At 33.0% G+C, this 72,089-nt stretch overlaps 3 protein-coding genes across 5 annotated transcripts; 2 read left to right on the forward strand and 1 right to left on the reverse strand.

Annotated features, from left to right (window-relative positions):
• The first annotated feature begins 5,952 nt into the window (after positions 1 to 5,952).
• Positions 5,953 to 7,538, forward strand: LOC107840986 (ethylene-responsive transcription factor ERF034). Its single transcript, XM_016684964.2, has one exon. It carries the CDS (start codon positions 6,258 to 6,260, stop codon positions 7,506 to 7,508), a length of 1,251 nt encoding a protein of 416 aa, XP_016540450.2. The 5' UTR covers positions 5,953 to 6,257; the 3' UTR covers positions 7,509 to 7,538.
• A 36,383-nt stretch (positions 7,539 to 43,921) lies between these two features.
• Positions 43,922 to 57,445, reverse strand: LOC107840984 (dolichyl-diphosphooligosaccharide--protein glycosyltransferase subunit STT3A). Of its 2 annotated transcripts, none has more exons than XM_016684963.2 (23): positions 57,222 to 57,445; positions 56,863 to 56,925; positions 54,582 to 54,637; positions 54,406 to 54,477; positions 54,151 to 54,256; positions 53,937 to 53,987; positions 53,524 to 53,619; positions 53,333 to 53,392; positions 53,117 to 53,230; positions 52,456 to 52,542; positions 51,129 to 51,232; positions 50,873 to 50,968; positions 48,818 to 48,938; positions 48,640 to 48,720; positions 48,433 to 48,552; positions 48,115 to 48,339; positions 47,425 to 47,568; positions 46,371 to 46,557; positions 46,189 to 46,286; positions 45,584 to 45,663; positions 45,403 to 45,490; positions 44,415 to 44,504; positions 43,922 to 44,332 (listed from the first exon to the last, which is right to left on the reverse strand). In XM_016684963.2, exons 1-23 carry the CDS (start codon positions 57,339 to 57,341, stop codon positions 44,273 to 44,275), a joined length of 2,319 nt encoding a protein of 772 aa, XP_016540449.1. In that variant the 5' UTR covers positions 57,342 to 57,445; the 3' UTR covers positions 43,922 to 44,272. The 2 variants fall into 2 exon arrangements, with proteins under 2 accessions (XP_016540449.1, XP_016540448.1); XM_016684962.2 differs by having other exon boundaries at positions 43,922 to 44,335; positions 57,222 to 57,434.
• A 6,011-nt stretch (positions 57,446 to 63,456) lies between these two features.
• LOC107840983 (SNW/SKI-interacting protein A) lies at positions 63,457 to 69,985 on the forward strand. Of its 2 annotated transcripts, none has more exons than XM_016684960.2 (2): positions 63,457 to 63,640; positions 67,873 to 69,985. In XM_016684960.2, exon 2 carries the CDS (start codon positions 67,907 to 67,909, stop codon positions 69,707 to 69,709), a length of 1,803 nt encoding a protein of 600 aa, XP_016540446.1. In that variant the 5' UTR covers positions 63,457 to 63,640; positions 67,873 to 67,906; the 3' UTR covers positions 69,710 to 69,985. The 2 variants fall into 2 exon arrangements, with proteins under 2 accessions (XP_016540446.1, XP_016540447.1); XM_016684961.2 differs by having other exon boundaries at positions 63,486 to 63,640; positions 67,876 to 69,985.
• Positions 69,986 to 72,089: the final 2,104 nt, after the last annotated feature.

Here is a 72,089-nt window from a genome sequence, read left to right on the forward strand (position 1 = left end):
ACACTATCACTATAAAAATATTACGCTATTAGATCTCCTAAAAGATATCCACAGGCAAAAGTGAAGCAATAATTTTGAATTTATTAGTTCTGAATTTTAGAAAAGATAATTTATTGGAATTAAGATGTTGAATGTTAAATTTATAATTTAGAAATTAAGATATGTTATTTATTACAATAGATTAAAATGACTTGACCAACATGGGTTGTGGTGCAGTGGATGGGGCTGCTCCACCCTTAATCAGAGGTCAAGGGTTCGATCCTGGGTATGGAAAAAACTCTGTTGGGAGCGCTGCTACCTTAATGTGCCCTGCAACGCTCGATCCGGATTAATCGGGGCTCCAATGCGGGCACCGAACACCGGATGGGAAACCAAAAAAAAAAAAATGACTTGTTGATGTAAATTTTAGTTATATACTTAACAATGTATATTAAACTTTTTTTAACCCTTCCTTAGGAGTTCACATTCCTTTTGCTTCCCTGGTGACTTGAACTCGCAACATTAAGATTGGAAGTAATGAGTGTTTATCATTCAAGCAACTCACTCTTCTCGATTAAACTTTTTAATGTAATAAAACTTAATTCATGAGAAAATAAATTTTCAAATATTATAATAGACTGAAATTCATGATAGTAAAAATGTCTATTTGTGGATATTAGAGCACATAGAAGAGGTTAGTTTATTTTGGAGTAGGGAGCTAAAGAAAGACAGTCCAATGTATTCAAGTTTCTATTATGTGTGATGTTTAGAGAAGAGTCAAATCAGAAAGATCTATTGTACGCAGTCTTACCTTGTATTTCTATCAGAAGCTATTCCACAACTTGAACCCGTGACCTGCTGATCACGCGACTTAAAATTCACGACAGTAAAATTGCCTATTTGTGTGGATATTAGAGCATATAGAATAGGTTATTTTATTTTGGAGTTTAGAGCTCAAAAAAGACAGCCCGGTGTATTAAAACTTCTATTCTGAGCGAGGTTCAGGGAAGAGCCAGATCACAAAGATCGATCTATTGTACGCAGTCTTACCTCATATTTCTGTTAGAAGCTATCTCGACAACTTAAATCTGTGATCTCCTGCTTACACGACTTGAAATTCATGATAGTAAAAATGTATATTTGTGGATATTAGAGCACAATGAAGAGTTATTTTATTTTGGAGCGGTGAGCTAAAGCAAAAATACCACAGTCCGATGTATTAAAGCTTCTATTATGTGTGGGGTTCAGAAAGGAATCAGACCACAAGAATTTATTGTAGACAGTCTTACCTCGCATTTCTGTCCGAAGCTATCTCCACAACTTAAACCGGTGTCCTTCTGATCACACGACTTGAAATCCATGACGGTAAAAATGTGTATTTGTAGAAATTAGAGCACAAAGAAGAGTTATTTTATTTTGGAGTGGAGAGCTAAAAAATAAAAGGGTGGGCTGATGTATTAAAGCTTCTATTATGTGCGGGGTTCAGAAAAGAATCGGACCAAAAGAATTTATTGTAGACAGTTTTACCTTGCATTTCTATCAGAAGCTATCGCCACAATTTAAACCCATGACCTCCTGATCACTCGACTTGAATTCATGATAGTAAAGATGTGTATTTGTGGATATTAGAGCACATAGAAGAGGTTTTTTTTATTTTGGAATGGAGAGCTAAAAAAAAGGCAGTTTGATGTTCTAAATCTTCTGCTATCCGCGGGATTTGGAGAAAGGTTGAACCACAAAAATCTATTGTACACAGTTTTACCTCACATTTCTATCAGAAGCTATCACTACAACTTAAATCTGTGACCTCTGATCACACGACTTTGAAATTCATGATAGTAAAAATGTATATTTGTGGATATTAGAGTACATAGAAGTGGTTATTTTATTTTGGATTGGAGAGCAAAAAAAAAAGTGCAGTCCGATGTATTAAAGCTTTTATTATCAGCGGGGTTCACAAAAGAATCAGACTACAAGAATTTATTGTAGACAGTCTTACCTCGTATTTCTGTCAGAAGCTACCGCCACAGCTTAAACCCGTGACCTTTTGATCACACGACTTGAAATACATGATAGTAAAAATGTGTATTTGTGGATATTAGAGCATATAGAAGAGGATATTTTATTTTGGAATGGAGAGCTAAAAAATGGCATTTCGATGTACTAAATCACCTGCTATCCGGGGAACTTAGAGAAAGGTTGAACCATAAAAATTTATCGTATATAATTTTACCTCGCATTTCTATCAGAAGCTATCACTACAACTTAAATTTGTGACCTCCGATCACACGACTTTGAAATTCATGATAGTAAAAATGTATATTAGAGCATATAGAAGAGGATATTTTATTTTGGAATGGAGAGCCAAAAAAAAAAAAAGCGCAGTCCGATGTATTAAAGCTTTTATTATGTTCGGGGTTCAGAAAAGAATCAGACCGCACGAATTTATTTTAGACAGTCTTACCTCGCATTTCTGTCAGAAACTACTGCCACAACTTAAACCCGCGATCTTTTGATCACACGACTTGAAATACATGACAGTAAAAATGTGTATTTGTGGATTTTAGAGCACATAGAAGAGGTTATTTTATTTTGGAATGGAGAGCTAAAAAAAGGCAATTCGATATACTAAATCTTCTGCTATTCGCGGGGTTTGGAGAAAGGTTGAACCACAAAAATCTATCGTATACAGTTTTACCTCTCATTTCCATCAGAAACTATCACTACAACTTAAACTCGTGACCTCGTGATCACACTACGTTCAATCCATGAAAGTGAAAATATATATTTGTGGGATATTAGAGTAAATAGAAGATGTTATTTTTATTTTGGAGTGGAGAGCTAAAAATAGTATCTCATTCTTTCACATGCCATAGCTACTAAAAAGGCTGACAAATAGATCTAAAGAACAACCTTTGACTTCTCCAACTATTTTATTTTACCAAAGTAAGGTGAATATTTTATGTTCTTTCTCCACTTTCCAAGTAACTCAAACATAGTAAGAAAATCTTTTGGTGAAAAGGAAAACTATTTAATTATTCCAATCCAAAGTCAAAATCATTCTTATTTGATGTTTTTATTTTTATTGAAAGTTGATTAAATTTAAATTTTTATATTATTTTCTTCGTTTAGTTTTATTTGTTACTGTTTTGCTTCTCGATGTTAATTTGTCTAAACGTTGACTGACATTTTAAGCTGTATAATTTAATATTTTAAATTTTAAAATTTAGATGATCGAAAATTATACAAAAAATGTTATAAGATGCAATCCATTTCATATTAATATGATGAAAAAATATATCTTAAAATACTAATCATAGTTCGAGTAGGTTGATTTTTTTTTTTTTTTTTTCATTTCAAAAGTTCTTAATTTCTGTGATTAAAGATGGAAGAATCTCGAATCATTGCATCACAATTCATTTTAGGAAAACCAAAACCTTCCTATTTACCTTAATGTTTTTTCCCTAAAATAAAAATGCAATGAAACATTAGAAAGATACACTTTTTTATTTAAAAACAAAAATACTCTTTTATCTTTCAAATTAAAAGATAACTTGGCTTAAACTTTTCCGTTGTATCGTTAATAACAAACTTCTATTAAAACATTAATATTATGGCATGTTTAAGCAAGGACAAAAATAGAGTTGGGCTATAAATTCAATCGAGCTCAATAACTTTGATCTAAATTTTATATTTATCTTAAAAATCAAAAAATAATTACATATATAATTAATTTCAGAACACAATAATTCAGAAATACTAAAATTCTAAAACCACAACTTCAGTTATGAACCATAGCTTTGTATTTCATGGAGTTTATTTAATTTAGTTCCCCACTTTATGTTTGATATTCATAGTGAAGTTTGAATAAATTTAATTTCTCACATTATACGATCAAAGGTGGAGTCAGGATTTCAACTCAGTGAGTTTAATATTGAAGAAAATCTAACCGGAGGAGGTTCAACACCTACTATTGATACATACAAAAAATAATTTTAATCATATATAAATGATATATTTTTTCGTCGGAGGGGATTTGAATGAACCCCTTGCCGAAGGGCTGGCTCCGCCCCAGTATACTATTCATTTCTAAGAATAGCTCTTTCAATAAGAAAAAATTCATTCTATGAGACTCGATTATAAGATCTCTTAAGAAACTCTAACGTGAGATTTGAAATTCGAATACGAGACCTCTGATTAATTAACTAGTAGAAAAAAGGAACCAATCATATTCCTATTTCCTATTTTCTATGATTAGTGGAGAAATAAGTGTCAATTAAGAAAACGGCTTTGACCTTTATTAGATGGTTAAATCAAGGCTTAATCTTCTCCTATACTTCTAAGTACACCTTTGGGTTTCTAAATTATTATTTTAATATAATTAATAATTAATTCTTTGCTCCCACTTTAATGTTAACAATAAATAATAAAACAATCTTCACCCCCACCCCCCACACCTCCATTTTAGTTCATGCTTCTCATTCAAGTCTCCTTCCCTTTTTTCAAGTGTTCCTCAATTTGAATATTAAAAAAGTAGTTTAGTATACTAAAGTTTTCACCATGTACAATTTATAAAAGTTTATTATACGTAATTTTACTTTATATTTTTTTCATTCGTTTTACTTGTCACAAATTTTCTAATTAAATTTCTATTTTTACTTGTCATTTTTTATATATCAAAAATTCTTTTTTACTATTTTACCTATAACACTAATTATTTTTTCTTTAAATTAATTTTTAAATATAATGTAAACGTTATTTAATATGGATAATATGGTAAATTAGTCATGTTATTAATTATTTTTCTTAATAGGTGTACCATCTCAATTTATGACGAGTAAAACTGAACGAAGGAAGTATTTTTGTTGGTAACTATTTTTATTGCTCGAATCCGTGATTTTCTCATCACAACTCACATATCAGCAACTGTATCGGTTATTCTGGACTATCTTCAATTTGAGTATATTACTGATAATAGAATATTAATTAATATTTTTATATTTAATTGATAATTACTAGATTCTATGTATTAGTTTTCAATAATATTTCTCTGGTTGTGTGCATAATTAAGAATTTTGATGGGTAAAGGCTTCGGGTCGGTTGTAAAGGCCTTTCTTTGTCTCCCCTCTCCTCCCTCTCTCTTTCCATTTACACCTACAATTTCTTTGTTTGACCACCTAATTTTCAAAAATTATTAATTTAAATTAATTTATATTTTTATATGAATTTATATGAGATATAAATAGTTTCAGCAGAGGAAGAGGTAGAAATAGGTTGAAAAAGTATTGAGCAGAAGTGATTAAATAGAATATGATACTTCCTCCGTTTCGGAATAAGTAAATTATTCGGGTATTTATTGGTATTTTAAAATAAGTGAATCATTGAATTTTTTCCAAATTTACTCTTATGATTTGACAATCAATTAACTTTTGAAAAGATATTATAAGGTCAGTTTTTTCTTTTTTTGAGGTAAAAAGAAAAGTTATGTTAAATTTATGTCTTTAATATTTTTTTCTTAGTCTGTATTCCAAAATCCAACAATTCATTTATTATGAAATGGAGAAAGTATAATTTTAGGTTATTGTGGACATGACCTTAAATATGAAGTCATGGAGGACGAAAAATAAGATAATAGTAGGTAGATGATCAGGGGCGGAGCCATCTTTGGACAAGTGATTATATATATTATTTATGCATGGTTAAAATTATTTTGTATCTATTTACAGTAGATATTGAACTTCCTTTAATTAGTTCGTATGTTCACTTTTGAATCTCCTCAAAGATCGTGACTCCACCACTATAGATGAGCATCGTCTCATTTATTATTCCCTAAAAAATGTTGTTAGTTTTGTTTTCACAGTGACTCGAAATTATACAATCTTAAAACTTATAATAAAGAGTGCTTTATCATTAGAGCAACTCGATATTTTTAAGAGGTGATTATATCTCAAATTTCTGAAATGAAATGAGTGAGTACATTCACACTTGTTTTACAAACATTAAATAAAAATCTTTTCAAGAAAGGAAAAATAAAAATACTCACCTTTCTCACTATCTCTGTCTCCCAATTCTTAGTATATATAAACTAGACTAGCTATCACTTAACCAAAAAAACTCAATTGTATTCTCTCTCTCTCATCATCCTTCCTTCTCCTCTCTCTCTCTCTATTCATCTCCACTATAAACGCCAAATTTTTCACATCTAGATACAGTACAATACAATAAAAAACAGCTCATTGGAGTTTTATTGACAGTTACAAAGTAAAAACATTTTCATAATGTTTGTAGATCAACCAAATTGCTCAGATAGTGCTACTGAATCCAGCTGTAACTCTTCTTCTTCCTCGCCTTCGCCAGTTCTTCTTCATAAACTCCCACAAATCAACTCGAAGAATCGACTCAAGAGATGCAGAGAGGAACAAGAAGGAACAGATGAGATAGAAGAAGTAGTGCATGATGTAAGAACAAGTAAGAAGAATTGTGGTAATGTTGTTAAGAGTAACAGCAACAATAATCCAACATCATCGTCATCGTACGTTGGTGTACGAATGAGGGCGTGGGGTAAATGGGTGTCTGAAATCAGGGAACCTAAGAAGAAATCTCGTATATGGTTGGGTACTTTCGCTACCCCGGAAATGGCGGCCCGTGCACACGACGTCGCCGCCATGTCCATTAAAGGAAATTCAGCGAACCTGAATTTCCCTCAGTTTGCTGATTTATTGCCCCGCCCCGCCACATGCTGTCCGCGTGACATCCAGGCCGCGGCAGTAAAAGCAGCTCACATGGACCACCTTAACCCCACAACAACAACATCATCGGCGCCAGCTTCGATGATGATGATGACGTCATCCTCCTCATCCTCGGGCGTTACCTCCTCGTCCTCTTGCAAAGACGACGAGGAATCATCAGCTAAAGGTCAGGGTAATCAGAGTCTATCAACCACTCAGAAGATAGTGGTGGGGTCCTCGATGACATCATCATACTCTGAGCTGTCATTGATTTCAGGCATTACCTCCTCGTTCTCCTTACAGGAGGACGAGGAATCGTCAGCTAAAGATCAAAGTAATCAGAGTCTATCAATCACTCAACAGACCACAGAGATCTTCGACTTAGCTCCTCCCAAACTAGTAGGGGAGATAGTGGAGGCGTCCTTGATGAGATCATCATACTCAGAGCTCTCATTGGTTTCAAACATTACCTCCTCGTCATCCTCACAGAATGACGATAAAGAGAACATCGATGACAGTTTAACAATGACTCACAAGACCACAGAGATCTTCGACTTAGCTCCCAAACTAGGGGAGATAGTGGAATTGCCAAGGCTAGGAATGAGTTATCAATTGGGTGAGTCAACACAAGAAGAAGTGCTAAGTTTATTGGAATCAGATGAATGGTGGGATAATAATTATAATTATGGAAATTGTGAATATTTTTTTGGTGAAGAAAATTATATTAGTAGTAATATGGATTTTACATGTTTAGAAAATGTTGTCTCAAGCAGTTTTGAGAGTTTTTTATGGCAACATTAAAATAAAAAAAAAAGTTTTGTTTGTTTTTTGTTATCTTTTTTTTTTTTTTTAGTTAATTTATACTTTAGCTTTGATTAATTTAGATGAAATTATTGATGAAATGGATGAACTTTATACGTTTCTTGCATCTCAAGTACTTTTTTTTGGCCAATTTGTTATGGTATTTTTACAGCCATAGATCTTCTTTTTATTTTCTAATAATTTGATATTCGAAGCAAGGATAGCTCGGTACATGAAATATTCTATGTTTACATAGAATTAAGAAAAAATTGCGTTCCAACGAATGTAACGTAGATCGTAACATAGATTGAATCCATGACCTATAGGTCAAAAAAACACCGTCTTTTTTTATTTTTTTCTATTTTTTTTATTTCTACTTCTTTCTTTATAATGTGGAGAGATTAAATGTTAATTTTTTTCATAAGTGATATGATTATATGAATATATATTTTTTCAAAATTAATGATAGGTGAACGCTTGCTAAAAAGTTGACATATATATGACTATATGGTAATAATTATGAAAATCATAACTTTAACCTTTTTGTTTGGTTGACTGAAATTTAAGTTTGTGTTAATTTTTAATGCTTCGGATTGTGGTGAGATGGTTGATATTGTTTAATCAAAAGTTTTGTATTCGAACTTTTATTAATGAAAAAATTAGATATCGACGTATGAATTCGAATTAATTGAACTTCAACATGAATATTGAACATCGGACGAAAAAAATATATTAACTTTTAAATGTTAACTTTATGCCTAAATAATCATTTCTTCAAGAGATATGGAGAACACTTGTTGTTTTAATTGTTTTTAATTTGTGATTATTTTCATAAAGTAAACTCTAAGTCAATCATAATTTTTGTTTTTATGCTATAGTATACTCGGAATTAATGACACAATTTAATTAATTATTGGTATGAAGAACTGATTAATACTTATAATATTAATTAATTATAGTTGACGCGTGTTGTAATTAATACACTACTGATTAATCACTACATTTAATGTAGTAAGTGGTACCACCCCAAAATTATATTACAAGTGATCACGTGGTAATTAATTAATAATTGTAAAAATAGATGCGTCAACTAATTAACTCCATGCAATTGTATTTTACTTATTCGGGTTCGCATCAGAATGTCTCACTTTTAAAATAAATTAGTTTTTAAAAATAATTTCTGTTTTGAGATTGAGTCCGAGACTTCGAATTAGTCGGGTTCCAATGCAGGCACCGAACACCAAATGAAAAACAAAAAAAAGAGTATTTCTCATAACTTTTAACGATAAAAATGAATATTGTGTTCTTAAATTGATCTTCTATCGGGCAATTGGACGTCATCCTCTTTGATGTCGAACACTGGATAGAAAACTAAAAACTAAAATTCTCGAATCACTCATCCTTATGAGCCGAGGGTTTATTGTAAACAACAGTCTTCTAATACCTTTCAAAGTAAGAAAAGATTTGTACATATGGTATTTTCTCCCAATTTCACTTATGGGACGTACTACACTGGTTATATTAATGTAATCATACACCCTTTGTTTGATCTATTTAAGGTCTCGAATTTAAATCTTGAAAATAAAAAAAGAAAAGTTATTAAAGATGGAAAACGCGACATATGATGCAAACGTAATCTGTTGAAAACGTTACCCTACAAGCCAAAATTTGATAAATTTTCAATCAGACGCTACATCGAAAAATTATTTTATTCTATAGTGAATTTTAATAGAAAACATTTTCTCTATAATGAGCTTTATGCAATACAAATGTGAGTTAGCATGTAAGGTTAACCTCAAAGCGGACACCGAATACAGGTCAAAAAGCTTTTTGAATCCTATATACACGTTGGATATCACTTTTTCTGTCTCAATTTATATGAGTTGCTTTTTTTTTTTAATCAGTTCCAAAAAAAATTACGTATTTCTATATTTATTAACAATTTAACTGTAAAACGCCTACTTACCCTTAATGAAATAATTTATAGTCACACAAACATTTATGACTTACTCCTCCATCCATCTTTACCCGTTCACTTTTCTATTTAGAAATGTCCAATAATACATGCCCGTTTATAAAGTCAATGAAAAATTTACCTATTTCTATCCGTTTTACGCTTAACGTTAAATACGATTCATTATGCATTTTTCAAAGCATTAAATTTATTATTAAAGGATAACATGGTAAAATTACTCTTATCATTTACTGCTTCTTAAAAACTGTGGCAATATAAATAGAAAAATGAATAAATAAAGATGAACGGAGAAAGCATTTTACATCACAAATTTCAATAGTTTTTCTTTCTTTCTTGAGGGTGTTTGGGAGTACTTATAAGTTGGTCAAAACAACTTATAAGCACTTTTTTGCGTATATTGGTGTTTGACAAAATTTTAAGTTGCTTAAAATAAGTTGATTTTGACTTTTTTTAATCCAAAAGCAATAAACAGCCTAATAGGTGCTTATTTTTTCAAAATTTTAAGTTGACTAACAAAATTACCCTCCTGTCCCTTGCAATTATAAGTTATTTCAGTTTTATCCTTGTCCTAATTGTCCTTTTCTACCTTGAGCACACTTTTGTGGTATTTCCATCTTGCATTTTAATGCAAGCCTTGTCCAAGAACCTAAAAAAGAAAAAAAATAACAAAATTATCGACATAATTAGTGAAATAATTACTTAAACCACGAATTTTAATTATATACACCATTATTGTTAAATTACATTATTAAATTATCTTTTATTATATGTGTTAATAAAACACAAAATTTATATATATTCTTAATATTTAATTTCTCTCTTGATTATCTTCTTAAATTAAATTTATATATGTATATACTTGTAGGATTGAATTGGGGCACTTGATGACACATATGTTAAAGTTAGATTACCGCAAGATCAAAAAATTCCGTATATTGATCGTAAAGATTATTCGACTCAAAGTATTCTTGCCGTTGTAGATTTCAACATGGTTATCCGACTCGGAATATTCTGGCTGATTCAAAATAGACGGCGAAAATATGAGTGAGGAAAGTAATGTGCATTGGGTTTGGTTTCGTGATATGATTGCTAATGATATTTATAATGTTTAATGTTTATATTAATTGGATTTTGTATTTTCAAAGAGTTTCATTGCAATCTCTTAGGAAAAAAAAGATTAGCGCACAAATTAATAGTCATTCATGAAAGATTTTTTTAATATTTTAATGTGTGTGTATATATATATATATTAAAATATATATTAATTTTAATTTAAATTATTTTAGCAATAAAAATTAATAATAATCAACTCTATATATTATTAACAGCTATGAGGGTATTTCAGTCATATTTTTTAAAAAAGTGCTTAAAAGCATTATTTACCAAACATATCAATAAGTTTTTTTCAGTTTCAACACTTTTATCCAAATACTTAACTGCTTATTTTTAAAATAAGTTCAGCACTTTCAAAAACACTTTTTTTCAGCTGTTTTTTTCCAGCTTATCCAAATGGGCTCTTAGTAGGCATTTGGCCATGAATTCTTTGTTCACTTTTTTTCGAAAAATTATTTCACTTTAGTAAAAAAAAAAAATAAAAAAAAAATAGTGGTATTTGACCATAAAAATAATAGTGGTATTTGACCATAAAAATTATTTCGCTTTTAGTGAAAATTAACTTTAGAAATGTGAAATAAATTTGATTTGTTTTCACTTTTCTCTCTCTTATTTCTCTCACAAAATTTCAAAAACAACTATACTCATGGTCGAACACAACACCAACTGCAACTCCAAACATATTATTTTCATGGATAAACAGGGTGAAGGGAAGTTTTGGAGTAACTAGTAAAATTGTTGTCATGTGGCCGGGAGGCCACAGGTTCAATCCTTTGAAACAACCTCAAACAGAAATGCAAGGTAAGATTACATACAATACACCCTTGTGGTGTAGTCCTTCCTCGGACAGGAGCGGCCCTACGTTATAATTTGGAGTGTTCCGACACCCACTAAACTGGACGTGAAATAGGTATAATTATATAAAAAATATACGAAAATAGGTAAGAAATATATAAAAGCACCCATGCAAATAAAAAGTTGGTTGGGTGCACTGTCAGTTAGGTTGATCTTAAGGTGTTTCAGTGGAAGTGGTGACTCGTGTTCGAATCTTATTGAGGTAATTTTTTTTTTTTTTCAGTTTTTAAATTTTTTAAGCACCCATTATCTTTAAATTCTAAGTTCGCCATTGTCCCAGCAGACACCGAATAGAGTGATACTTTTAGTGCACTAAATTGCTTTTTTTTTTTTTTTTATGGATAAACAAGACCTTAATCTTTGGATTAAGTCAGAATAACTCATATAAATCGAGACGGACTTGAGTATTTTGTACTAGCATATAGAAGAAAAAAATTTATTTTGTATGATAGGAGGCCACATGTCAATCAAATAATAGGGTCTCATACAACTTGTGTTTGTTGTATAAGACTCAAAATAATTTTTTTCGCATATAGTATATGAATTGGGGTCCAAAAAAGAGAGACAAATGCTGTGCTCTAAAGTTGACAGATGCTTTAATCATATTTGTGGTTCACCTTAAAACGCGTTGTTTTGCTCCCTTCCCCCTTTGTTATTATATTCTCCATTTATATACTCCCTCCATCACATTTCATGTATCATCATTTAATCGGTCACAAAGTTTAAGAAATAAGAAAAGATTTGGTAAAGTTTATTAAATTATTCTTTATCAAAAAATATGTTAATATTTTTTTTTTAATTAAGTGAAATCAATAAGGATAAAAAGGTAATTATGCCTTTAAAAAGTTGCCAAATAAGAAAAGGCGATGCTTATTTTGAGACAAATTAAAAAGGAAATGACACATAATTTGAAACGGAGGAAGTATGTTCTATTAATAGGAACCTTCTCTCACTCTTTGAACAAACTTCTTACAACTCATTATTACTACTACTATTATATTTACCTTACCAAAGTAAAAAAATTAAAAAAAATAATAATAATAAAAATTACCGCATTTATAGCGGCGGAGTCAAATTTTTATTAAGAAAGTTTAGAAGTAGACGTATAAACTAATAGTATAGTTTCCCACCCGAACTCCTTGGTCTAAGGATAGTTTCGCCTCTATGCATTTAATACTCAGTATATTCTCATTAAGTGGAGTTTGGGGTGCAGAGGCAGAGCCAGCCCTTAAAAGGGGTTCTTTCGAACCCCCTTCGACGGAAAACTATACTATTTATACATGATTAAAATTATTTTTTATGTGGTTATAGTAGGTGTTGAACTCCCTTCGACTTAGTTTTCTTTAAATATTGAACCTCCTTACTTGAAATTCTGGCTCCGCCTCTATTGGGTGGATAAGTATACATAATCCATATCACTACTTCAGAGGTGAACCTGAGAGGTTGTTTCACGACAAAACAGTCTGAAAAAGAAATAGTGAAGAAACAAGAAATGATAGATGTATTTTTATCATCGTATTAATATGAGATTCTTGGTTTTTCCACTTGTGTGCCTCTTAATTAATTCCGTGAAGTTTTTGAAGCATGTGTGATTTATGCAGGATCCTTGTTAAGAAAGAAGTCGATCTTTTATTTTTATTTTTTTTAAAAAAGATTTGGATGTGAAGAGGAAGACGATTCACGTACTTCACCGATTAAGTCGTTGTATAGATTTTAGACATCTAAATTTTAATTAATTTTAATTCGAACATTAGTCAAATTAACTTTCATAAATTAAAACGCGAAAAAATAAAAATAAACAACGAAAATAAAGAACAGTTATTAGACCGATAACCATATACCAAAAATGTTTTTAAAATTCAATATATCTACAAAGACAAGTGTCGCGCTTAATTGATTCACATGAATTTGTGATCATACAAAATTTAGAACAACCATATTTATTTGTTTACTTAAAATCTTATATATTTTACGAGTCTTTTAATTCTATTCAATATTTACATGCTATTAGAAATACTATAATATTTATTACTCTATTCGTTTCAAAATACTTGTCATATTTTTCATATAAGTCTCTTAAAAAAATATTACTATCATCTACATTGTGATATATATTGAAGTGAAGTTGGACAACAAGTCAGATAGTTCACTTTTTTTTTTTGTTTTTTTTTAAACTTTTATTAGCAAAGCTAAAGTTGTTGCTTTCATTCAAAAGCAAATGAAGACTATATAATATAATAATTAATAATAAAAATTTATATGACTAGTACCTGACACTGACAACTCATAATTCATTCAATTCCTTTTGCTCATCATAATAATACTATATATTATACTTACAGCTTTGCTCCAGCTATATATATCAGATTCATTTTCTACTATTCCCTATGTCACTTGTTTTTTTCCTCCCCTCTTTCCTAATTTAGACTAGTCAAAATTTAAAAAATAAAAATAAAAATAAAAGATTTTTTCTCCAAAAAATATTTATACAATATAAAAACACTTCTATAATATATCGTATTCTCTTCGCCTCAATTAGTTTATTGTATTTTCTTGCTTCTTGAAAATTAATTTTATTTATCTTTAATTATAATTTTAAACTGCTTTAAATTATTTTTCTTGAATTGAAAGTCTATCGAAAATAATTTATTTAGTGCATAATCAATCCTCTACTTTATATTATGATTACAATGGGTATATATGATGTTGTCGTTGTTATTGTAATTTTGAATTTAAATTAAATTACTTCAACTCAATAATTTAAAATTAAATGAAACGTATTATAAGTTATAATTTTTTACAGATATATACCATTTAATACTCAAAAAATAAAATATAATATGTTAATTAATATGGGACAGAGGAAGTATCACTTCACTCGCATGGAGTTTAAGAAAAAAAGAATTTAACACATATAAGACAAAACTTATAATTAAAGAGTTTTAATTCATTGTATATATGGAGTAAATAATAAATAGCTTATTATTAAAAAAGATATTTGAAAAATCATTTCCTATTTCGGGTCTTTTTGATGTAAGGGTGTGTTTGATGACATTTCCTGATTTAGAATTAAAATATCTCAAAACAAATTGATTTATTATTATTATTATTATTATTATTTTAATTATTATTATTATTATTATTATTATTATTATTATTATTATTATTATTATTTTGTAAAAAGCAGGGAACACATGGCAATTTCTTAAGTTCTTTTGATGATTTTCAAGTCTTCTTGAAAAGAAATCCTCAAATCTTTTTTTAATTAAAATCATAGTTAATGATATATATATATATATATATATATATATATATATATATATATATATATATATTATCTTATCAAAATACTTAATTATAACATGTTAATATAGTTTGATCCAATTTAAACACTCATATAAATACATTTTTATTTATTTTCATCATTACACATAGAATCAAGAAAGAGATAAGTAACCGTGAAAATCGAACTCGCATATATAATATGTTAGTTTCTCGTTGATATCATTAGACTAAAATTAAAAAAATTAGCCATGCATGTATAAAATTTAAGAATTAACAATTTTACAATATGATAATTCTTAATTACTTATCAGGAGTTGAGCATAAATTAAACTAATGTTGATGATAAAATAATAACCATAAAGGTCTTCACTAATCTGTTTAACAGGCTTAATCCTTCAACTACTACATAACTTCTTCATCATAAAACACAATAATTCATAATTAACAACAAATCCTAACTGCCAAATCTTAATAAAATTATAAATGAAAATAATTAACAAGTACTTAACAGTTATGCATGCGGTTTAACGTCCAATTACACTTAATTATTACTTGTGGGGATGTACATTAAATAAAAATTGGGTCTCATAAGATTTTGTCACTAAAATAGTTATTATAATAAGATTCTCCAAATACAAATAAATTAAATTAAAATATATAACAATTATTAGATAAAGGATTATTGATGGTGGTTAGGATTTCAAGTCATAGTGGAGTCTTTATTAGGGCATAGAAATGAAATGAATGATAATTTAAAATTTATGAGGTTTCAAAAATCGTAAAATGATTTCAAGTTAATATATAATTATATGTGAATTGCATATAACTTATAATATAAATTTAAATAAAAATTTGGCCTAAAAAGAGGTTGAAAAAATCGAATTTGGGAGGTTGGTTTAAGACTAATTATTTTTTAAAAAAATTGTTCTTCAGAGATCCACCTTTTAGTATGAAATTGAAAAGTAATGATCAAGTTATTAAATTTACGTGAACTCATATATTACTTGGTAGATTTGTCCCTATTTAACGTACTATTAGGTAAAGTTTATAATTTTATATTTAAAGATATTTTTGGCATTTAGTTATTATTATTTAATATGTGCATGCCCATACATCAAGATCATGGTCGTTAAGGAAAATGAATCATATTTATGAATCATGCTTGGTAGTTGAAAAATACATTTAGGGACAATTAATAAATATATGATCCCCTTTGAAATAAAATATATGTAATAATAATTTTCTATATGAGCCATTTAAAGTTGAGGTATGTATTCACCTAACAGTAATAAATATTTAATATTCTAGCAGGTTCATGAATTTTATTGTCCTTTTTCTGTTTTTGGACAAAATTATTTTAATTTAGGTGGAATATTGTGTATTGTTCTTCTTCTATAATTCTTTAACCAAAATTTGAAAAATAAAAATCAGTAAAATAGTATTATCCAACAGATAGACTCTAACCATGACAAACCAATTAAATAATTTGTTAGGTTTAAGCGTATAGTATCTGAAATTTACTAGCTCGACTCATCTGAATTCTCATAAATCAATAGACTCGAATTATTATTAAATTTTAGCTTTAGTCTCTTATAATATATGACAAAGATATTTAACCTTCAATAATGAAAAATGTGTTTTTCACCCCTTATATATAAATAAAATTGTGAAATATTAATACGATTTCTAAAATTGTATTACTCTCAAATATAAAGTTGTACAATCAAACTTAACATGTAATATAGGTAATTACATCAAATAAATTTAATAATGCATTAAATTTTTGAAGATTCACAAGAGAGAAAATATTTCAAGTAATTGAAGGTTAAATATACTTATAAATACGAATTAAAATTTGTGAAAACTTAAAGAAAAAAAAACGCAATTTTCCAAATAAATATAATTTTTTATATGTTTGGAAAATGAAATTGAGAATTTTTATTTAAAGCTTTTAAAATGACATTACAAGTTTGACTAAATGGGAAAAGATGACATAAAAAATATGCCTACATGCATAAAGTTAAATTAATTTTAAAGAATAAAGAACCTTAGCCCAAATGCCAAAATATTTTATTAAATTCATATAGTTCTAAATTATCTTGCCAAATATTCTCCGAATATCTAGCCTACTAAATTTAATGGTTTTGTTCTCCTTGTTTAATTTTCACTTTATTTATTTATTGGATATAAATATAATTTCACATTAAGAAGATGTGAAAACATATTTATTTGTATTAATGTAAAGAAGTTTGATAATATTATGTCACATTTACCTATTGTAAATGTATTATCTTTTTTTTTCAAAAAAAAAAAAAATTAAAAATCTTAATTTTAATGTTTACTACTCTATTTTTGTTCTCATTCGATATTTGATATCTGTTTTAATTTAATATTTGAATTTTAATAATAACACACAAAAATGTTGAAAAATTAAAACAGTTAAAGATATACTTTATTTGATAAATATCTTTGATCTTTTTATTGAATCAAGAACACAGCTGTGAGATGAAGTCACTGAAACAAACCTTAATTAGTACTTTCATCATGTTTTTGTCTTTTTTCTAAATTTAGTTAAATTTCTATATGCATCACTAATTTAAAATATTTTAAAAATTTTGAATTTTGGTGTTGGAAAAAAGAAAATTGAGCCTAGTACATCCATAAAGGGAGGCTAATTAATAAGACAATAAACGTTAAATTATAACTGAGTGATTGTTTATCGAAATTGATACAATTCGAATACTTGCAAGGTAAGGTTGACGATTTGACGTCCACCTCTTCCCAAAGTGTATATTTGCAAGTTTCCCTGCATAAAGCTCTCCACGTCTGCTCTTAGAAAGAATACAACTTTTTTTTTTTTTTTTTTTTTTTTTTTAATTTATCAGTTTTTTTCAACCGTAAAACACTTTATGAGCAAGATTAATCGAAGGCCGGGGAAAGTCTATTAATTAAGCCAGTTCTTAATTGTAACATCGACTATATAAATACCATTATAAATGTGAAAAACGTAAACTGAAAATCGTAATAAAAACGGTGAAGGTTATGATTTATTTTTGCATCATTCGTTAGAGAGTGATTTTTAGACTGTAAATATAAGCGAATTCATCTCGAAGATCTTTTTGATGATTGATATACAACAACTATTATATTATATAAAAAATATATAATTTTAACAACTAACGTTATTTTTCGTTGAAGGGATTCGAATTACTTCTTGACATTTTTGAAAAATTAAATTATCATTTTTTTTTTTGTAAAGTAGAGATGCATCTATAAGTAAAGAGAGTTGTTTACAAAGTAAGGCGTAATCAGGCACAAAAACATAACAAATGGGGCTAGTGTTCCTATTACTTGTTACAGATCGAGAGAGTGATTTCCCGTTAAAATCTTCCCAAAAAACGACTCCTACATTGACTGGAGGTGTTGCAAAAACACAGAGTCTATAAAAAAAGTCACTCTCAGAGCCTTGCTTTGCCAGCATGTCAGCTATCCTATTCTGCTCCTTGTAAGTATGGTAGATAGGAGGATTCCCCAAGCTCCCTAGTAAGCACCTGTTTTCATTAACAACAGAATCATAGAGTAAGTTACCTTGGTGAAGCATTCTTATGATTTCCATTGAATCAATGCAAACTTCTAATGGTTTGAGATTTTGCTCTAATGCTAGCTTGAGGCCCTCTTTGAGGGCTATGAGATCCATGAGGTTATTAGTGGCATGGGTAAAGCTCTTGCTGAAACCCACAACCCAATCTCCTTTACAATTCCTGATGGCTCCCCCAATTCCCCCTTTCCCGGGGTTTCCCATGCAAGACCTGTCGTATTGAGTTTACAAGAATTAGAGGGGGGGGGGGGGGGATCCATTTAAGAGTGATGGTAGTTTTAGGAGTGGACACTGTGGTTGTTCCCAAGTAGTGGTATTCCACAACTTCAGCATGAGTTATGCTGAAACAGGCTTAGATTTAGTGTTTTGGAAGATGTTGGCATTTCTAACCTTTCAAAGGTGTCATAGGCAGTGAGGTAGAAGGGTACCCCAAAGAGAATTAATGTCAAAATTATGCTTGTGCAATCTTGCCCAAGTGGTGGACCAGTTGTTAGGTTCGAACATGGAAAGATGAAGAGGAATGCTACCTCTGTATTTATGGAGGAGTTGAAACCAGAAGGTCTTTGCTAGGCTGCATCCAAAGAAGATATGTTGTTGCTCTTCCTGGGTGTAATTGCAGTAGTGGCACTGAGTATCAACATTTATGCCTCTTTTGTGCAGCGTGGTTTTAGTGGGAAGGCTATTGTGGTGCATAAGCCACATGAAGGTCTTAATCTTATTGGGGATATTAAGCTGCCAAATCCAAGTGGAGAATCTGTGGGATCTTTGGTGTCCCCTCTTACTGGTGGTAGTGTACTGATAGACACTTTTACAGGAGAAAGTGTTATCCCCTCTAAGTCTCTAAAGAGGGGTATCTTGGCTGAGATGGGTGTTTTGCATGAAAATATTCTTCATAGTGCTGGTAATGTTGGGAGGGATATCAAAGGGAAGGGTAACGAAGTCCAATTTTCCATCCCTTTAGATATCTTTAACCATAACTTGGTTGGGGGGATTTGTGTTAGGACCCTGGATAATGGAAGAGGGGGGAGGTATCCTAGGGATCCATCTATCTTTCCAAGCATTTACTTTAATGTCATCCTTTGTGGCCCAAAACATGACATCCTTGCAGAGGTTCCAACAGTTGGTTATGTTGCACCAAGTCCTGGAACCCTTGTTGTAGCCCTTTCTACTAGTCCCATGCCTAGCAATGAGGGTGCTGGCCCATAGAGAAGTTGGGTTTGAGAACATCCTCTAACTCAAGCTGCAGAGGAGGCCTTCATTCTTGATTGCAACCCTTTACGTACCCAACCCCCTCTTCTTGGGAGGGTGATGGTGTCCCATTTAAGAAGATGTAATCCTTTTTTAATATCAGTGGTGCCCCAAATAAAGTTTCTTTGGGTTCTGTCAATCAACTTATGAATGGTGCTAGGAAGCCTGATGTATTGCATAATGTGGTTAGGAATACTGGTCAGGAAAGATTTAGCAAGAGTAACCCAACCAGTCATGTTAAGGAATTTAGTCTTTCATCCAACCAACTTACTTTTTAAGTTGTCAATGATGAAGTAGAAGTCTACCCTGACAGTTTTTTATGGAAGATGAGAAATCCCAGGTATTTACCAAAGTCATTGGAGGATTGAATGCCCAAGAGGGTAAAGAGGTTTTCCTGCTCAACTAAACCACAGTTTTTTTAGAAGATGACTTTAGATTTTGCAAAATTGATTTTTTAGCCAGAGTGAGAGTTGAAGTTAAGGAGGATTCTATTGATGGTATGGCAATTTTTTTGCATTAGCTCTAGCAAAGAGAGTAAGATCATCAGTAAAGAAGAGATGGGATATGTGGAGGCCTCTCCTAAAAATAGATATAGGTGTCCATTGGAGGGCATCAACCTCAGAGGTGATCCTCCTAGATAAGAGCTTCAGACAGAGAATGAAGAGATAGAGGGACATAGGGTCCCCTTGTCTGATGCCCCTAGTTGGGTTAAAAGGTGTGGTTTTTCCCCCATTGACCAGAATAGAAATAAAAGGGATTGAGATGCAAGATAGGATGAGTTTTATGATGTTTTAGGGGAAATTGAAGAAGGAGAGAGCCTGTCTAATAAAGGACCACTCAAGTCTGTCAAAAGCTTTTTCCAGATCAATTTTTAGGAGCATGTTGGACTTCTTTCCCTTCATTTTGGAGAAGTGACTGACATACTTCTGAACAATGATTGCATTATCAGAAGCTCTTCTCTTAGCTAGAAAACTAGCTTGAGAGGGGCCAATGATGTTAGAAAGAAAGGGCTTGATCCTAGTGGCTATGATCTTAGTGATGATTTTATTTGGTTATTGCAAAGACCAAAGGGTCTGAAGTTCTTGAGAGTTATGGCATTTATACACTTAGGGATGAGGCAGAGGTAGGTGGTATTAGCTCTGAGATTAATAGAACAAAAAGTGAAAGTATTCTGGCAAAACTTCACTATGGGAGAGCCCAAGGTGTCCCAAAATTTTTGGTACACAAAGGGATGTAAGCCATCTGGACCAGGGGCTTTATTTGGTTTGAAGGAGAATACAACTTTTTTGACCACTTCAGGAGAAGGGATGACTTGTAAGAGGTCATGGTTAGGAGAGCTAATGAATCCCAGAGTAGAGGGGTTTAGTTGGGCGTTGAGGTATCCCAAGATATGCTTAGTGGTGTAGAGTTTAGCATAGTAGTTGGAGACAATATTGGCAATGTCTTTCTGATGGTAGTACCAAGTGTCACTATTATCCATGATGGAATTGATTTTATTCTTTCTTCTCCTATTGACAGTGGAACTATGAAAGAATATTGTATTAGAGTCTCCTTTAAGCAACCAAGAGATCATGGATTTGAGCTTCCAAAATTCATTCTCTAGGTTGAGAATGTGGTTGAATTCCTTCAGCAGAGTGTGTTCAAGTCCATGGAAGAAGGGACTAGTGGGGTAGTTGGGAGACTTTTGAATGCCAACTAACCTTGCAAGCAAATGCTTCTTCTTAGCAAAAATGTTCCCAAAAATGTGTTTGTTCCAGTCTCGGTCCTTTTTCTCAAAGTCTGAGGTGGCTGCAGTAATACAGGGACAGTTAAAGAAGACTTCCTTGATCAAGTTAGGGAAGTCCTGGTGGGTAAGCCACATAGATTCCACCCTGAAGGGCTTTATCTGATTAAATATAGGGCTGTCTAAGCTGAGGGAGAGAGAAGAGTGATCAGAATGAGTCCTCGGGAGTTGGGTTATTGAGGCCTCAGGGTATATGAGGATCCACATGTCATTGGCTAGACATCTTTCAAGCCTTTCTAGAATAAGACCCTGTCTATTCCTATACCTCATGTTGGACCAAGTGTATTTGCTACCCCTAAAGCCTAAGTCAATGAGCTGACAGTGATTTAGGTAGTTCATAAACAGGTTGGTTCTATTGAAGTTTATCCTAGAGCCTCTAAATTTTTCAGAGGCTCTGAGTACCTCATTGAAATCACCTCCAACTAGCCAGCTCTTACCCTCAGGGGTAATGTAGGTATCGAAAAAGGAGGAGAGTTGGTTCCAAAGAGTAATCCTAGAGTAAAAGTCAGTTCTAGCATAGATAATGTTGTCAAACCAAGAAAAAGGAGGGGAGCTAACTTGGACTTTGTCATGAATAGACTGAGAGAAATAGAGACAGAGGTGATAGAAAAAGAGTCTTTCCTCCACATGATGACAAGGCCTCCAGAATTGCCATTGGCTTCATATTGGATGTGGTGTTGGTAGCCCAGCTCTTCACAGAGATCATGATGGTCATTCATCTTAGTTTCAAGCAAGGCAAAGATGCATGGTTGGTGAATATTGACCATGGATTTGCAATGCTTTTTAAATTCAGCATTCTTAGCCCCCAGCATTCCACACTATGCAGTTCTTCATTTTTGAATAGAGGGGGTGGGGTGGGGTGGCTCTGGTACTGTCACCTTGTTCTTCCCTTTGGGGTTGGAGGTGAGTGCTAATGAGGAGGCCTTTCTTTTTCTGCTAAATGGAGTCAGGATAACTCTGAGGGTCTCTTCTCTAATAGGGTTTGTTGTATTTATTCTTAGACCTAGATCTGCCAAACCTAGTAGAATTAGTATGATCGCTATCTCCTGAACTAGCTCCAGTGTCTAGGATCTCTGTTCTTGGGACTCTAAGTTGAGATAGAAATTCCTCCATATCCTTGTTGCTGGCTCTTAGAGCTTCCAAGGCATTCAATCTCTCCACCCTCTCCAGAGTAAGGTGAGAAGGTATTGTAGTCGAGGGAGGAGGTGGTACTGTGTTGGAGATTGCATGAGCTCCCTAGAGGGAGGTGCAAAAGATGGTCCCAGAAGCATCATTGCAGGATCTTGAAGAGGAAAGAATAGGAGGCTCAAGCTCAGGTGATTCATGATACCGGTTAAGGATTCCATGGTCAACTCCTCATGTAAGGGTGAGTTGATCACTTGGAATAGAGTGGCCATCCAGATGTTAGACCCATATGTTTGGAGACCCTGGTTTAGGCTCGCCATTGTCAGCTGTGCTAGATACTGAGAGTCCTGAATGAAGATAGTGATGTATCTCCCCTCCCATTCCAAGTGAAGGGGTACAGTTTGTTGGATAGACAAACTTCTAACCATGAAGTTGGCTGATGGTTCGAGGAAATAGAAGCTATTGTGATGGTTATTTGATTGGAGTTCAGGGTGTCCATGATTGTTTTCTTGAGTGAAGTTAGACATGCTCTCCTCATAATATATAGAGTGAAGGGAGGTGGGGGAGAGGAGCTGAGAGGTTTTTTCATGGGAAACACCACTAGCATTTAATGCACTGTCAGGTGGCTGGGAGGGGCCCTACTTTGAGAGACTTCATTCTTTTTTATTCCCATAAGAGGGGGGGGGCGAATTTAATTTAACAAAAGGGGAATTAAGAGATGGGGGGTCGGGTTTTTTAGATAGCAAGTAGGCCTTAAGATTGGGCCCATTAGTATGGTGAAGTTGGGCCTTTGGGCCATATAAGTATTTTTTGGCCCTTAACGGCGCTGGGTGGGTAGGCCTGATTCTTTTTAGGCGGCCTCTTGTCCACACTGATGGGCCTTGAGGATTCTCCTTGGGTTAGCCCAGCAATGGTAATGCCCTTTTGAGGGGGTCTAATGGACTCTCCCGACGTTTTCGATGGGTTAGGGTTTAGGAACTTGCCTGTGACCACATCGAAGGTTTTGACCTTGACGATGGGTGCTTATATCGGGTTAGGTTGATGGTTTTTTAGCCTCGATTTCTTCTTCTTGGCAAACGTCACTGTTTAATATTCCTCAATTGATAGTATGTTCGCCGACGAGAGAGAGATGGTCGTTGATGTTGTTGCTTCACTTCCGCCATTGAGTGGGTTTGACTCTAGAGAATATGAACAATTGTTTATTGTATGTCCAAGCCGGCCACAGTTCTTGCATAGGTAACTTTCTCCCTCGTATAAGAGAGGTTGATTATGATGGTTGATGGAGATTGAAGCTATTACAGGGGTATTTAGGTGGATCTGGACGTAAATTCTAGCATACCTTCCCCTTAGGTCCACTGATGTGCATGTATCTACTTTTAACAGGGTCCCAATTTTTGTGCTGATCCGATGGAGGATTGAGGCGTCATAAAGCTCTATGGGTAGGTGTGGAAGCCTTACCCAAAACCGTTGAATCCACTTTAGATTGACTAGGTACGAAGTTGGGTTCCCACATCCTTACAGAGATGAAGCTACCGGCTATGAACCACGGTCCCCCTTGAAGGATTGAGGATTGACTTTTCGGTTTCGAAAGCTTTACAGTGAAGAAACCTAGCCGCAGATCTATGAGGCACAGGGGTTCTGATAATTTCCACAGGTCGTCTAGTTTTCTCTTAAGGTATTGGTGGTTGAAATTCCCTTTAATGGGCTTGATGATGACGAAGTGGATCCAAGACGCGTATAATCTGACTTTGTCTTCCTCCGATAGTAGAATGTTTCTTTCATCGAGCTTAGGGTCCTCGTTTCTACTGGGTTTTGGAGTTCCCATAGGAGTTAATAGTAGGGGATTTTCCCAGCCACGATGTCTTTGTAAGAAAGTGAAGGTTCTGCCATGAGAACCTCTTTTGAAGAACTGATTATTGTGGGATTGGGTAAGAGGGATGGGGTTAAGGTTTCATCCATGGCGGAGTTGGTGCTGATGGTGGGAGAGAAGAGTAGAGAGAGGGAGGTCTTTCTCTCTCTAGTTAAAGGTTGTTTGATAAAATTATTCTATTACTCTGTGAACTCAAGGCACTAGCTCCTCATAGAAAGGTAAAACAACTTACTTTATTTTTTGGAAATTTGGAAACATTAAATGCATATATATATATATTACTTCTAAAGAAGGCAATTGAAATAATAAACAAATACTCATTGTTGTGACTAAACTAATATAATTAAATAAAACAATTATATATTATAGATACGTAGAACTTAAATGTTAATACGTAAATTTAAAATCTTTGATAAGAACAAATATATATAATCATTTGTTCTTATTTATGATGTGCAACAAAGTTCATAAAGATAAAATTCTCCCTATCAAAAGTTTCGATTTTGCTCGTATAGGAGAAATCTCTATCGAATTTTTTTTTTATTTCTAGGCCCGACTAATTAAGATTTCATAATACATAAATAACTCGTAAATTAAAAAAAAAAAGCTCCCCATTACGAATTTTTTATTATTTTCATAACTCAAATACGAGATTTTTAATTAGAGTTAATTAAATTAAACTACATTTTATGTTAGTCCTGCTTGTGACATCACTCACGTGACACCATGGTTTGAAGTTGACCTTTGATAATTAGAGGAATTAAATTTGGCAAATAAAATAATTAAATAAATAACAAATAATTATCAAAAGTTATTAGTCATTAGTACTTTAATATAAGACTTTATAGCTCTACTTTCTATGATTAACGTCAAATCTCTTTCTAATAATATTAAGGCTAGATATTTTTTGATAATGTTACGAAATGTAGTTATATACTACAACATATAATATAACATAATATAAATATTAATTCAGAAAAAAACTTGATCATTATAATCTTATAGTGAGATATTGTTATAAAATTCGATTTTCATTGAAAGATTTTGTATTTTATTTTGATTTCTTTACTTTTGCTATTTTCTCGAGCCGAGAATCAATTGTAAGTAACTTCTATCTCCCAAGGTAGTGATAGGGTTTGTACTCGATATCTTCATCAGAGTGAAGTTACGTTGAGTATATTCTAATCGTAGTTGACAGGTTATATTTATCATTTGCAAAACTATGTTGGATATATTATTATCGTATTTGATAGTTTATATTTATCACTTGTGAATCTACGTTGAGTATATTATTATTGTAATTGACACTTTATATCTATCACTTGTGAAACTACGTTGATTATCATAATTGACGGTTTATATTATTATCACTTGTGAAACTATGTTGAGTATATTCTAGTCGTAGTTACCAATTTATATTTATCCCTTGTAAAATTATATTGAGTATATTATTATTGTAATTGATGGTCTATATTTATCATTTGTGAAATTACATTGAGTATATTATTATCGTACGTATTTGACAGTTTATATTTATCGCTTGTGAAACTATATTGACTATTATCATATTTGATAGTTTATTTTTAATTTATCACTTGTAAAATTACGTAAAATATATTATTATCGTAATTGACAGTTTATATTTATCGTGCGGCGTACATGTTATGTATGAAATTAATTAACTAGGACGGTTTGACCTATACAATATTCACATTTTTCAAAATAATATTCTTCCATATAATTAATCGACGTACTAGGCGCTAATTACGTGATTTAAATAATATAATAATCTCTAACTTTCATGCAAAACAAATGTAACATGGTCTACTTTGAAGATATATATATATATATATATGTGGATTTTTATTTCGAGTCAAATGAATCTAACTATTTATGTTTTTCTAAGTCAAACCACTCTATAATGTTATTATTTGTTTGAATTATTTTTAATTGTTATAAAAAGATTGATTTCGTGTGGGGAAGGAAAAGGTTTTACATATTTTTTTTAATGTTTGGTGATTAGTTAACAGAAAATATTATTTCAAAAATCTTTATATATAATTTAAATAAATATTATGAAATGAGATTGGTAGTCGGTGGCGAAGGGGTATGAGGGTAAAGTGAGAAGGTTAGGGGCGGGGATTGGATCCGCGGGGAAGAGAATCAACGTTGAATCCTTTGTTTATTTTATACGATGATGTTTGATCGAACATAAAAAATTTTAAAAAATAATATTTTTAGGAACTTATGGCATTCTTTGTAAGTGTGTTATGACATTTGTATCGTTGTATGACTACAAATTATGTCATTTAGCATCAAATAAAAAAACTAAATTATTTTCAAATATAAAAATATTTAATCCTTTCTAAAACAAGCTAAGAAAGAAATGTTACATAAAATAAAAGATATTGAGTATTTGTAATATGTCGATCAACACTGAGATGGTACTTACGGGTTGGTCAGGGACATGCTTCGATTAATCTTTCAATGCCTATAAATAACATATGATTGGATACTTGAATCAAAATTTAGACACTGACAAGTAAAATAGTGCTATATAAATAAAATGATATTAAGTATTTATAATATGTCAATCAACAGTGGGATGCTACTTACGAGCTGGTCAGGGACATGTTCCGATCAATCAAATCTTTCAGCGCCTATAACTAAGTAACATAAGATTGGATACTTGGATCAAAATTTAGACATTGACATATAAAATAGTGCTATATAAAATAAAGTATATTGCGTATTTATAATATGTCGACCAGTAGGGACATGTTCCAATCAATCAATCTTTCAACGCCAATAAGTAACATAATATTGGATACTTGGATCAAAATTTAGACATTGACATGTAAAATAGTGCTACATAAAATATAGCATATTGAATATTTATAATATGTCGACTAGCAATGAAATGCCACTTACGAGCTGATCAGGGACATGTTCCGATCATTCAATCTTTCAATGCTAATAAGTAACATAAGATTGGATACTTGGATCAAAATTTAGACATTGATACGTAAAATAGTGCAACATAAAATAAAGCATATTAAGTATTTATATATAATATGTCGACTAGCAGTAGGATGCTACTTATGAGCTGATTAGAGACATGTTTCGCTCAATTTTTCAATGCCTACAAGTAAGTAACATAATATTGGATACTTGGATCAGAATTTAGACATTGACATGTAAAATAGTGCTGCATAAAATAAAGCATATTGAATATTTATAATATGTCGATCAACAATGAAATGCCATTTACGAGCTGGTCAGGGACATATTCCGATCAATCAATCTTTCAATGTCGATAAGCAAGTAACATAATATTGGATACTTGGATCAAAATTTAGATAGTGACATGTAAAATAGTGCTACATAAAATAAAGCATATTGAGTATTTATAATATATCGACCAACAATGGAATGCCACTTACGAGCTGGTCCGAAACATATTCCGATCAATCAATCTTTCAATGCTAATAAGTAAGTAACATAATATTGGATACTTGGATCAAAATTTAGATAGTGACACGTAAAATAGTGCTACATAAAATAAATCATATTGAGTATTTATAACATGTCGACCAACAGTAAGATGCCACTTACGAGCTGGTCAGGGACATATTTCGATCAATCAATCTCTCAATGCCAATAAGTAACATAAGATTGGATACTTGGATTAAAATTTAGACATTGACATATAAAACAGTGCTACATAAACTAAAACATATTGAGTATTTATAATATGTCGACCAGTAGTGGAATGCTACTTACGAGCTAGTCCAGAACATGTTCCGATCAATCAAATTTTTTAATGCCTATAAGTAAGTAACATAAGATTGAATACTTCGATCAAAATTTAGACATTGACATGTAAAAGCTACATAAAATAAAGCATATTGAATATTTATGATATGTCGACCAGCAATGAAATGCCACTTACGAGTTGGTCAGGAACAAATTTCGATCAATCAATCTTTCAATGTCAATAAGTAAGTAACATAATATTGGATACTTGGATCAAAATTTAGACATTGACATGTATATAATAGATTCAAGAAACATACATGTGGGAATGGTAGGTATATAGTGATTTCAAGATATTGACATTTTGTAGTAAAATTGCTATACTTTTCTAGGTTCATGAAGAAATTAATGCAAATTGCAGCTTTCTCAAAAGACTTCTTTAATATTTTTTTTCATAAGTAGTTGAAATGTCATCCTATCAATATCATAGGAATCCATTTAGGGGTTGAAATTAATTGTTGCCCTATGAAAAATATAGCCACCTTTCAATTATGTACCTCATTTTTCAATGGATGGTCCATAGTTTTTTGTTTCTATTAAGGGTGTGTTTGGTATATGAAGGAAAATATTTTCTTGATTTTTTTAATTTATTTTTGACATTCGATAAGTAAACAAAAAGTACTATCTCTTATATGTTTATATACAATTTAGAGCGAAGCATCTGGCACCCCTCTGAATTATGACCAAATTTGTTACGACACATTTCAATTTTATCGGAGTCCTATTATCCCCTGAACTCAATTTTAGCGTATTTTTATCACCCTTTTATGCTGGTGTGATGCTTTTTGTCAATCTTTTTAGCTGACATGACACCTTTAACGTAGATCTCATTTTATGTAATAAAGATGTTACATCAGCACAAAAAAGCGATAAAGTGTGCTAAAATTGAGTTTAGGGGGTAATAGGACCCTTGTAAAGTTGGAATATATTGTAGCAACTTTGATCATAATTCAAGGGGATATTGAAGAGGGTGAAAGTAGGGGTGATGGGATGACAGATGGAGGGTGGGGGCAGGGTCGATTCGAGGTGGGGTAAGGGGTGGGGAGTGGTTGTTAGGGTATAGCCCGCTGAGGGGATAGAGTGTTGTGAGAGGCAGACAACCAACACAGAATGCCACTCGTAAAAATTATTTTTCCTACAATCCCTATACAAGGAATGTTGCTTTCTTGATTTTTACGTTACGAACTTATTTTCTTTGAGATGATAAATTTCAAAATATTTTAACTAACCGAACACGAAAAACTTGAAAATATCTTCCTTTCCTACCAAACACATCCTAAATGGTCCATAGTTCAAACCCTACTACCCTAGCTTGTAGCCAAGGCATGAGGGCAGTCTTTCATCTTGTCTAGTTAAGATTAGCAATTTTTGTTGTCAATTTCTAAGCCTTTATTATTAAATGGTCCATGAGGAATTAATGACAATGCAACACAACTTTAAGTGCAATTTTTTTATCTAATCAAATGTCATTATCATGATTAAGACTTGTTAATTGATGTACACATGTTTTAATCATTAAATATTGAAAATTTATGATCATTTGGACCTAGGTGAATTTTTGGGTGAAATAGAGGTGTGCTTTAGATATTTTCAGCTAACCAACTAAAATTGTTAAAATCCCTTTTTTTCAATAATATTTGTTTAGTTTGAAAAATCAATCGATAATTTGTCTATTTTTGCCTATTTCATCCTTGGTATTAACTACTTTTCATAACTTGATGCATTTTTTAAAAGATTAAATTTATTATATTCAAAAGATAATATAGTGAAATTATCCTTATTATTTATTGCTTTTTAAGATGTGTGTCAAGTCAAAAATAGACAAATAAAGATGAACGAAGAGAGTATTTATTTAGTTGAATATGATGTGTGCCAAGTCAAAAATAGTAAGGACTTGTAAAGTATTGAAAAATAGTCTATCTTTGGAGTAACTGATAAAATTGTTGTCATGTGATCCGGAGGTCACGGGTTCAAGCTATAGAATCAGCCTCCGATAGAAATACAAGGTAATTAAGACTGCTTATAATAAACACTTGTGGATCAGGGGCGAAGCCACCTTTAGCTCAGGGGGTTCATCTATCCGAAATCCCTTCAACGAAAAATTATACTATTTATACATGATTAAAATTATCTTTTATGTATATATAGTTAACATTGAACCCCTTCGGCTAGTTTGTATGTTTACTTTGAACCCCTTAGTAAAAATTCTAATTCCACACTGCGAACCCTTCGTATAGTGAGAGTTTAATGCACCGTACTGCCCTTTCTTTTGAATATATGCATCTAAAAATGGCTATTAATAGGCTAAGTTAGGTTGAATTAGAGAAGTTATGCTTAATAGGCTTAAGTGTATGTTTAGAGCAATTTAATGGGCTAATTAGTGAACATAATTTCTTGATAATGGGCCATTTTGAAGTTTAGGCCACTAAGTATTCCTCAAATTGGGTTTGAGCAATCAATTTCCACTGACAATTACAAATAAATTTGAAGAAATTAATTAAGGTTGAATTACTAAAAATTTTACCCAAACTAGATATCTCAATCCACATATTTTTTTTTAAAGAAAAAATTACACAAGATAGCAAGATTATGTAATTTTTATAGCATATATACAATATATATATATATAAAGAGAGAGATGTTTTTGTGTATCTAATATATATATACATCCAACTTCTGCTTTGAAAACACTTACATACATATACAGTTGGTCACAGATACATTTACAATTAGATATTAATCAGCTCGATTTTTAATTAGGTTAAGGTAATATATGCCCAAGAATACATGTATACTAATATGTTTTAAAATCAAAATGCTGCTACACTTCGAAATATAACAAAATCTCTCTATTTTTATAAAAATGGGCGTTGATAACACTATTTACGATAGTATCTCACTAACTAAAGTAACATAAATTAACTTAACTGTATAGTAAACATTTATTCGTACTTGATATTTACATCGACAGGTTGAGTTAATGTAGTGGGTTTTAATTACTTAAATATACTATACATTTCCCAATTTAGTTTAGCAAAAACTAAAACAAATTGTTAGTACTATATTTTCTAAATTACCAACCCATATTTACTTCAACCAAGCAATTGTAATTTGTTTTTAAATGATCTAAAAATATATTAAAAAAAATGATTATATCCTCGTATATTACTAATTTGAAATGTCAAATAACTTTTTATTACTAAATATAATAACATATACAATATATAATCTCACAAAATGAAGTTTGGAAAAGATAGATGAATGCAAATTTTACCCGTACTTTGGAGGTAAGAGAGGTTGTTTCCAATATATATCCTCAACTCGATGAAAAACATATTTAAAGCAGTTCGAAAAAAGAAAATAATAGAAATGAAGAATCGATGACAAATTACTACCAAAAAGCATAACAAATCATTCTGAACAGTAACTACAACAAAACATAAAAACGATAATAGAAGTACAAGAAGTAGCAGAAAATAATAGAAATTGAGAAGACGAAATTACGTGAGGTAATAGTACGACCAGGGGCGGACCTATAGCCAAACTTTTGGTGCTCCGACATCCATTAAATTCGACGCAGATTAGGTATAATTATATAAAAATGTATAAAATCTAATATAAGATTTAGAAAAACACCCAGTAAGCCACGAAAATAGCAGGATGCTTTAGTTTTCAAGCATAATCTTTAAGCTTTGAACATCAATATATGTGTTCGAACCTTTCGTGCACCCACAATCCCTAAATCCTGAGTCCTCCACTAACTACGACTATTAATATGCAATGATAAGCAAGACCACACTCAACTAATTTTTCATATATATATATATATATATTATAAATTTAATAATTAAAAAGTGTGTGTACACATGAAGATTATATTGTCGGCATTTCCAATTTGTATTTTTTTTTTTTTTGGATATGGTGTTCTACAAGTCTTTATCAGTGGGACTTATTCTATGGTTTTTCAACATTTAGCTAAAAGTTTATACATAAAAAATTCTTACAAAAATGGGTACCTTTTTGTCTCAAATCTTGATGATATTCCAAAACTTAATTATTTCAATTATATAAATTGATAATGAAAAAAAAACTATTATAATTCTTCTCATTTTTAGTTGGTTACTACTTAGATGCTAAGTTTTTTCATGGTTATTTATTACTTTATACTAGTCTTAAAAGTGATTTTATTGTGTAAATACTATTTAAATCATAAGCATAGTATTTTAAACTACTTTTTAATTATTGTGCAAAAATTACAAGGATTGTAGTGGAGTGATAAGTATTCCCTCATTCTTAACCAGAGGTCTCGGATCGAGTCGTCATGAGTACAAAACCGCCTTTGCCAGGGATCATTTTAATCTTCAATGTGGGACTTCCTATCAAATCTGAATTAAGGAAGGGTCTAGACCGAGTTGTCATGGGTACAAAGTCGTCTTTGTCAAGAAGCATTTTAACCTCCAATGTGGGAGTTTCCATCGCGAAATCGAATTCAGTCGGGATCGAGACCGCGTCATCATGGATATGGAGCTACCTCTGTCAGGGAGTGTTTTAACCTTCAATGTGGAACTTCCCATCGAATCCGAATTCATGCAGGGTCGAGACGAGTCATCATGGGTACGGAGCTGTCTTTGTCAGGGAGCGTTTTAACCTTCAATGTGGGACTTTTCGTCGAATCTGAATTCAATTGGGGTCGAGATCGAGTCATCCTAGGTACGGAGCCGTCTTTGTCAGGAAGCATTTTAACCTCCAATAAGGGACTTCCCGTCGAATCCAAATTCAGTCGAGGTCGAGCTACCGAGTCGTCATGGATACGAAGTCGCCTTTATCAGGAGCATTTTAACCTCTAATATGAAACTTTTCGTCACGAATTTAAATTCTGTCGGACTTTAATGTAGACACAGAACATCGAGCGGAAAAAAAAAAAAAAAAAAAAAAAACTAGGCCGACACTGTTAGCCACGCTTTCAACTATTTGGACTAAAGTACAATGAAACTTTAATTACACATTTATATATCTTGTCCTTTTTTTAGCTCTAATTACATTTAATGACCAAAAAGATAAAAGACATTACATGACTCATATATATAGATCAAAGAAAATTCTTATAAGATTCTTTAATTTGGACATGCAAAAAATTGGACCATAGAAAAATTAGTTAGTACAATTATTCTAGTAACAAAAAAGTAGGCTAGTTGTTTTCTCGTTTGATGTCCGATATTCATTTAAAGATTTAATATAATCAACTTCAAGCCTTTATTATCTAAACGATTTTATTTTCAAGATTCAAATCCAATTATATTGCTATTAGTGATGGAGTATTTATTTTGTCATCACATACCACAACTTTTGATAGTAGGGTAGTTGTTCTTTTTTTTTCTTTTTACATCGGTATTAGGTATCCGTTTTGAGGTTTCGCGTTCAGAGTAAGATGTTTACTATTATTAAAGGTGGCTCCGTTCTCAAAATTTGAATCCGAAATTTCTTATTAGACTAGTGAATAATACTTTTCTCTTCAACATAACCTTTATTGATAGGCTAATTTCTTTTCCGATCTGATATTCGTGTTGAAGTTCGATTAATCGAATAGTTACCTGCTTTGAGGGTAAAATACTAGCTGACTACCAAAAGCGACTCTATTTCTATAATTAAAACTGAAATTTACGATTAAAAATAAAAAGGTATTTACCACCTTATTATGTATGGAATAACTAATTTCATCATTTTAATTCAAATTGTGGAATAAAATAATCGTGAAACTAAGTTAATATTCATAGCCAAACGCAAGTTAAAAAAATTTGATATTTTATTCCATAATTGATCTTGATCGAGGGTCTATCAAAAAACATCTTTTGTACGTTTACTGATAGGAATAAGACTGCAAGCATCACTTACCGAATTACGCTGAATATATATTTATTTAAAAATATAATAATTATAAATATTACAAAGGATTGTAATGAAGTGATAAGTATTCCTTCATTCTTAATCATAGATTTCGGGTACGGAGTCGCCTTTGTCAGGGAGCGTTTTAACCTCCAATGTGGGACTTTTCATCGCGAACCCGAGTGCAGTTGGGGTCGAGATCGAGTCGTCATGGGTACGGAGCCGCCTTTGTCAGGGAGCGTTTAAACCAATAATGTGGGATTTTTCGTCGAATCCTAATTCAGTTGGGGTCGAGATCGAGCCGTCATGGGTACAGTGCCACCTTTGTCAGGGAGTGTTTTAACCTTCAACGTGAGACTTTTCATCATAAATTCGAATTCAATCAAACTTCAATGTGAACACCGAACATCGATCGGAAAAAAAAAACCTAGGTCGACACTGTTAGCCATGCTTTCAACTATTTGGACCAAAGTACAATGAAACTTTAATTACACATTTATATATCTTGTCCTTTTTTAAGCTCTAATTACATTTAATGACTAAAAAGATAAAGACATTACATGACATATAGATTAAATTAAATTCTTATAAGATTCTTAAATTAGGACATGCAAAAGATAGACCATAGAAAAATTAGTTAGTACATTTTAGTCTACTAACAAAAAAGTAGGATAGCTATTTTTTCATTCGATTCGATGTTTGATACTCATTTAATAAGGGTTCAATATATCCAAATTCAAACTGAATAGTTTCACTTTAAAGGTGAAACGTTCACTATCTAAAACGACTTTATTTTCGAGGTTTAAATCCAATACTGCTACTAGTGATGGGGTATTTATCATCACACCACAACTTTTGATAATAAGCTAGCTAGTTGTTCTTTCTTTTCTTTGATAGTTGTTTTTTCATCGGTATCAGGTATCGGTCTTGAGTTTTTGCGTTGAGAGTAAGATGTTTACTACTATTAAAGGTGGCTCTGTTCTCAAAATTTGAATCCAAAATTTCTAATTAGACTAGTGAATAATATTATCTCTTCAACATAACCTTTATTGATAGTCTAGTTTTTTTTTTCTTATCTGGTATTCGTTTTGAGGTCCGATCAATCGAGTAGTAGTTCCAATCCTGCTTTAAGGGTAAAATACTTACTACAAAAGCGACTTCATTTCTATAATTAAAACTGAAATTATTTCCGGTTAAAAATATAAGGTATTTACCACCTTATTACAAATTGATTGATATTTATTTTATTTTTAAAGTTCGAACCTGACACATCTAATTAAGGATAAAATAATATTGTACTCTCACTACTCACCACAAACTTTATGTTTTTTTGTTTTTTTTTACTTTGTAACATCATTATTAGTTTTGTCTTTTAATTACTTCGAAAATAATTATAAAACCTGAGATAATCACTGGGGTCTACATAAGAAGAAAATAAAAAAGTACGTAGTACATTATCTTCAACGTAAAGAAAATTGTCATATAGTCTAAATGTAGGGTTACTGTCCTTTTTATTTTAACAGCTAATAAAGTTAGAGAAAATTCCAACATGCTTTATGGAAGAAATTATCCATGAAGAAAGAAGAAAAAACATTGGCATGGCAACAACAATGAGCAGCGGCGGAGTCAGAATTACTATCAAAGGGTTCAGAAGTAAATATACGAATTAATCGATGGAGGTTCAACGTCTACTATATATACATAAAAAATATTTTTATCTATGTAAAAATAGCATAATTTTTCATCAAAGAGAGTTCGGATGAACCCCTTGAATGAAAGGTGGCTCCGCCACTGATAATGACAACATATTTAATGTAATTGCACGAGTGAAATTTGAAAAGGGTGACGTGTATGCAATCTTATCTCTACTTTGAGAAGGTAGAGGATGTTTCTGATAAACCCTCCGCTAAAGTAAAACAATTGCCAAAAGCACTCAACAATTGGTCAGGGGCGGACTTATAGCCAAACTTTTGGTGCTCCGACATTCGTTAAATTCGACACAGATCGGATATAATTATATAAAAAAAATGTATAAAGCATGATATAAAATTTAGTAAAGCACCCAGTAAGCCAAGAAGATAGTTGGATGCTTTAGTTTTCAGGCGGAAACTTAAAGCTTTGGACGTCAATACGTGCGTTCGAACCTTTCGAACACTCACGACCCCTAAATTCTGAATCTGCCATTGCAATTGGTTAATATATGATCTAAGTGCGCTAATTAATTGTGATGATTAACTGTTACTCGCACTCGATATTTACACCATATGCATGTCGTCAATGATAGGGGTAAATTTAATTTAATTATCTTTAATGAGATAATTTATAGTAACAAAAACATCGTCGAAGGCTTGTTTTGCATCTGTTTCCTTCTTAAATTTCATATCAAATCAAATATTGCGTTTCAAATGATACGTATATCGTAGGTACTGAATCTCCTAGACTTTTTTTGCATACGTCTGATTTTTTTGTATTTTAAACCTCGTTAGTAAAAATTTCAACTCCACCACAATACGGTACTTTCTTCGTTATAAGTTGTACCGACAAAACTCTAAGAAGATGTAATAATAATATAGTACGGAATATATATATTAGCCACATTTGGTTTTGTCCCTCAACAATGATGTCTTTTTCTTAAAATTCAATTATTATTTGAGATGAATTTTTTTTTTTTCAAAAGTGAAAAAGCAAAAAGGGTCCACATAATTTCCATTGAGTACAAAATATATCAAAATAAGATCACTAGATTAATAGGAACAAGAACAAAACTACCAAAAATATTGACACATTTATATATCATCATCATAATAATCCATACCTACTTTCACCACTATAATAAACTTTTTGGATATGGAAAGAGGAAGGAAATTGAATTGATGAAAATAGTTGAAAAGGCACTTTTTAATAATTTCATTAAGGTAAAAGAAAAATTTTATGGAAAAATTACATAATACCATAACTTATCTTTATTAAATTACGTAAAATTTCTTCTTTTTTATTAATTACCTAAGTCCCTTTTTAAAAAAAAAAACAGTCGGATACATCCACAAATATATAAACATAATTTTAATTATGTATCTCCCTTTGATTTAGTTAATGTATTATGTATCTCGACCAAATAATTTCAGAAATTGATGTATCTTAGTAATCAAATTATGTATCTCAACTTCAAAATTATGTATCCGGATGGTAATTATGTATCCGAGCAAAAACGGAGTAATTAACTGTTACATTCTTAGGTTCAAAATTATGTATCTCAACTTCAAAATTATGTATTCGGATGCTAATTATGTATCCAAAAATTATAAAATAAGAGATTGTTCATAATTTAGCAAATAATAGGGATAGAAAGTAATTAGAGGTAAACTTGTTGAGATTTATATAAGTTTAACAATTTTTATAGTTGAATTATTTCTACTTAAAATAAGGTGACGTTCATTTTAAAATGAATTTAAAAAGGAAGTGTGCCACGTAAAATGGACAGTTCAAAACGAATAGGACAATATTGACACATTTATATAATATGATAATAATTCATACCTACATTCACCACTTAAAAACTTTTTAGATATGGAAAGAGGAAGGAAATGAGAAAAAAAAAATGATTGAAAAGGCAATTATTGACACATAATATACAGAATATATATATATATATATATATAATTCAATTTCCAACAAGGTACATGGAAGATATATTGTTGTTGAGATTGTTTCCTATAGGTGGGATGTGGGCTATTTGGTTTTCTTATATGATTTTGGACGATTTTTCATTTTGCTAGATAATTTTTTGAGATAAGCATACAGTACGTTTCTGAATTATGGCTAAAGATGTTACGACACATTTCAATTTCACGGAGGTCTTATTACCCTCCTGACTCAATTTTAGCGTATTTTTGTCATCATTCTGTGTTGATGCGGCACCTTGAGTGAAGTTAAACATTTTTGGCTCGTGAAGGATTGTCATGTGCTATGTCAGCTAAAAAGGTTGACAAAAATATGCTAAAATTTAGTTCAGGAGGTAATAGGACCCTCGCGAAGTTGAAGCGTATCGTAGCAAATTTGGTCATAGTTCAGGAGGAAGGTGGGAGTACCATTGAGTTTTTTCCACATCGATAAGGTGTAAAATATTTTATTATCTTATTTTACCTCGTGAGTCAATTTTTTTATCAGGTTGACTCTTATCGAGATCTATTTCTTAACATGATGTCAGAATGAGACTTATTCCAATTCTTGATTTATCCATCTCTATTAGACCCTCATATTATATTGTTCATACTTCATTGGTGGAATATTATTATAAACTGAAATTTCATGTTCGAGCTCTGAAACAAAAAGCATCTTAACCAAGAACGTTTTACCCTCTTAGTAAACTTCCCAACACAAACCTAAATTAGTCCAACTTAAAGCGAAAAATAACACTAGTCAAATACGATATAGCAATCCAACTTAGGTTTATATATGTCACATCATTTTCTAAATTTCTTCATTAGAATTTCTAACTCTGTCACTGTATCTGTCAGTCAGCAAATTTCAAATACCGAATACCTAAGAACTGAAAATGATATATATATATATATATATATAGTCAAATTTGTAGTACCCCTTATCATTGAAAATTTGAAAAAAAAAAATAAAGTGTATGAATGGTCCATGCAAAAGTTGCATGATGAGTTGACTATTGAATTGGCATATATTTGCCGACGAAAAAAGAAAATATATATAAAGGTTTGGAATGTTTGTATCTGAAAAAAAAAAAAGAATTACATTTCCTCCGTTTATTTTTACTCGTCATATTCAAACTTGATACATCAATTAAGAAAATAATACTAATTAACATGATTATTTTATCAACTGGCCCTATTAATTAAATCTTTTTATATATCTATATTAAATATGTTAAATAAAAGTGAAAATTTATTTTTAAAATAATGAACGCGTAAAAATGAACGGAGAAAATATTATAAAGTAGGGTAATGGGCGGTAGAATTTGCCAAAGATTTGTAGTTTTGTTGAGGAACATAGGGAGGACCCTTATAAGATTTTGCAGACAAATTTTACATTTTTCTTATGACTAAAATTATTGATCTTTTAGCCTATCATCACTGACTAAAATTGTCTACTTACATTTTCCTTGAAGTGTGAATCATTATCTAGTTTTGTGTGTTGGAGGGTTTATCAGAAATAATTTTTTTATTTTATAAAATAAATAACATAAATTTCGATAGTTTAGAGTTTCATTACAGAAAATTATGATATTTTGTATAGTTACTGAAAATTTTGATTTTTGGTCTGTCGAGATTTGTAATTTGCTTTGATACATTCAATGAAGATATATTTTTTCCTTTGTAAGGATATAATCATGGTCAAACGAGCGAAAAGGTGCGAATAGACCGTTATCAGGTCAATTGGTGTGGTATAGACCACGGTTTTGGGGATGGGCCCAGGCCCGGACGTGCTTTGGGCTGAAAATCGACCTGGGGCTCCCACGCAGGCTAAGAAGTGTGGCCTGTAGGGTGGGTGGCTCCTGATATATTTTTAACGATTTTTGGTCTGCTGAGATTCATAATTAGCTCTGATGCATTCAATAAAGACACAGTTTTTCCTTTGTAAAGATACATAATTGATTTTCGATATATTTTTTATGATTTTGGCTCTGTCGATATACATAATTAGCTCCTGATATATTCAGTGAAGATACATGATTAATTAAAATTTTATAGTTGCGAAGATTTGTGTAAATATAATAATTTAAGGTGTGTGTTTATATTACCTTTTAGGTAAATTCTTCATACATCATGTCTGATTTAAATTACTTTACTTATGGAATTATATCGGGTATATTACTATTGTTGGTGGTGTTGAATTATTATATATACTTTATTTGTCCTTGTTTACATGGTATATTATTATCGTTCAAATTTATGACACATATTATTCATTTTGATTCAATAGGTTAGGTTAATTTCATCAAGGATTGTTCCTCGAGTTCGAAAGCATGTGTATTACCATGTGAATTTGTGTTATGTTTTATGAAATTTTTCACTTTTAGAAGACTTATTTTAGACCTAAAAATATTTTATTTTTAAAATGTTATATCCAATCAAATAATATTACATAAATGGAATGAAAAGTAATATGTCTTGATAGTCAATTCAGCTTGGCCACCTAATATTATTTTTCATTTTGAAATGATTTTCTTTTTCGCTTTAAATTAAGGTCTCATTATATATGATGGGTTATTTAGGATTAAAAAAAAATAAAGAAAAGGATTTGATTATAATACATTCTTTACACGATAAATTCACTTTGAAGTTGACAACTTAAGAGAATGAATTAAAGGCGAATTCAAGATTTGATTTTAATGTATACTTCTCGCAATAAATTCACTTTAAAATTGACAATTTATTTGATGGAACAGAAATAAACATCATAAATAAAGGTGACAAAATAGTACGTTGATAGAACAAAATGAGCTGGAAATGCAAGGAGAATCATATATAGACACAGAATAATACATAGTAAAAGTATCCAAAGAAAATGGATAAATGTCAAATTCCGTTAAATTTAAATTCTGAATCTGTCACTATTCGAACAAATGAATTTGTATCTTTAGTTTGCTTACTAAATACATATATTAAATATAATCTCATAATGACAAATATTTCAATTGAATTGAGATGTTTAACAAGTGATCATTTCGTCTCAAATTATTTGTCGTCTTTCATTTTTCGAGATTCAAACTATATTAACTTTGGATAATATTTTGATATGAAAGGATTTGCAACTTATAATTTTTATTTTTTTTTACTTTTTGAATGTTCTAAAATATTTAACATTAAACAAATTGACTCTCGAAAAGGAGAAAAGCGACGCTTATTTTTAAAACGATCAAATGAATTATAGTGAGATGATTGAGATTCTTCTAACCTTAACCATAGGCCTCAAATTCTGATAACGAAAAAAACCATAGACCTCAAGTTAAAAAGCCTCCGATGATGAAAAAAGTCATGCATATAGAACGCACGACCCATATAAATGAATCTTATAATATGTAAATTCAAATTTAATCAAATTAAATTTTAAGCAAAAAAATTCAACAAAGTAGAAGGATATAAAAGGTATAATATTGGTGCACTCTAGCTTTCACATTAATTTTGAGGGTTACCTCATTGAATACTATATGATGTTAGACCAAAATGTCAGGCGCCACACGAACTAATTGGTGGTCGACAAAAAGGAGAAAAACTTTATTATAATAACTTTATTGGTGATTATGATATTGAAATAATTCCTACCATTCCAAACATGTTAAAATTATGCATTTCATTTTTATATATATATAAAAAAAAAAAAATACTGCCATTATTTCTCTTTCTAATTTGTTTTGATAATGTCTAGTTACAGTGGTGGAATCAGAATTTTTATTGAAGGAGTTTAGAAGTAAATATATGAACTAGTTGAAGAGAGTTCAATATTTACTATATATACATAAAGAACATTTTTAATAATGTAAGAATTTTATAATTCTTCGTCGAAGTCGAATTACCTAGATGAAAGATAGTTTCGCCCCTGTTATCGAAAGTCTATCGGAAATGACCTCTTTATCTCACAAAGATATGAATAGTATTTACGTTGCATTCGATCTTTTTCAGTTCTGGATTGTTTGAACTATTTTTTCTTGAGTCGAGAGTCTACAGGATACAACCCCTTTATCATTCTCTGATTCTCTGTATCTCTGAGGTAGATGTAAAGTGTACATGCGCTCTATCTCTTTTAAATCTCCTTTACGAGATTATACTAGATATGTATGTTATTGTTGTATTTTCACAAAAAAACAAAACACTTATTGGCCAATTGATGGATGCATGAGTGGACTTATAGCTTTCTATCTTTTTACATTTGAAAAAAAAGAATTGATTCATTGGAAAAGTTTTCTTTCTTTTCATAATTATCATTCAATAAGATGAGAAAAAGTTAGATAGTGCTTTATTTTTCTAGACATCCCAAATTCTTCCCATGAGGTTACGGGATATATTATTGTCATTGTTGCTCTATTATTTGAGAGATTAAAATACTTGAGACAAAGATTGACTAAGAAATTAAGAGATGGTTCAACTTAGTTTTTCACCTTTTCCATTTGAAGAATTGATACATTAAAAAAGTAAGTTTTTTTCTCTTTACAAGGATTAATTCTCTCTTACTTTCAAATATTCAAATTATTAAGACAAAGACGACAATAAAAATATATTCAATGTAATACCACAAGTAGAATATGAGAAAAGTACGCAAATCTTATCCCTAGTCTCCTACCTCGTGACGATAGACTCGAGAGACTCTCAGCTCAAGTTCAGCAAATCAAAATAGTCGTAATAAGGAAAAACAATAGTGACGAAAACAAAGTTCTTTCGACTCATGATTTTTATCTTTTTACATTTGAAAAAGAATTAGTATATTTGGAAAAGTTTTCTCCTTTCTCTTTACAATTATTATTTGATAGCAAAATAGAACGTATATGTAGTGCTCTATTATTGGAGACACCAAAGTTTTTAAGAGAAAGACTACCTAAGAAACTAGGATGAGTTGGATTCCTCATTTTCACTTGAAAAAGAAATGATATATTGAAAAACTTTATCCATAAAATTGCACTCTCCGTTTCAAATAGATTGATCTTTAATTTTTTGCCTTTTTATAATCGAACTTGTGTTATGGCTAGTGACTAATGAGACACAAATTCTTAAGAAACTGAAGTCATGCCATGAATAACCGTTGGAATATTATGATACGAAAATATTATGCGAAGACACAATTTTTAATTTTTTTTTGATAACCATGGCGTTTAGTTACGCACGCCTCAACTAAATTCACGAGATACATGTCACCACTCACCAACAACAATTATCAAAGAACTCTATCCACCAAAACAAAAAGATATGAGAAGCAACCACATAGTATTTTGTCTCCGCTGAAATTTGAACCTCACGAAAAAGTTATATAGTGGTCTATTATTTGTGACATCAAAATTTTTAAAGACAAAGGCTGTCTAAGAAAATTAAGAGATGAATTGATTTAATTATAGTTTTTTTTTTAATCTTTTTCCATTTGAAAAAAGAATTAATACATTATTGGAAAAGCTAACCATCTTTCTCTTTACAAGTATATCATCCAATAGCAAGAGACAAGCTACTAAGAAATTTAGTAATGTGGAAAAAAATTGATACATTAGAGAAGTAAGATTCTTTCATTGTAAAAGTATCATATGAAAAGCACAAATACATTGGATAAGCAAGATTCTTTCATTGTAAAAGTATCATATGAAAGCACAAACAAAGCCGCGGGGTCGTTTGGTTGGGAAAGAGTAATCCCGGGATAATTAATCTCGAAATTAGCTATCTTGAGATTTGTTATCCCACCATGTATATGGGATAACTTATCCCATCACTATGGTGTAAATGGTGGGATAAATAATCCCGAGACTAACTAATACCTCATACCAAACATGGCATAAAACAGTCCTTCATTTTATCCCGGGATTATTTATCCTTATACCTCACACCAAACGACTACTAAAGAGAGACTAGATAGAACTAGTAATTTTTATAGAATCAAATCCGAAAACAATTAAAACCCTATAGAAACAATGAATGCATGCCTAGATCATCTGTAAATGGACAGACCGATGATCCAACTACATAACTCAACGGATTGTGAAATGAAATGTAGGATTGAGAAACTGAGACATACCCAGCGTACTCTCACATGTGTGGTGTAGGGAGGGTAAGATGTCCGTAGTCTACTTTGCGAAAGTAGACTCTGTTCATCTTACCTAGTGAAAGTAGAGAGGATTTTCAGAGAGAGAAAAAATGTATAACACTAATATCAGCCGATAGTTTTAACACTTCAAAAGTCTCAATTACAACTACAGGTGTTTTTGGACTCAAATGAGCATTTTTCAAGAGTAAACTAATTGATATGCGCCTAACGATCAATAGATACATGTGATTCCTGGCTGTCTATATCAAAAAAGGAGCTCCGGGACAATCGTTTTGTTCTGTATAATATCAAGGCAATCCAAAACTAGAAAAAAAAAGCTAAAACTGCAGAATTTGGGATAATTTCACGTACATGTTTGCAGTGTGATCCTTTCAATATAGCTCATCGTATGAAGTATTCATATCATGAAGCTGATAATTAGAAGTTACTCGTTATGAGTAGCCCTTTATTGCCAGGGATTCTTCTTTTGAGTTGCACTTCTTTTTGAGATAGTAGAAGTAGGTTTCTGCTAATTTCCACAAAGAAAAAATCGGGCATTAAGATTTCTAAAGTTGCATGTATTTGGAAATAGAGGAGTCCATACATACCGATTTAGACTTCTTCGTCTTTCCACGTAGTCTGTTCTTAGGAGGTTTTAATTTGTATATCCGAACCATCCAGTGGTGAGTAGTAAATACCTGCAGAAGATACATATACCAGAAGGTGATTAATTTGTGGTTCACTAGGTTGCGTGAATGCATGTCCACGCACAAAATAGCAGGTGAATGACAAGTACTTCAAACAAGATGCACGAATGCAAGTCCACCGACAAACCTCTTTTTCGACACAAACCATCTTTTAGAAATTCAACAGGTAGTATTTAGATGTTGCGCCCTCCAATGATATCTAATAATATTTAGAATCTACATCGCACTAAATGTTACTCCCTCCGTTTCGGAATAAGTGAATTGTTGCGGTATTTATTGGTGTTTCAAAATAAGTGAATCATTGAATTTTTTTTCCAAATTTACCCTTATGATTTGACAACTAATTAACTTTTGAAAAGGTATTACAAGGTCTCTTTTTCTTTTTTTGGGGGGTAAAAATGAAAAGTTGTGTTAAATCTATGTCTTTAATGCTTTTTCCTTAATATGTGTGCCAAAATTCAACAATTCATTTATTATGAAACGGAGGGAGTATCAGAAACTGCTGATTCTTGAAATATTATCTAAACTTCTTATTATTCAGTAACAGAAACATTGAAATCCATCTAATACTAATAAAAATATCCTATTCACATCAATGTTTCATAGATTAAAACCAAAAAAAGAAATGTTCCTGTGTGTGTTTCTCTGTGTTTTCAACTGCATCTTGATCTAACATAAACACTAGTGATATAGGAAAATCAAGAATCTATGGACAATTGTCGGTGTTCTAATTTAAGCACTTGACTTTACTGAATTAATTTCATGATAAAATTTCCCATCATCCCCCCACCTGCAGTATCTTTGCTTCTTTGGTGTTATGTGTATCCTTTCTTCCTACCGACCACCCAGAAGAAACATAATAAGGAGAACTAACAAATGTCATGCTTACCTCCTCAAAGTGTGTGAGCTTAAAATGTTTCTTTCCAATTTCAGTCCGCCTTACTCTATCGAAACCCTTGCCGTCTGTCTCTACAAACCTACAGCACAAGATAGAGATGATGTGAATAATTTGAAGTTAATGCCTAAAGGCCACCAAAAAGTAAACTGGCATGTTCTCAATAATTTAGCACCTGTAATAAGATAGTTTGTACATGAGGCAGTTCAGCATGGTTGGAGTAGCCATATTGTCAATCCGGTACTGGCCATCTCTCTTTCAAAAGAAAAGGAAATGATTAGTGGAATTGAAACTATGATCCTAAGATAACTCAAACATCAAGTATGTAACTTTAGCCTCTTTGTGCCTAAGAGAATGAATGAAAATAAACAGATATTGGACATCCATTAACACGATAAGAAACAATTGTTCTCGCTCTTAATGCCTAAGAGAATGAACTTGATAAACAGTTTAATAAATGGTTTGAATACTGGTGAACTCTTAAAGTAAGGCAAATGCATACTATGACAACCATATCAGAGTTATCTACTCGTACTCAGCATAATCTGCAAATTGCAAATGTATGCAATTATATAACGGCAACTCCAATAAGAGCCTGCAAATGTTATCCTTAATCATCCTAGGACTTGCCTCATAAAATATATTATCAAAGAAGCAACGAATATGCTCAATGTTTTCTCATCAAAGTAAAATATCAATGGCAACTACATCAAGTTCAAAAACAAAGAACAGTTATTATTGGACCACAAAAAATAAGGTAGCAAAAGGACAGTTACACACCAGATAATCAGGTTCCTTGATATGAGGGAAGACGCCCCCACCTATTCTGACCATCCAGAGGAACTTGTTGATATCATCACTGGGGTACCCAACAAGACCTGAAATTGATGGTAAGCATTAGATTTAATGCTAATGCTAAACAATAAGTCTTCATTGAGCTTGAGCAACACCAAATTACCAACCTCCAAAGACAACAAGAACATATTTTACATCCAAAGAGTTGAAGATTTCCCATGCTGCTTTTTCTGGAGAGGACATGGCTGTACCAACTGTTGCAATGTGTGTATTGTTCCAGGTGTTATTATCAACAATAACAGTACGATTGGCCATGGCAGTTGTCTGGTAGCCATAGTCCCACCATGATGCCACCTGAAAAAGTTGGCAGAACAATAAAGGAAAAAACAAAGTAAAAAACCATTTCAATCACATCTAAAACTATATTTAATTTTGATTCAAATGCATAAATATAAGTCTAAAGTTTGGATCTGGCGACTAACTTAATCACACTATATTTCTAATTCACATCCCTAATCACTAACATGTTAATCTATAGCATTTTCTAAAATATATTGTTTTCACTTATTGTAGTGCGCCTTCTTTTCAAGAAGGAACCTTTTCTTAACAAGGATTTCAACAAGGAACCTATGAACCTTATAAGTTAATCTAATATAAGATAATATTAAATAAAATAAGCAGGGCGTTTGCTAACTGCAATCAGCGCCTTCACTGAAGCACCACATAAAAATAAGCTGTATTTGCTAACTGCATGCCTCAGCGCCTTCACTGAAGCACCACATAAAAATAAGCTGTATTTGCTAACTGCATGCCTCAGCGCCTTCACTGAAGCACCACATAAGTCAGTGAAGCCCCAGTTTCCTATCCTTATGGCCTAAGCAAGTTTCATGTACACTTTTGAAAGCAATGGTTTACATAGCTAAGTATGAAGCCAACTACAAAAAAATTGTTTCAACATCAGCTGTGAAGGTCTATTTACTCACTGAATGTTAATTGGTTAGATCATGATCATGCATTTTCTAGTATTCCACCTATTTTGAAAACAAAACACCAAGAGAATCTTGGCTGGTATTCCGGTGAATCTGAAAATATACATTAAACAAATTAAAAACCAAATTCTTGGTCACCATTACCATATCCTATTGCACCACCATGCAGCATCACCACATCAAATCAGAGGGAAAACATAAAATTAAGAGAAAGAAGAGGATTAGAACTTACTTTATCATCTACATCAGTATTGTGGCTCAACCATGCATAAGCCTCTCTGAAGTCATCAAAAACATGAAGTCCGTCATGCGACTGTGATGTTAGTACAATAGAAGGAGCTGAGTAAGCTTCCGCAGCTGCCCAGACACAGTGGACCTACGAGGAAATTTCTTCACCGATTAAGTCAACAAAGAAATAAAATTACAATACAATTACCTTTTCTCTCAAAAGGTCCAGAAATAAAAGGAAAAAAAGATTTCAAAAAGGTTGCAAGGAAATATGAGTACTTCAAGAAATGCAAATGTCATGAAGTACTTCATTGGCTCGTATGGAATTTAGGTGACACTTTTCCGTTTGCTATGGCACAAGATAGTTGTGTACAATTGGATTTGATGCGTGGGCAGTCATAAGAGAGATTTTTCTCCAACTAACTTAGTTAAGGAATCAAAAGAAAAAAGTAGCAATAAGAGTTGCAGCAATGAAAAAATTAACATGGCATTTATTTAACAATTAATCCACTGGAAAAACCACCACCTCAACCAAACCAAATTATTAGGACAAGTTTCCTCTTAAAATGTATCATTATCAGATAAAGAAAAGAAAAAAGCTTAATTCCTTGTATCTGAAAACGTAATAAAGGAATTACTAAATGGGACTGATATAGCTGCAAATGAACAGTCAGGACAGAGCAAAGGTACATACCACATAAAAGGCCCCCAGCAACACAAGTAATAGAATAGCAACAACAGAAGCCTCCATGGGTAACATCAAAAGCCGCCTCTCACTTTTTTTAGCAGCAGTAGGAGCTTTTTCAACATTTTCCTTTTCTTTCTTCTTTTTTCTCGAAGCTTTTTCCTTTGGTGGCTCTTCATTTCTATCAGGCTTCACCACATGATTCTGCGTAACACCATTACCAATATCCCCTGCCTTGACGGTGAATAAAATGACAAAAACTAGTTCAGAATTATCAAAACAGCTAATGATTGGCATAAACTTCGGAAGAACAACAAAGACACTTACATCATCCTGTTTTCCAATTGATGCAAATTTGATTGATCGAGTAAAAACACCAAAAGCTGAGGATAGAGCAATCCCAGACATTATGCATGCCGCTGGGGCCAGTACAAGCATTAGACGGACCTGTGTTTCGGCAAATGGAATGATGTTCAGAAATAGGGGAGCTTAAAGAAAACAGAACAAAAAGACAGAAAATCTTGAAATCCTTACCATAACACCAGAAAAGTACACTGAAGTCACTAAATAAAGAATCACAAAGGAGCTAGCATCAGTCAGTGGCAAAAAGCATGCCTACATATGGCAAAAGTAGATATTGATTCGAAGCCCGGATAAAGATCAAATTAACGCAAGGAAGTCAAGATAAATGGATCTGAAAATTGACGCTTACAATAATGCCTGCAGGGACCAAAAATGCTAATACATTAATATCCATAAAGTAAGAAGGCCAAGTAGGTGGTTGATGTTCGCTAACACTGGCAATAATTGGTATATACTTGCTCGCATAAGTTCTGTCTCAATTCAAAGAAAAGTACAAACAGAAAGTTGCTTCAGTATGCTGCATGGGTGAATATAAGTAGTAAAAAAAGAGCATTGGCAACAGAATCATCACAAACTAATAATTAATGAAATAAGAATTGTGGAATCCTAAAATCTCCTAGAAGTAACTCCCCCAGAATTTAACAAGGGACAAAACACAAAAAAGCACAAAGTAGAAATGCCGAGAATTTTTAAGAGTGAATCGCAGCAGGGGTATTAGTTACACACAAGAAGGTAAGCTAACAATTAAGAGAATCAAAAAAATACAAAGCATTTATGAATGCAGTACTTACTTCTACATCCAATGATCCAAAAAATACATCATTAGAATGCAATTTCAACAATCCAATAGAAATATTAGTTCAATTTTAAACCTGATTTTCCTTTTGATACTTCAGCTATCAAAAAGAAGAAACGGGCATATTCAATTTAAAAAGAATTAGCATGCATAATTTGCTTTTTCTTGCAGTTATTTCACAGCACTTTCTTGCTGCTGATATCAATATTATACCTTTTAACTACCAAAAAAAGAAGTAACATGCACAAATCAATTTTTAAAAAACTGCTTAATTAACCAAAATAGTAACAAGAATCACTACTTTTATTTCACAGCTCCTTCTTGCTGCTCATATCATTATTATACCTTTTAACTATCAAAAAAGAAGTAACATCCATAAATTGATTTCAACAAATTGCTTTTAAGTAACTAAAATAATATAACAAAATCACTACTTCTATTTTCAAAACAATCAAAATAAGAACGGAAGAACAGAAAATGAATCAGAGGTTTAGAAGATAAGAAGCCCAAAAAGGGTAGCAAAAGAGGATCATATACAATCAAAGGAAGAAAGAATCATCATAGAGAAGAAAAAGGTAAATCAATAAAGATTGAGACACAGCTGTAGACGAAGAGTAGCTGCATCATACCAATGTAGACAGAAGCTGATGATAACAAAGACAACAGGGATAAAAGCAACGGGTGTTTGGAGAGGAGTCCTACCAAGATGGCAAAAGCTATTTCTCCCATTTTCACTTTTTCCACCTATTAAAGTCAAATGAAAAAATTAGATTGGTTTGCGCATGTGTCCCGCTATCTCAAGCGTGCCCTTCTTGAAATCACATTGCTTCACGAATGAGAAGTGATAAACCTCTCACTTGATGTATAAAGCTCGAGAGCGATCGCTCTTAACAACGCTGGCCCTTAATGGGGTTGCATGAAAATCAATCAAATCTCTGGAAATCCAAGATTCAACTTCTTTATAGTCATGGCAAAATCATCATAACACACAAACACACATAGATTCTACTCTTTTAACTAGTAAGAGGCATCTGCAAATGCAGGAGAAGCATGGATATTTTTATAAAGATCGCAATTTGTTTCTTAAAGGTTCATGCAAATCTCATAATCAGGTTATACTAGTTCCTTAGGAGCTTAGTACACTGCAGTTTAAGCAACAATCACAGCAAGCAGCAGACACTCGAATGGAATAATTCATATTTGGTCATTTGCTTAGAGATACTGGATTCTGTGCACAATGTGCATCGGGGATCGTAAGTCACGACCAGTGTTTTGGACGGCGTAAGGCGACAAGGGTGATTTTTTAAGAAAAATAAAAACTGAGTAGCCTCTCACCATTTCTCGCCTTCGCGAGATTGCATTGCCTCGCCAGTAATAGGTGACAAGGCCTCGCTTCGCCCCTCGTCAAAGGCACTACCTCGGCAAAGGCACTAAGGCGAGCGCCTTTCACAACACCGGTCACAACTTTATCTTGAAAGTGTCGCTAGATTTTCTTTAGGGAAAATCAAATAAAGATATCACTGTGTCCTCTTTTTATGGTAGAAAACTAAAGAAAATGTAAAGTAATCATAGAAGATGACAAGAAAAATCATAATGCAAAGAGCATACGGATCAAGCAGGCTGAGACTTCGTCCACTCCATCCCTTTGTTGGGCTAGAAGCAACAAGTGCAACTAGCACAGCTACCACAGCGCAGCAAACAATCCTGAATAACGATAGAAGAAGCAATCATCACTGGAAAAAATAACAGAATTCAAAACAGAAATTAATTAATGAATAGGAGTTGATCCAACTCTACTAGGCAATTCTTAATTAATTCTAGGCATTAGTATAACAAGCTATTCATATCAATTAGAGGAGCTTACAAGCCTGCAGATACAACAAGAGTCACAGCTACTTTGAACATTTTTGGTGTGAGCATCCCTTTGATGTAATAGACAAGCCCCACAACATTAAGAATTAGGAACACCTGTACTAAGCCATCAGAAATTTCAGCGCAGATAGAAAACATGACATGCCCATTTTGAATTGCCCAATTCAGCCCATCTGAAAGTAGGACTGGTATGGGCTAAATCTGTAATTTAAATTGATCCATTAAAAACTTTAAAAAATGAATTTGATATATTATACAAATTCATGATTAAAAAAATAAGGTTCAACTAGTTTTGAAAATAAAAATGGTTCAATCAGTTTTGTTTAGTAATTAAACGAATTATAAGAAAACAAATAGAGAAATTAGAACTTGACATGAGTTGAGTGGCTGGGTTATGGCCCATTGTTTAGACCTTCTCAACCAAAATAACCTTTGGGCAGGTTAATGACCCACCCATTAAGTCATGTCATTTTAGCCCACCCAAATTCAGCCCAACCAGCCATCTGACACCCCCCACCCCCACCCCTAAGTGCACATGTCAATTTAATTAGGACCCATATGTCCATAATATTTCTAGAACACAGAGCACACTGTATTCTAGATATCATCACAAATATAATCTTTTCATTTTCATTTACAATTACTTTCTGTCATCCAATTAACTGTCCCACCCAATAAAAGCCACTACGCTACTTTTCCAGTACTCAAGCAACTTCCTTCATAATGATAATGAACTTCCTAATTGCTTTATAGAAGCCGATAATCGCAAAGCATAGTAGAATAAAATGTAGACTGGTATAGTGTGTAATACTCTGTTTTACTAATGCTCTTGCAACACATTAAGAGGGCCTTAGTTTGACTTGGGGAGAAATTGAAGTTCATGCATATATTGTCAACTGTGACTGAGAGAAAAAGTAGAAATAGTGTATTCTTTTCAATGAATCTAAACTTTAATCTCATCAAGTGATACCGCACACATGAAGCGAACATACTGTATTGGCTATTTGTATAAAAAAGCTTTACGTTAAGTAGATAGAATGTTCACATGAACTAAGAAAGGAAATGTGGACTAGATGGAGACGAAGGGAGTGGTAATGAAATAGTAGCACATCTAATCATTATATGCAGCCCAACCATGTCATCTCAATACAACAAGCTGTTTTCAGGTTGAGGATAATATCCTTGCACTTTAACCATGCAATAAGGACAGCCAAGGCTTGAGAATATCTTAGATTAGGTAGGTAATAAGCAAGAACGCATCACCAATCATATATTCAGACCATGATTGAACTACTAAAAAGAGTAGAAATGACCCTTACCAGAAATGAAGCAAAATGTTCTGACGTCATTACAGCATTAAAACCTACAACAGGGACCAAAGCAGCCAACAGGGTTCCCAAGATAACCTGCACCCATGTCTCAGATAGTTAGAAGAATAAAAGAAACTGTGTAGAAATTGTAAATGGGAATATATTCAGACTAGAAGATTTTAAGTCCTCGACGAAGGAAAATTACTCATTTGGTGAACTTCTAGCAATCGTTTCGCAAAGGTTAGACGTGTTTTTGTTAAGAACAGCATTACTAATCATCAAACGACGGCTAAAATCCACTTTCAGAAAGACTGCAGGTATCTCATAAGGTACAAGGTTATCACCTTGTTATTGAATATAGTTCCCTTGTTCTAAAAAATGATAGTGTTTCGGTTATCAAGCACTACCATAAAGCAAGTTCTTGCTTGTACAGAGTATTTTTTTTATTTTGGCCAAGTTTTTTTTTTCTTTTGTCCAATTCATTTTTGGGAAAAAAGAAACTAAACCCCGAAAAAAAATATTGAAGTGAACTATTTATGGTTCAATTTCGGTTTTCTCATCCATAAACCAAAATAACCGAACTGGAAAATGGAAAATCGAACCAACCGATGCACACCTCTAATTAACACTATAAGTTGTTTATCAATAAGGTTCCAGGGCTAGTACTTACCAATGGAGCGTAGGCAATATAAAGCCGTGGAGAATAACGCCCTGTTACGATGCAAAGTAGGGCATGCATTGGAATAAGGTTGATAATAAAGGTATATCCTCCCCAAGAGCAAACCTGAAAGCGTATTGAAATACAGTTAATTCGACGGAAAAGATATGGTAGAAAAGAGAATGAGAGGTAAAAATAACAATCAATGTGGAGGAGGTAAATGCCTACCATGTAGAAGTATGCTAAGGCATTTAGAGTGGCATAAAAGAGGGAACCCGTGTTCAGTGTCTGCACCAAACATTCACCATTATTCCACAACGTAAAATGGAAAACGAAAATCTCAACAATATAAGATAAGCACCAGGAAATATTGCAAGTAAGACCACTAAGTTAAAAGCTAAACATCATGTAGACTGAACCTTTATATAGAGATAGAAAGTGAAGATCAACGCAAATATCGCCACAGCTTCATTGTCATAGCTGCCGGCCACTGATCGAGATATATATGACGGAACCTGCAGGCAGCATGAAAATGAAATTCACCATTGTAACATGGTACACAAGCAATTTGTTTTCTTTTTGGAACAAACGGATACTCTAGAGTCTAGACTGCTATATTGTAAAGGCATAATAAAATGCTATTTTGTCTTAAATCAAAGAGGATTATAAGTTGAGTAAGAAACGATGAAGCTAGCTGGGGGCTTGAGTACATATATGCACAGTAGCATGCATCCAACAGTTTTTTTCCTTTCTGAACTCAATGCACCTACAGAAATGCTATATCCAAAGGCCACATTTTGCACCAGATGAAAATGTGCGCAAGAGAATTTACCATGGCCAAAAGAGCTGCAGCAGTTAGTCCAGCCCCAGTCCCTTTAACTTCCTACAAAAGCAGTGTTGTATGGCTTAGAGTTCTGACTTCACAACAGAGGCATGTTTTTTAGGTCGCTACACTTTTAAGAGAACAAAAGGAACAAGGAGTATCTATAGCAATTTGGTAAAAGCAAAAAAAGATTTAATTGATTTAAACAAGTCAAAGAACAAACCTTTGTCAGAAGGTATGTTGCCCAAGCAGCAAGAGCAGAGAATGTAGGAGCAGTAAAGACACAAACAGTTTCCACAGAAAGAGGAATATTCAAGGAATTGAGTATCCTGCCAATAATCATATATATAAAAACCATTATTACTTTGGTGGCTGAACAGATCATTTCATAAAATAAAACACAACAAAGATTCCCATAATTTGAAGCCTGGTAAGAAGAAAAGAATGCTCTAGAAAAGTAATGATCTGTAATACGCACCACCACAAGGTGCCAGCAGTCAATGTCAGTCCAGGGTAAACAGTTCCACCAATCACTCGTCCAAGGGGATACCTATCAGACAAGGAAAAGTTAATTGCCAGTTATTTTCAATTAAGAACCTATAATTCATGACAGCATTGTCTGGAATACTAATTAACCCCTGCAATCATAATTACCAGGTCCGATCGTCAAACCAGTTCCAAAAGTCGTAAATTCCATTCTTTGTCAGAAACTGCAATTGACATAGCATGATTATATTTCACATAGTTTTGTGGTACTGACAAACATTTAATATATGTAGTAGCAAAATAACAATAATGATATGATATGACAACTATCGACATCCAAGGAAATGCCCTACAAGAATGAAACATTTTCATGATCAAACATATCCAAATTAGCGGCAAGCAATAGCTTATATGATTAAAGATATCCAAGATTAGCTCCACAAATATGACAGTGTAAAATATGAAGAATCTAGGGCATAAGAATCCAAAAGTGATGACTAAAAACAATTATTTTACAGGATTGCTTTGTCAAAACACTCGGAAGGAGCACTAAAGTGCATCTAATCTACTGAAAGATTAATTTAGTTTCAACTGACATCATAATTCCTAAAACCAGTATGTTTTCTTTTTCTGGCAAATCAAGATCATTATTATTAACTGCACTATACCGATAGATTATTCTAGTTAAGAAGCACATATTAAATTACAAATTGTCTAATTCCATTATTCCAAAGAGGAAATAAGTGTTCGCTTGCAAGTTCTTCTAAAAGACCCAATTTACTGGTTTGCATAAATAATAGTGTAACTGAAGAATGTCCCAGCTTTTGCCCCCTGACTGGACATTCTAACCAACACCTACTGAAGGTAAATTCACCTAATAATATGACCTATATAGCTTTATTGAGGTATCTAAATATACATAATGGACTTATCAACTCATAACACTTTTATGGTCTTCTCATCAAATGATACTTAAATGCATATTTATCTTCTACGAGCTATCATCATGTCTATCCTTGAATAAAATTAAGGACAGTACAATTGTAGTGAACTTCTCGTAATTGATAGTACACAAGGGCGACACTAAAATGACCCTGTCAGCTTAGTTCGAAGAACTCACCCCATTCCATTTTAGTACCCAATGATTGGGAAATGTTATTGAGACAAGATTTAAATTTTATTGTAGTGTTCTTTTTAATAGAATATATCCGAACTTAAGTTTACCATTTTTTGAACGGTTTTAACTTTAACATTTTATGGTATAAAAGCTCACCCAATGATACATTTTAGAATATACTGCAGCATATAGAAGAGTGTGGAGAAAACCCGCATGGGTAGGTTTAACGTTAAAGGTAGCACAAGATGCATCATAGGCGCATGTCACGAGTTCGAAGTTTGAACTAGGATGGAACATCACAAACAAACTGCCCTACAAGAAGACCGTATCTGGCCTTTAAGTGAAGTGTGAAAGAGGCATGCCAATATCCACCAAATTTGAGTCATTTCCAATTATCCAAAAAATAGGTGGAGAAACAATGTTCCTCTTCAAGTAAAATGGATATTGAGGCATAGTCGAGTGAGTGATCATAGGCTGAAACAGAATGTATTCTATGTTGATTCGTCTTCAAAACCCTCCACATAAAACAATGTATATTTAAATTCACATGTAAATGCATCGACCAACATAACACTTGCACCTAATCATGCATTTCCCTTTTACATGTCATCAGATCTATCGTGGTTGAACTTCTCAGGTTCAAAACCCAATAGAGACAAAAACATTAGGTGATTTCTTCCCATTTGTTTTGGTAAACCTAAAACTCAGCAGCACTTATTGCTGGTGGGAGGTGACAGGTAACAGCAACAACATACCCAGTGTATTCCCACTATGTGGAGGGTAAAGTGTGCGCAATCCATACCACTACCTCTGACGAAGTACAGAGGTTGTTTTCGATAAACCCCCGGCTCACGACAGATAACAGTATAACAAACAAAAAACATAAAATAAACAACAAAAATGGGATAACACACCGTTAGATAATAAAAGAAACAAGACACCGACAGAGTAATACTATAACTATCTATTCGAGATCACGAACATCATCAGAACACTACGAACAAGAAACTACAGACAGATACAAACAAACCATCCCTCCTACTATTACAAATGCACTCCCGTGAATTAATCGAGGTGAGCAGAAACTAACCCGTACACCAAATTTCTCAAAAAAAAAAAAAAGACCTATCGCAGTTGAACGTCATAATTAATTCCAATGATTCAACATTCACACAAATTCAACTCAATTCAAATAGTTTCTTAGCTGCACTGTCTCGAGAAAAGTACTAAAATGTAGGATCTAGTCCTCTATCTATCACTTCCTAATACATCTTATGCTACTGTACATAACCTAATGAAAATAACCAGAAAAGATTAGTACTTTAGACAAACCTGAGTAACTCTGTAGTTGAAATAAGGATCGAACTCATGAATAACACTCTCATACTTAATCACCTGTCGCAAATTTTAAAATAAATAAATAAATAAATAAAAATAAAAAACAAGCCAATCAGACCTGATCAAATGTAAAATACTGAAAACAAAGACATATGCATTTGTATTCGTTTGTGTAACAGCGCGAATGCATGAAATTAATTCTGATCCCGCTCTAATAGCTCTGAATAAATTAAATACGTGCATTGACAAAGCAAACACAAAGTGAATACCGCTCTAATAGCTCTGAATAAATTAAATACGTGTATTAAATTAAGCACATCGATAATCAGATCTAAAATTCACAGAATTATTACGGAGAAAAGGCGGATGGAGAAAGCGAGAACGCCGATGAGAATGAGAATGAACAATGAGAAGACATTGCCGAAAGCATGACGGAGACTTGACGGCGTTACGGTATCTGAAGAGGCCGCCATTAACGGCAACCTGAAGCTTTTTTTGGAAGTTTGGAGCTGAAAGAGTGACACTGTGAGTGGTTAAAGGGGAAGAAGGGTTTTTGATCTCTGAATTTGGTGAGGAGACTTTGTAGCCGACAATTGAAATGACAAATTTGACCTTGTGATTCGATGTGAAATGACTGTTCTGCCCTTTATGTTTTTGGGTTATTTTTTGGTTTGATTTTTTAATTGGTCTACTCAGGCATGGTGCAACGTGGCAGGTTCTTATTTGTTGGTAATACTTGGCCTTGTTATTCGTCCTGCTGTTTCGCTTCGGGGGATAAAAATGAAAAATAATGTGGTACTCCCTCCGTCTAAAACAATGATCTAGTTTGAATTTAAAAAATTAAATTTTTTAATTCAGTAAGTTATATCAAATATGTCAAAATAATTTTTATTTTTATTATTTTAAATTATTTTTTATTCTTATTATTTTAAATATGTTACATAAAAATTAAAATTAAAATATTTTAAAAAACAATCATTATATTTTAAACGGATTGAGGTAGTATTGGATAGAAGAACTTGTATTTAGTCTCTATAACTTTATATAATTATAGATGTGTCTTCATTATAACAATAATATACCCGGTGTATTTTATATAATTATAGACAAGTCTTCATTACAACAACAACATACCCGATGTATTCAGAGGCGGAGTCAGGATTTCAAGTAAGGGGATTCAATATTCAAAGAAAATAAGTTGAAGGGAGTTCAACACCTACTATAATCACATAAAAATAATTTTAATTATGTATAAATAATATATTTTTCAGTTGAAGACGGTTCGGATGAACCCCTAAAGAGGGTTGGCTCCGCCTCTAAGTGTATTCCCATCTAGTGGGGTTTGGGAAAGGGTAGGGGTTTGGGAAGGGTAGAGTGTACGCAGATCATACCACTACCTCAGGTGAAGTAGAGAGGTTGTTTCCAATAGACAGTCCCGACTTAGAACCAATAACAGTATAGCAAACACAAAACATAAATACATATAAACTTGTACAGGCAAAATAAACTAACAACGCTAACCACAAGATAATACTAGAGCCATAAGAATACTACTAAAAACCATATCATCGAAATCATAAACAGTACCTAACCCACGAACAAGAAACTTTAGACACTAATAAAGAACACCCCTTTACTAATACTGACACACTCCCACCCCCTAACCCTCAACCTTAATCCGCATTCTTCGCATCTTCCTATCAAGGGTCATATCCTCTGTAAGCTGTAACTGCTCCATATCATGCCTAATCACCTCTCTCCAATACTTTTTTCAGCCTACCTTTACCTGGCCTAAAATCATTCATAGCCAGTGCCTCACACCTCCACACCGAAGTATCAGAACCCTTCCTCATCACGTGTCTGAACTAACGTAACCTCACTTCTCGCATCTTGTCCTCCACAGAAGTCACTCTCACCTTCTTCCGAATAATCTTATTCCTCACTCTATCTTTCCTGGTATGCCCACACATCAATCGCAACATCCTCATCTCTGTCACCTTTAACTTTTGGATGTGAGAATTCTTAACTGGTCAACACTCCGCTCCATACAACATAGCCAGTTGGACTGCCACTCTGTAGAACTTACTTTTAAGCTTCAGTGACACCTTCTTATCACATAAAACTCATGAAGTGAGCCTGCATTCCAACTACCCTGCCCCAATACGATGCGTGATATCCTCGTCAATCTCCCCATTGCCCTAAATCATAGACCCCCCAGGTACTTGAAACTCTCCCTTTTCCGAATGGCCAGAGAGTCCAGTTTTACAGCCATTTCAGCTTCCTGCAACACATCGCTAAACTTACACTCCAAGTACTTTGTCTTGATCCTACTCAAATGAAATCCTTTAGACTCAAGGGTTTGTATCCAAATCTCCAACTTATCATTAACTTCTCACCGAGTTTCGTCAATCAATGCCACATCATCAGTAAATAACATATATCAGGGCACTCCCCTGAATATGTCGCGTCAAAACATACATCACCAAGGTGAATAAAAGAGGGTTAAGATTCGATCCCTGATGCAACTCTATCAAAATCGAAAAGTGCTTCGAATCTCCACCTACCATCATCACACGAGTCTTCGCACCATCATACATGTCTTGAACCGACCTAACGTACGCCACGGGCACCCCTTTAGCCTTCAAGCACCTTTACAGAATCTCACTGGAAACTCTGTCATGTGCCTTCTCAAGATCAATAAACACCATGTGTAAGTCTTTCTTCCTCTCCCGGAACTGCTCCATTAATCTTCTCACCAGATGAATAGCCTCAATAATCGAGCGACCTGGCATGAAATCGAACTAATTCTCATAGATAGTCACGATACTTCTCAGTCTCAACTCTACCACCCTTTCCTAAACCTTCATAGTATGACTCAATAACTTAATCCCTCTATAGTTGTTGCAACTCTGGATATCTCCCTTGTTCTTATATAATGAAATCACCGTACTCCACCTCTACGCCTCAGGCATCTTCGCTGCCCTAAAAATGATGTTAAACAACCTTGCCAACCACTCCAACCCTACCCCGCCAGTGTTCTTCCAAAAATCCACTGAAATTTCATCTGGCCCCGTCGCCCTACCCCGACACATCCTGCGAATAGCCCCTTTTATCTCCTCAACCTCAATACGCCTACGATAACCATAATCGCAATACTCCTCAGACTTCTCCAACTCCCCCAAAAAGAAACCTTTATCCCCTCGTCGTTCGAGAGTTTATGAAAATAAGACTGCCATCTCTTTCTAATGAGAGCATCCTCAACCAACACTGTATCATCCTCTCATTTGATGCACTTCACTTGATCAAGATTACGAGCCCTCCGCTCCCTAGCCTTGGCAAACCTATACAACTTCTTATCCTCGCCTTTCTACTCTAAAGCCGCATATAAGATCTTAAAAGCTGATGTCTTAGCTGCCGTAACCGCTAACTTAGCCTCTCTTCTAACTACCTTATACTTCTCCTTATTCGTCTGCCTCTTCTCAACATCCTTACTCTCAACCAACTTAGCATATGCCGCCTTCTTAGACTCATCATTCCTTTTAACCTCTTCGTTCCACCACCAGTCCCCTCGGTGCTTACCATATTGACATCTCGAGACACCCAACACCTCTCTAGTAGTCTCCCTAATGCAACTGGCAGTCATCTTCCACATACTATCCATACCCCCTCTACTCTCCCAAGCCCGCATACTCTTCAACTTCTCCCCCATCTCCAACGCACTAGCCAAAGTTAAGCTATCCCACTTAATTCTGAGTCGAGCCTCCACACTCCTCTTCTTTCTACCCTTATTAATGACCACGTCCATAGCCAACATATATGCAAATCTTACTAGTATCGTGTGGAAATAGAGGAGTTGTTTTCAAAAGGCCATTAGGTCAAGAAAGAAGTAAGTGATGAAAAATATAACAACTAACACGAAAAGCAGTGTAATGCTTACAGAAAAAAAAAAAACAACAATAAAATAGTATTTTTTAAAAATATTTTTAAAAGCATAACAGATAACAAGGTTGTTTTCATAAATATTCTGTTAGGATTTTTGTCCTGATTTTCTTACTATATTTAATTTTTATTTTTTTTATAAGAAAAATAAAATTTACCATAATTACTTTTATTTTTTCTGAAAGAAAAAGAATATTTTTTTTTTCATGTTTGGCTAACCTATTTCTTGGAGGAAAGATTTTGGACATCTATAAATAGAAAACCTCCCTTCTCATACCAAAAACACAATAACATTCATAATGTAGTCGTTTAAAGAGTTTTGTTTAGGGGGAGATTTTCTCTCTAATAGTTTCATGTTTTCTTTTATATTAGGTTTTTATATGTAGGTCAATTGACCAAACTATATAATCATCATGTTTTTTGTATGTTTTTCTTTTTTTCTGATTTATCGTCTCAATAATTTGCAACTAATAGCTTCTGCATAACACCCTCTCAATTTCGAACCCAACAAGTGGTATCAGAGCTTATGGTTCAATGGTCCAATGGTGTGGTGAGACGAGATTAAACAGGTTCGAAGCGGTTTCAAAATTAAGCTGCAATAATTTGGATGATAATGAAGATTTTTGTCGAACTACATGTGGAGAACAAGTTTCAACTATATTTTCAACACTCCTGCTGCTGCATCTTTAAAAATAAAAATAAAATATTACTTTTAAACTAATTTTTAACCATGATATTTTAAACCTTATTTTTAACCATGGCAAGCAACAGTTATGAAGATTATATCAAGAACGAAGTTCATGCACGTGATATGAAGAGAAGACGGATCAAGTGAAGAAAATCAAGCCAAAAGGGGAGATTTGTTAGGGTTTTTTGCCATGATTTTCTTACTATATTTAAGTTTTATTTTTTCTTAGAAGGAAAATAAAAGTTACCATAATTACTTTTACTTTTTTAAAAAGAAAAAAAATATAATTCTTTTCCATATTTGGCTAACCTCTTTCTTAGAGGAAAGATTTTGAACATCTATAAATAGAAGACCTCCCTTCTCATGCCAAAAACACAATATCATCCACAATATAGTTGTTTAAAGAGTTTTGTTTATGGAAAGATTTTCTCTCTAATAGTTTTATGTTTTTTTTTATATTAAGTTTTTATATGTAGGTCAATTGGTCAAACTATATAATCATCATGTTTTTAGTATGTTTTTCTTTTCGTCTGATTTACCGTCTCAATAGTTTGCAACTAATAACTTACGCATGACACCCTTTCGATTTCGAACCCAACATATTTTTCAAAAGCTAAATAACCAATTGATAGTCATTTTTATTGAAGAAAAAAATTAATGAGACTAAAAATTTGTGCGATGCTAGAAAAGTTTTGGTGGATCGATTTTGTATTGGCATCAATTTTGACCTTTCTTTTAATAATGTTTTTTTATCATTAGATATATTTTGAGCAATCTTAAATTGATGTGGTCGTTTTTATTTCTTTTGTTTTACGTTAGCTGATTATTTGTTATATAAAATTTATTGAAAAACGAAATATATGACTCTCTTACCCCAAAAAAAAAGAAAATAGGATTCATAAAAAATTAACTGACTTAATTGGGTTAGCGATTTTTCACATAAAAAACTTGAAATCATTTGTGAGCTATTGCACTATTGCTTGCATTTTTTTTTAATATAATTTATTAGTTATTATATAAGAGGGAATTTACTCAATCTACATCCAAAGAGTATTGATTATGAATTTTCTTGAAAGTTTCAAAAATTAAAATTAAATATGTGTTCTTTAAAATTATATAATGATTCCACCGAGGAAGAAAACATAAAAATCTTTTAAATAAAAATATAAGAGAAACTTTGGATCCTACTAAAATTAATAGTAACATGTATTACGATTATATTAATGGATAAAGCAAATATATTTTAAAGCATTGAGCATTCAAACACACACAATTTTTGATGTGTATACTTATTGTGAGAACTTTTAAAATATGAATTTAATTATAAAACGGTCTCGATTTACTTATCTAATTTATAAAATTGAGAAAAAATTATTATTTTATTTTAATATTTTTTCTATCATTAAAGTATTTAAATTTAAATTTACTAGACGTGTAAAGTATAATCAATAAAATTAGTTTCATAAAGTAATCTTCTAATAAATATTGTACTAAAAGAATACCAAGCAATATGGATCAAGTAAGTAGATATTTGATCATGAAAATTAAATCTTTTTAGAGTTGGAGTTGTTTTGAATTTTTATGATGCAAGTGAAATAGACAAAAAATAAAACTTATTTTTTTTTTCAAAAATATTTTGAAAAAATAAAAATTCAAAAAAAATAATTTTAAAAAGTGATAAAAAATTCAAAAAAATAAAATTCTCATAACCGAATGGGGAAGTAGTTTTAGTAGGTGTTTGGCCATGATTTTTTTTTTTTTTTTAAGTTATGTTTGATCATCAATAAAAATTAAAGTTATTTTTAATTTTTATAGAGGGAAGTATTTTTCAAATATAATTTTAAATTATATTTAGAATTCTTATTTTCAAACACAATAATTTTTACTAAAGTAAAATATATATATTTTTTTTTGAAAAAAGAAATTTTATAATGGCCAAAACCCATTTGCAACAAGAAAAGGAGTACAAGTAGATATTTTGGGACATATAAAAAGCAAACGATAAGCACAACAAATCATACCGACTTCTCCATAAAGGAGAAATCCCAAATCCGATTCAATCAAATTATTCCGACGTCTTTTTCGCCGATTTCCGGCGACGCTTCGGCTGATTCTCCGGCGAACTCACGGCTGATAAATCAATTTGTAAGCACCTTATTGCTGTCTCTCTCTCTCTCTCTCTCTCTTTGTGTTTTTGTTTTATCCTTTCCTCTTCAGTTCGAAACCCTAGTTTTTTTTTTTCATTTTTTTTTTGAAAAATATGAACTGTGAGTTGGATTTTATGATTTGTGTTTACTCTGGATGCGTAAAGTAAAAGCCTCAAATCTGCTACTTTGTGTAGTACTTTTGTATGCTAGATTTCTTTTTTGTTGTTATCGAAGAATTAACCTGAATAGTTGTTACCTGAATAGTTGTTCATTCAACCGTATAAACCTAAATTAGCCGACAGATGTATAATTTAGTTTTTTTTTTTTTTGGTTGAAGAATTAACCTGAATAATTGTTCATTTAACTGCATAAACTTAAATTAGCCGACAGATGTATACTTTTTTTTTTTTTTGTTGAAGAATTAACCTAAATAGTTGTTCATTCAACTGTATAAGCTTAAATTAGCCGACAGATGTATAATTTTTTTTTGTTTTTTGTTGAAGAATTAACCTGAATAGTTATTCATTCAACTGCATAAACTTAAATTAGCCGACAGATGTATAATTTAGTTTTTTTTTTTTTTGGTTGAAGAATTAACCTGAATAGTTGTTCATTCAACTGCATAAACTTAAATTAGCCGACAGATGTATAATTTTTTTGGTTGTTGTTGAAGAATTAACCTGAACAGTTGTTCATTCAACTGCATAACTTAAATTAGCTGACAAATGTATTATTTAGTTTTTTTTTTTTAATTTAAGAATTAACCTGAACAGTTGTTCATTTAACTACATAAACTTAAATTAACCTTAAAGTTGCTGCCATGTGACCAGGATGTCACGGGTTCAAGCCTTGGAAACAGCCTCTGGCAGAAATGCAAGGTAAGGCTGCGTACGATAAGCCCTTGTGGTGGGGCCCTTCCCCGGACACCGCATATAGCGGTAGCTTTAGTGCACCGGGCTGCCCTTTTTTTTTTTTTTTTGGTTAAAGAATTAACCTGAATAGCTGTTCATTCAACTGCATAAACTTAAATTAGCCGACAGATGTACAATATAATCATGTATAGTTAGTGTATGATTTATGTATCCAGTTAGAAAAAGTAAACAGCGAGGCCGACCAGCTATTTGTGTAAAGATCCCTTTTTTATTCAACTGTTTTGTAAAATAGGAGCTGTGAGTTGGATTTTATGATTTGTGTTTACTCTCGATGTGTAAAGTAAAAGCCTCAAATCTGTTACTTTGTGTAGTACTTTTGTATGTTAGCTTTTTTTTTTTTGGTTGAAGAATTAACCTGAATAGCTGTTCATTCAACTGCATAAACTTGAATTAGTCGACAGATGTATAATATAATCATGTATAGTTACTGTATGATTTATGTATTCGATTAGAAAAAGTAAACAGTGAATCGCACTAGCTATTTGTGTAAGGATCTTGCTTTTATAACCGTGGTGTTTGTTTAGCACACACTTTGATTAATTCCAAGAGGTATCCGTCGCCTTCTACCTGTAATAGGTAGTAAAGAAAAGCCTCAAATCTGCTACTTTGTATGGTACTTTATATGTTTGCCTTTTTTGGGGTGGGGTGGGGTGGTGGTTGGTTGGTGGTGGTGGTGTTTGAAGAATTAACCTGAATAATTGTTCACTGAACCTATGTTGCTCGGACTCTTCAAAAATTTCATTGGATGCGTGTCGGATCCTTCAAAATTGGTGTATTTTTGGAGGATTCGACACAGATGTGACAATATTTTTGGAATCCGAGCAACTTAATACTGAACCGCATAAATTAAGAACAGCCAACAGATGTGTGATATGTGTTTAACTATGTATAATTAGTATTTAATCTATGTATCCGGCTCGAAAAAATGTAGATAGTGAATCCAACTAGCTATTTGTGTAAAGGTGCCTTTTTTTAAATAGCCATGGCGTGAATTGGATCTTATGATTTGTGTTCTCTCTTGATGCGTAGAGAAAGGCTTTAAATCTATTTTGTATAGTACTTTATATGTTTTCTTTTTCTTTTTCTTTTTAAAAGATTTAGAAGAATTCACCTTATTAGCTATTCACCCAGCTGCATAAACTTAAAATAGATGGCAGATGTATAATATGTGTACAACCATGTATAATTAGTGGACAGTGAATCTAACTAGTTAGTTGTGCAAAAATTCCTTTTTAATAACCGTGTGTCCTGCTAGTGCGCACCTCGTGCGCACCTCGATTATTTCTACTGGATACCTATCACCTCCCATCAACAAAAGGTATGAGTTAATTCTGTTCACCAAGGGTTGGAGAAGAAATTGCCTAGCTCTTTTTCTCTGCTTGGAATTGAACCCAAGACCTCGCAGTGCTCAATCCACTTCATTGGTCACTAAGCCATACCCTTGGGCACATATGTTTGCTTGTTAATATGTGAGTAAAAAACATCTGCTAAATCATTGGGTGGAGTAGATAATGCAATTACTTGTTTATATGGGTATTCTTTTTGCTCGTTATGTGAGGTAATAATTTGAAAATCAATGTCTAGAAATCGAGTTGTAAGCAGTGTTTTTCTCTTCTTGTATTTTCCCTATCTGTCTCTCATCAGTCCTAAACCCTAGTCTCTCTCCCTCCCTCTCTCTCTCTCTCTCTCTCTCTCTCTCTCTCTCTCTCTCTTTTCGTCTTCAATTTCTTTTGTTTTTTTGGGGTAAAATAGGAGTTGTGAATTGGATCTTATGATTTGTGTCTACTCTCGCTACAGAAAGTAAAGCCTCAAATCTTCTTCGTATAGAGCTTTGTATGTTGCTTGTTAATATGTGAAGAAAAAAGCCTTTGCAAGATCATTCGGTGCAGTAGATGCTACAATTGGTTGTTACTTCTAATATGCGTATTCTTGTTGCTTGTTATGTTAGGTAATAATATGAAAATCAATGTCTAGAAATTGAGTTGTAAACATCGTTTTTTCTCTCTTTGTATTTTCTGATCTGTCTCTCATCAGTCCCAAACCCAAGTCTCTCTTTTTTGTTTTGTAAAAACCGAGTCGTGAATTGGATCTTATGATTTGTGTGTACTCTCGCTGTGTAAAGTAAAGCCTCAAATCTGCTTTGTATGTTTTCTTGTTAAATATATGAGGAAAAAGCTTCTGCAAAATCAATGGATGCAGTTAGATTTAGCTGATACCTGTTGCTGGTGGGAAGGTGGTGGGAGGGGGCAGGTGTCCCGTGGAACTAGTCTAGGTGTGCAAAAGCTGGCCGGGACACCACGTTTGTCAATAACGACATACCTAGTAAAGTCATTTGTATTCTTGTTGCTTGCTATATGAGATAATAAGATGAAAATCTTTCCCCATCTCTCTCTCTTCAGTCCAAAACCCAGCCTCTTTTTTTTTCTTTCCAATTGTTTGTGAAGTACTAAACATGAGGTGGATCATTGTGCTTTGTTTTACTCTTGGTGCTAACAGAAATACTCAGACGAGTTTTGCAGTGCTTTGTATTTTTGCTAGCTAAATAGATATTCTGGTTTGCTTCTTATGTGGTATAGTAGTATAATGATTCAGTATTTAGAAACTTCTCTTGCAACAGAAGGGAAAAGGGAGGAAGGCAATAAAAGATGGAATCTTTACCAATATTTTGTGTTTTTTATCAGTTTACTCCCTCCATTCCTTTTTATTTGCTCTTTTTGGGGTGTGTTTATATTCCTTTTTAAGTCCTCCTTTTATCTTTCAAGAATAATTTGATCAATATCTCCCTATTATACCCTTGTTCAAATTACTAAGATCATTAATTGAGAGTTTTTTTTCAATGTATTTAATTACTAATTTGGAAAGAGGTTCAAAATTAATTAAGGGAATATTGGTAAAATTACTTTCAATTTTCTAGGAGTGAGGACTTTATTAAGGGTTGTGCCTGACTCAAAAGGAACAAATAAAATGGAATGGGGGGAGTATAATTTAAGTTATAAGTTTAAAGTCATTGTAAGTCCGTTTCCCTGGTTATTTCGAACAAGCTAATTTGAGCTTCCACCAATCAACTAATTGATTAACAAAAAATTCTATGTAATCCATCAATACTGGTGCTGATATCAGGGTAATACGTTAGAGCCTGGTTAATTAATTAAGTAACCCTTTTTTACATGGTTGATACTGATCTTCGCTTTTAGTTGGTCTGTTTATTAGCAGCATATTTTAAAGTTTGGTTGTGTTCATTGCTACATGGTTGAGAGATTGATTTATTGATCTGTACCTGTCTTTTTTGTGTATGCAGTAGTTGGAGGAACTTTTAATCTGGGGTTTTCAGCATGGCGTCTCTCAAGGAGCTTCTCCCAGCAGCAAAGTCAGCTACCAGTACATTCTATGACCATACAAGTGACCCATGGTTCAAGAATAGGTATAGTGCAACTGAGGCAGAGAAATCTGCAGTGATCAAGGCAAATCCAGTACCTGCTTATCTAAAACGGGCTGGCTTTAGGCCATCCAAGCTCGAGGATTTTGGGGATGGCGGGGCATTCCCTGAAATACATTATGCACAATATCCACTTGATATGGGCAGAAAGAAAGACTGGAAACCGGGGGGAAAGACTTTACCTGTTACTGTGGACGAGCATGGTGAACTGAGATATGATGCAATTGTGAGTCAGGGAGAGAATGCGAAAAAGATTGTTTATTCTCAGCATAAAGATCTTATCCCGAAGTTTGTGAAGGAGGATGAGAGTGACACAGAGATGGATCAGGATGAGAAGCAGAAAGTAATCGATGAGACTATGGAGGAGACAAAGGCAGCCCTTGAGAAGATTGTAAATGTGCGGTTGAGTGCTGCACAGCCCAAAAATGTTCCCACACAATCTCAAGAGTCGAAGTTTATTAAGTACAAGCCTTCCCAGCAAGCGGCAGCTTTTAACTCGGGTGCAAAGGAGAGGATTATTAGGATGGTAGAGATGCCCGTGGACCCTTTGGATCCACCCAAGTTCAAGCACAAGAGGGTCCCTAGGGCCTCTGGTTCTCCACCTGTGCCTGTTATGCATTCTCCTCCCCGTCCTGTTACCGTGAAGGACCAGCAGGATTGGAAGATTCCACCTTGTATATCAAACTGGAAGAACCCCAAAGGTTACACAATCCCACTTGATAAGCGTCTTGCGGCTGATGGCAGGGGACTTCAAGAAGTTCAGATCAATGATAATTTTGCAAAACTGTTGGAGGCTCTGTATGTTGCAGAACAGAAAGCGAGAGAAGCGGTTGCAATGCGGTCAAAGGTTCAGAAGGAGATGATGATGAAAGAGAAGGAGAAGAAAGAGATGGAACTTCGGGAGTTGGCCCGCAAGGCAAGATCCGAGAGGAATGCCGGGGCAGCTCCAGCTGCTGCACCCGTGCCTTCTGAGAGGGACACCAGGAATGTTGATGATATGAGTGTGGATTATGAGCGCGCAAGAGATTTGCCCAAAGAGTCTAGGGAGGAAAGGGAGGCACGAATACACAGAGAAGAGATACGTGAGGAGCGGCGTCGGGAGAGGGAGAGAGAGAGGAGATTGGAGGCAAAAGATGCTGCAATGGGTAAAAAGAGTAAGATCACCAGAGATAGAGACCGTGATGTCAGCGAAAAAGTGGCTCTTGGGATGGCTTCTACTGGCACATCAAGAGGAGAGGTCATGTATGATCAGAGATTGTTCAACCAGGAGAAAGGGATGGATTCTGGATTTGCAGTGGATGATGCCTACAACGTCTACGACAAGGGGCTATTTACCGCTCAGCCCACTCTTTCTACTCTATACAGACCAAAGAGAGATACCGACTCTGAAATGTATGGAGGTGCAGACGAGCAGCTGGATAAGATCATGAAGACTGAGCGCTTTAAGCCCGACAAGGCATTTACCGGAACATCTGAGAGGGCTGGTACAAGAGATGGGCCTGTGCCATTTGAGAAGGAAAAGGAAGCTGAGGAAGCCGATCCATTTGGTTTAGACCAGTTCTTGACAGAGGTTAAGAAGGGTAAGAAAGCCATGTCAAATGTTGGTAGTGGAGGCACCATGAAGGCCAGTGCTGGCTCCACGCGAGATGGCTATGAATCATCGAGCAGAACTCGTATTGCTTTCGACAAAGGGCGTTAAATTGTCTTCAAGTGCCTGTGCCATGACCTTTATGTGTCCATCCTGGCTGCACCTGTGCTGTTGGTTTGCGTTAGCATGAAAATAAGTCGACTACTCTTTACTTTTCATGCTGTTATTACAAGTCATTATCGTTTGGAGTCTTCTCTGCCTTGCAACTGTGGTTTTCTCAGATTTGGAAGATGATAATACTCATCACTTTGATTAAATTATCGTGATTTTGATCCGGTTGTATATGAATATTATGTGTTTGGGTGTGTGGAATTTCTGGTTTGTTTTCGTGTTTTTTTTTTCTTCTGGTGGACGGCCTTTGCTTCCGTCGTATCATTTGCTGCAGGGACACTCTTTGCACAACATTCATGAAGGCCAAAATTTCTTTGTATCAAAGATGTAGCATTTGGTATCATACTGGTAACAGCAACATACAAAGTAGGATCTGGGTCTGGGAAAGGTAGAATGTACGCAAATCTTACTACGAAATTTCCATGAGATACTCGGTTCAAGTGCAACAAAACCAAGTACGAGGAGAAGAAAAGAAGAAAACAATGATGAAAGTATCACCGAGTCTACCCGCAAGAAACCATGACAGACATTTAAGTAATGTGGTAATCAAAACAATAGATAACGTGTGATGATAGATATGTAAAACAAGAACTATAAGAACGTGAGTAACACTAAGACAAACACCAAAAACTCAAAACCTTCTGGAGGCAACACAACACTCGTTTACCTACTAATCTTCTACTGCAATATGAAACTTCCACACCTTCCCATCTGAAGTCAGGTTCTCGATAATACTAAGTTGCGTCATATCCTGTCTAATCAGTTTTGATAATTACTTGTAAACATATATTTTAGGTTCCATTGTATCATACCTCTAGTTAATTGGATCATATCAAGACATCGGATCAAAACAAAACATGACAACTAATCAACTTTACATCCAAATCATTTTTAGTTTGGAGTTTTCTTTGGTTCTTTTGTCTGAACTTGAGAGTTTCAATTGATTTTGAACTCTGCTGACATCTGATAAGTGATAAGCAAAGGCTCACCCATTTTTTGTGGTCCGTAATGTACATGATATCTACCACTTGAGACTGCCAACCAAACTTTGACATGGACAACTTCTACTATTTTATCACATTTTCCATACAATCATTGCCGGAATCTATCAGAAACAGCCTCTCTACTAGTGGTATGGTCTGCGTACACTCTACTCTCTCCAGACCCCACTATGTGGGAATAAACTGGGTATGTTGTTGTTCCATACAATCATTGGATCCCATAAATTATTTTATTTATCAACAACATCATTTTTAGTGAAATCACATGAATAAGGTCTGAGAAGGGTAGAGCATATGTAGACTTTACCACCACCTCGTGGAGGTAATGAAGCTGTTTCAAAACGATCATCGGCTCAAATATAGCAATTCCAGGTACAATGTAGAAGGAAATAGTGATAAAAAATATAGCAACTAACAAGAGAAACCGTGTAAAGTCTACAAAAAGGAAACACGAACAACAATAAAATAGTGCGATAACATAAACACAATAGACAATAGACTATAATAGATATCACGGACAAGGCTAACTACAATACGAGGCTGTTTTCGAACGACCCTCAGCTCATTTGTAGCAACAATTCCCGGTACAAAGTAGAAGAACACAACGATAAAAACATATAGCAACTAACAAGGAAAACAATTCGAAGTCTACAATAATTAAACAAAAACAAGAACAACAACAAAATAGTGCGCTGCTCTAAACATAATAGACAACAGACTATAATAGATATTACAAGCAAGGAAAAAAATACGAGGCCGTTTCTAAACAACCCTCAGCTCATGTGTAGCAATTCTAGGTATAATGTTGAAGGAACAATGATAAAAACATATAGCAACTAACAAGCAAAACAGCGCAAAGTCTACAACAAGAAAACAAAAACAAAAACAACAACAACAAAATAGTACGACACTCTGAACATAATGAACAACAGACTATAATCGATATCACAAGCAAGGACTATGTTAGAGTTTGTGACCCAAATTTTGTTGATCCGGCCTTGAAAAGTTCGCGGTGCGATCCATGTTTTTGATTTTTCATATTTTTTGGTCTAGGATTTATTTGTACACATGTATTATATAAGTGCAATTAGTGGGTCGTTTTTTTGGACATTCAGAAAATAGGTCATTCTCCTCATTGTATTCTCCATCCGTTATAGTGAAATTCCTCTGTCTCTGCTCGTGGTTTTCCCGCAAGGATTTTCACGTAAATCTTGTTAGGATTTTTGCCCTGATTTTCTTACTAAAATTAAGTTTTACTTTTTCTTGGAGGAAAATAAAAGTTACCATAATTACTTTTAGTTTTTCTAAAAGGAAAATAT

Source organism: Capsicum annuum, chromosome 9 (genome assembly GCF_002878395.1).
Source record: "Capsicum annuum cultivar UCD-10X-F1 chromosome 9, UCD10Xv1.1, whole genome shotgun sequence".
Lineage (NCBI taxonomy): Eukaryota > Viridiplantae > Streptophyta > Magnoliopsida > Solanales > Solanaceae > Capsicum > Capsicum annuum.

Excerpts from the sequence above, each read along its gene's own strand:
- LOC107840983 (XM_016684960.2), top strand. The coding sequence starts at position 67,907 with ATGGCGTCTCTCAAGGAGCTTCTCCCAGCAGCAAAGTCAGCTACCAGT.
- LOC107840986 (XM_016684964.2), top strand. The coding sequence starts at position 6,258 with ATGTTTGTAGATCAACCAAATTGCTCAGATAGTGCTACTGAATCCAGC.
- LOC107840984 (XM_016684962.2), bottom strand. The coding sequence starts at position 57,341 with ATGGCGGCCTCTTCAGATACCGTAACGCCGTCAAGTCTCCGTCATGCT. Across the intron at positions 54,478-54,581 it reads TGGTTTGACGATCGGACCTG|GTATCCCCTTGGACGAGTGA; the intron begins GTAATTATGATT and ends CTTGTCTGATAG. Across the intron at positions 48,721-48,817 it reads TGGTCCCTGCAGGCATTATT|GCATGCTTTTTGCCACTGAC; the intron begins GTAAGCGTCAAT and ends TGCCATATGTAG.